The sequence below is a fragment of the Pelecanus crispus genome, chromosome 1 (assembly GCF_030463565.1).
Source record: "Pelecanus crispus isolate bPelCri1 chromosome 1, bPelCri1.pri, whole genome shotgun sequence".
Lineage (NCBI taxonomy): Eukaryota > Metazoa > Chordata > Aves > Pelecaniformes > Pelecanidae > Pelecanus > Pelecanus crispus.
The window spans coordinates 174,995,966-175,068,054 of record NC_134643.1 but is presented as its reverse complement, the minus strand read 5'-3'; positions in this window follow the sequence as shown (position 1 = coordinate 175,068,054).

The following is a 72,089-nucleotide window of genomic DNA, read 5'->3' as shown; positions in this document are numbered from 1 at the left end:
GACATCCATCTTCATCTTAGCTACTTTTCTTTGCCAACGTACTTTCTGTTTTATTAAATTAATCTTCATTATAAAATCAGGTGCAGAAGTTTCCGTAAGCACCTCTAGAAGTACACCATCTATTCATCTTAACATCCGTTCTTGCCAGATCTCTCATCTGACGATTAAAATATTTTGAGAATTGTGATCTGCAAGTTTTGAAGAGAGTAATGAAAAACCACAGTTTATTCCCTGGTTCCACAGTCACAGACAAAATTAGAATTTTCTCTTTAAAAAAAGATAAGCTCAAGGAACTATTTTGTCATGCTCAAAGGGGGTGTGTACCAGGACTGACACTCCCCCCCCCCCCCCGCCCTTACCCACACATACATTTAGGTAAAGGTATATTTTGAAGATACAACAGGATTTATCCTTCTCTGGTGTCCCGGTTTCAGCTGGGATAGAGATAAATTTTCTTCCTAGTAGCTGGCATAGTGCTCTGTTTCAGATTTAGAGAATGCTGAGAAGAATGCTGATAACACACTGATGTTTTAGTTGTTGCTAAGCAGTGCTTACAGTAGTCAAGGAGTTTTCAGCTTCCCATGCTCTGCCAGCTGCACAAGAAGCTGGAAGGGACCATAGGCAGCACAGCTGATCCAAACTGACCAAAGGGCTATTCCATACCATATGACATTATGCTCAGTATATAAACTGGGGGGAGTTGGCCAGGGGGGCAGCAATTGCTGCTCAGGGACTGGCTGGGCATCGGTCAGTGGGTGGTGAACAATTGCATTGTGCATCACTTGTTTTTGTATATTCTTTTAGCATTATTATTATTTTCTCTTCCTCTGCTGTCCTATTAAACTGCCTTTATCTAACCCATGGGTTTTAGGGTTTTTTTCCCGATTCTCCCCCCCATCCCACTGGGGGCAGGGGAGGGTGAGCAAGTGGCTGTGTGGTGCTTAGTTGCCGACTGGGGTTAAGCCTCAACATCTGGATATAAAAGAGAAATGTTTCACACAGTATGTTAAGAATAGTTCACAAAAAGAAAGATTAGAGTGTTTGATAACTGATGGCATATATCCACTCTAGTAGTGAAAATTGCTTTTGAGGAATTTTGAAAACAAAAGATGGGCGGGGGGGGGGGGGGTGGGCTGAGAGGGAGTAAGAGGGAGAAAGAAAGAAAAGGGAAACTTCCCCCACTGGCCAACTGGGAACAGAAGTGATGGGGTTCCCAGATGAGCATTCTCCCCTGAGCATCTTCTCCATTGCAGCAGGTCATGCTCCATAATATTTTGTCACATAGTAACTATATAATTTTCATCAGGATTTATTCAAACTCTCTATGGTTGTTTCTGCTTATGATGTACTAGTACTAGTTGGAGCATGTGCTGAACAGGGGCATATGATATTTGCTGGTATTGTGAAGCTAGCTTTCTTCATATGTATTACTTGGTCCCTTAATGTTAGCTAAAAGCTATTACCACAAACTAGGAAAAGGGCAGAAATGTTGGCAAGCTACATTAAGGAGAATTATCAATGCACTATACATGCAAAGTGATTTTCCTCAAGGAAAGTCCTCGTCAGTATAGGAATTACTAAGATAATTTCAACCTTTTTATTTTTTTTAAATAGAAAAAATATTTCCTGTAAAATACGCTGAATGCAAACACTTGGTGAAAAATGCAAATGCTGTTGCGATAATTTTGATTTAAAATTTAAACTGCAAAATATAAATTTGAAGAATGGGCCTTCTTTTCTTGGAAGTGCTTTCTAATGCTGTGTTCAGCACCAAATAAGAAGGAAAGAAAACACAAGTTTATGGCTGCAAAAATGGTGTGAAAAAGAATGTACACCTGTAGTTGGGTGAGGCAACTACTGTTAATAATAGCAAAACCCCAAATCTTCTTTTACTTCAAGAAAAAAAAAAAAACCCTAGATCCCAACCTATATATCTTAAAAATGGGCATACATTTGGGATAGGTGAAATTTGAGGTTACCCTGGTTTTTGCAAAGAAGATAGCTAAAACCAAAAATGTATTTTTTGTTAGTTTACTTTTGTTTGTTTGCTTGTTTTCTGTAAAGTATTTTTGTTAGAAAATGTCAGGACAACAAAATTGGACTTTTTATGGGCTACTGTCTAGCAAAATAAGTAAGTTCAGATACCAGCATTTGCCCCAGAAATTAGTCATTACTTGATACCCAGCTAAATTCAACGATATGTGTCCACTGTTCAAATTATGTAGTAGAGCTTTTGGGGAAGGAATACCATGCATTCTCATAATTTATATTTACGCAAAGTCATCAGGCCTGGCTACAAATATTATTTTTTTATACATTCCAAAAGTGAACTCTTTATACTAAATATTTCTTTAACAATATGAACTAGAAGTCCTAAATCCCCAAAGATGAATTATAACCAGATACTAAATCTGTGGAACCATTCATTAAATCTCTCAACTCATTCACTGTGGGTGATTGATTATGTAAAGACCTCCCATAAAGCATGTAAAACCAATTTTATGAATTCCAGAGCCGGGGGCATGTGTGTATGTGTGTGGAAATCTTACTACATAAAAAGACAAGTTATTTGGACTCTACCCAAAATCTGCTTAAGAATGGGCTATTCTTATGCTGGGAATCTTGTAGTCATCAATGGGTGTCACAAGAAAAAGATATTCCTTTACAGCCCTTCAGATTGCCTCTTTGACCATGTCTTTTAAAAGTTCTTCTAAAGAGTGTTTATCAATATATGTAGCTTAAACAGTAAAATTGTTTAGTATCTTTTGAATTCCTTTTTCTTTGACAGGAGAAAACTTCAGTCATATTCAAACTGTTTCTATATTAAAGAATTAATTCTTTTCAGATAAAGTCCATTGTAACAAGCATTCATCTATTTCTCCATGGAAAAGAGGCTTTTGCTACTAGTTTCCCCATCAGAAATTTTCACATAGTAAAACCTCTCCAGGTTCAGTCAAATTAAATGAAGAGCAGATACACCAAAGAAACTACTAAGTTTCTGCAAGTTCCTTGAAACTGGCAGATGGATAGATGTAATTGATCCAAGTGAACAGTCCCACTGAGGCAAAGATTTGGTTTGAAATCAGCAGCTCTTCCCTTGGCCACTTAATACACGTGGATCCAGCCTTACTATATTTGACCTTCTGTCCAGCCATTGGTGGACCTATGTGTGTGGTGGTAGGTGGAGAAAGGCTATGGGGAGAAATGCAGTATTGTAAGAGAGAGGTAATCGTAAGAATTATGAGGTAATCATGAGAATTATGAGGAAATAAAGTGACTGCAGTGGAGATTATTTAAATTAGAAAACATTAATCTGTTGAGAACAAGATTTCAGTATCTCATAACTAACATTATTTTTATTGGGGGTAACAAAATAAGTAAGTAAATTTGAATTAAAAAATGGTCCTAATCCTAAGTCCTAAAAGGTCTGACACAGTAAGTGTTCCTGCACATTGGCTGAGCTTCAGAATCTGTAATACTCATACACTTATTCTGCAAAACATTTATAGGGAACCTGCATGTAACTTACCCCATGAAGAAGTTTAGACTAGATAGAATTGTTTAATGTTTGACCTATTTAATCATACCTGTGATGAAACATATACCTACATTATCTTTCAGTGTATGTTGTGCTATCATCATGATAATTATAAGGAAGAGTTGTGTTTATATGTAATCAGGGAAATGAAAGTTCACGTCCTGACAGAAGAAGAACATATTTTGGCCTCCTGTAATACTATCTGAGACAGCAATGCTGTATAGAATTTAAATCACCTGATTAGAAAACATATAGTATGGAGAATACAATGCTTACATTTACAGTCTTTACATCTGTGTTGAAGACATGTGATAGTTAACTTGGAATCTTTTCTTTTTTTTCAGTTCCATTCTCCATTTCTGATAATGTAGCAATAGAAGATATGAAAGCTTTTCACCAAAACCATGTAATTTGTATATCCAGAAAATTACTTAAAATGTTGTATTGTAGTATCTTTCAACATTTAAATTATTTATTTTTGTTTAAATTACATGCTTTATAAACAGGGTGAAAGTTTCAGAAAGTGCAGTATCCTTGTAAATTAACTATATAAAAATGATAAGCAGATTGAAGATTTTATGGATTCTTAATGCACTTGAGATTTAGTAAGTAATATCTACAACAGAAATATGCTTTAAGACAAACAAAGGCTGGGACATATTTAAAAATACTGCAATCTAATATCCAGCTCCTGGTATGTCATTCAGTTCATTACTATGTATAATTAAGAAGCAGGCAGCCTTATATGTTCTTACAGATGGAAAAGAAAAATTTCTGCAGAACACATACCTATTTGAAAACTTACTGTATTTGATATATTCAATGGATGGAGTTTTTTTCAGATCTGTCTTCTCAAGCGAGATAAATACACACATATATTACACAATATCCTCTTAATTCATTATTGTAGTTAAATGCATTTTAGTCTGAAAATCTCCTAAACGCTTTCAAATATAGCAGTTTTTTTAAAAAAAAAAATTGTTATGACTTTGTCAAGCTGTTTTATTCAAAAAAAATACAATTATTATGTTCAAAGTTCACTGTAGAATGTTAGTGTGTAGTATAAGAGAAATGGACTGCAGTGGAAAAATTTAATTAATATTTGGACACAAATATTACCCAGTTCTTGTTATGGATGAATTTCTGAAATATTATAGTGATTTACACATATATTTACCTTTATTTGTTTACAGCTGACATCTACAAATACTCATTTTTGCACTCTTGTTCACAAAGTACCTGTTCATGCATGTCTTTTGTCTTATGAAAGATATGGTCTTTGTTCAGTTCTTTATACAAAAACATCGACACCTTTCTACTTTTTATGTTAAAATTTGTCTTTCATTTATTTTATCCTGCTAAAAGTACTAGTACTTTAGCATTTAGTTCTGTCCTGGAGGTTTTGAGCCTGTACCATATAATATTAATTAGAGACCCAAAATGTTATAATTTACAGAAACATGGAAGAAGCAGTTTGAAAATAAAACTTTTTTTCAGTTGAGGACTTAAAGCTTTCTGCTACTGCAACTGCAGAAAACTGTGAAATATTAAATGCTATGATCTATTATGTATTTCAGAAATGTTCTAAAAAGTACCCCGTATTAACAGGTTTACCACAACATAAGGAATATGTGAGAAAAAGGTTGGTAAAGTTGTTTGAGTACATTCTAGGTCATTACTGCTGCAAATGACTGGTAGACATTTGTTCCAAATTTAAATTCTGAATAACTTTATTCTGTTCTTTTCTTCTACAGATTCATGGAACAGAATCCAATCTTGTAAATATGTAAAAAATAGTACGAGGTTATCTGAATTTTCAGATAATTTTGCTAAAATAAAACACAGGAAAAAAGAAAGTTGTCTTATGTGGGGCTGAGAGATGTAAAAATATAGCTATAGAGCTATTTATCCTAAGAGTGGAGGAATAGTTACATATGGTAAGTATGCACAGGATTGATTTGCAAGAGAATGCTGAACAAATAGTCTGAAATTTAAATTGTTTTAAAAGGTAAAAAAAAAATCTCAGCTTAAAAAAACTTACTTGTCACATCTTACTTATTAAAAAAAAAAAATCTGCAAGTTTAGCAGTAGCAATATGGTAATTTTGAAGTTCTAGCACACCCTCTTTGTCCTGTTTCTGGTCCTTAAAAAAGATAACACGTGCACTTGAAACATTTGTATAAGAACATACACTAGCTTTTTCAAGATACTGTATTTTCTATGAGTTCTTACAGTAAATGTTTGAACCAATGTCAATTCAGACAGTTAGAAATCATATAGAAGGTCATTTATTTTATATTTAATTCATTATCTATGATCTGTGAATCATCATAAACCAACCAGCAAGGAGAACTTCAGAACATCTTACTAGTTTGAATGCACCAGTCTAGAGTTCAGCATTTCATCTGTTGGAATTAAAAATAGTATATATGCCAATATATTTTCTTTTATTACTCTTATTTTAGTAGTAAACTATGAACAACAATATGTTTCAACAATATGTTTCAACAATAAGGACAAAAAAATACAGTAATGCACACAGCTGCAGTTCTGCTGATAAATGAACAATGTGGAGCCATGTAACAGGGTCACAGAAGTTATTTGAAGGTGATAATACAAACACCTAATAAATCATGTTATAAATAACAGAAAGTCTTTCAGGTTAAAATGCATTCAGAAAATGCACTAAAAGATTTGTCCCTTTTGATTTTAAGCAGTTTTAATTTTAAGGCTTTTAATTTTAAGGCTATACAAAAAAATTAAGAATACAAACCAACATTTGGAGCACCATTCAGGTGGCACACTTTAGAAAATTTCAGAGACAAAATGTTGGCAGAGCCCTAGTTTCAGTTTCCTCACTATCAGTATAGCTGATATTCGTAGCAGGCTTAGACCATCAGTCCTAAAGAAAACAAACTATATTGTAAATAAAATTATACAATGTTTCAACAAATAACTGCCTTTGAATATTCCTGCAGACTGAGATTTATATTACATTAATATCTAGAATATTCCTCCCAGAACATGGAATATTACTGGTTTAGAAGGTATAGTTAGTCCTTTATGAAATTATTGCTACTTATCTCATAATCTCCAAATTGGATCCATTCCTTGATAGGAATCTTCTGATACTCCAAGTGAACCAGGGCAGCTTATCGACAACACGTATGCACTGATGTTTGAATCAAGACCTATTCCCTTATTAGATGACAGTAAATTAAGGTTTTCTTATCCAAAGGAAATTACCATCTGTCAAACTTTAAGAAAAGCATTCAGCTGTGGAAAAACACTTCAGACTGATCACTTCAAATATGTGTTGTTCTTGGGGTAAGGGAAAAAGGACAAGAGCATTTATATGCTTTTTTAAGTAGCACTTAGAATTCAGAGAATTTAGCCTTCATAACCATAAGTAATGATGATCATTAAGTAGCTCCAGACAACATTTTATATATTTTCTTCAGTGCGAGCTAAATAAAGATCAGTAATAATTTCCATGACAATTTATTAATCTGTTTTATGTCAGTGAAGTTTCAGAATGTGTATGTTGCAATTTGATCTAATAACAAGCTGATAAAAAGGAGTTACAAAAAAATAATATTTCATCAGTTAAAAAGTTTTTCAAAATCAAAACATGGGAACTGGAACAATAGGAAAGATGTGTTACTATCTCGGTAATAGTTTGTGTATCTATACAGGTGGCTAATCCCGACCTGTGGTGCCATTAACAAGGTAGAAACAAAAGGAATTTCAAGATTTTACAAACAACAGAAAGAGATGTGACAGGTACACTCGGCCTCCTCCCACCCAAAGATCTGGGCTTTTTGCACCTCATTTTCGCACCTTTTATGCTCTACTGTGCCCTCAGGCACATACACCCCTCGGTAGGGGGAGCAGGAGAGGTGGGGACCCTCGGTCGGTAAACCATGTCCACAGCCAATCATAGAACTAACCAGGCTGGTCAATGACACACCTTGGCTCAGAGAAGCTTCTAGATCATGACCAATTATGACCACAGCTCAGAGCTGACACAGGGTATAAATGAGGCACCAACGGAGACCCCCTTTGAGTGGTCTTCTCAGAGCAGTGGGTCTGTGTTTGAAACCTCTCCCCTTGGGTTGGGATTCCACCTGAGGAAACTTACCTTAAATGCCCTCACCTCCTTTTGGTGAGTGATTTCTTCTGGGTATATCCTTGAGTGAGCCCTCACTGCACCCTCCCAGGTGAGCGATTATATCTTCTGGGTACCCCTGTGAGAGAAGCTGAATTTCTCCCACCTTGTGAGTGTGTGCATGCACTTTGGATCATCATTCTTGTGTGTATTGATGTGTCGTAACAATACCCCGACTGACACCTCGAACTTGGTATATGTTAAATGTTATTGGAGTGTTGACTGATTTTGGTTTACCCCTGTTTCTCATTGGTTTCTGTTGTATGGTTTTGGCTGTTTTGTGAAATAAAGTTGTCTGAGCTTGTCCTTCGTTTGAGTTACTTTTAGTGTACCTCCATGCCAAGACATTAATGCATATGAAGATCGCCTACTCTGACTGTGGCACCGTTAACAAGATAGCAACATGAAAAAAGCAGAACACTACAGAAGACATAAGGGGCTTTCTAGTTAACAGTTGCTAGTAACTGGTTAACTGATGACTGAGGGAGAAATTATCAGAGCAATGATACTTCAAAATAACAACTAAGGATAGAAAATCAACAGAACAAGGGCCAATAGGGAAGGGATAAACAGGGGCATGCTATTTCTTTGGGAAGAGGCATAGGGTTGTTAATCTGAAGAACCTGTGAGGTTAAAAGTCAGGAAAAAGATAATATAAAGTGAAGAAAATCATATGATCAGGGCTGCTTAGGGCTCCTCTCAAGTAGTCTTCCACATGATCGCTGCTATTTGGAGCAGAACATTAAATTTTTTGTTGATCCTACAATACATATGTCGTCTTCTTTTCAGTCACGGGGACTTGGAATGCTAAAATTAGTGAGGAAACACCCAGAGGGAACAGACTGGACATCCTGACATTCCAACCATCTATAGAACCAGCACGGTCCTAGAGGACAACATTTAAGTCAACCTGCCAATGTATGTAGTAGTTTTAGGGTAGTTAAGATAAAACTGCAATCATTTTAAGTTATGAATGAAGGCAAAATTCAGAACCCCCAAATTAATCCAACTATTTCACTACCCTGAAAAATATTTGTAATCTACAAAGTCCCTGTCCAAATATCTAGTCTGTACTCATCCAAATACCAACCATCACCAAATCCCATACCTGACCTGAGTCTGTGAAACAATACACAGTAGAAATAGAACTGAGCTCCTGTAAATGCTGGCCACATTTTTCATGGATGCCTCTGAGTATATGGGCTAGTAGTTTTAATATGTGTATCTCCATCTGAATTAAAGGAGTGATAATATGTCTGATAGGATTACTAAGTTGTTGTCTTGCAGACAGGTCAATCAATATAGAAAAACATGATCTTACATCTCAGAACAAAATCAGGTCCTTATTTAAATAAAGTAAACCAAAAGCTGTTCTTCATAAACACAGGGAAGGATACTAAACAAAATTAAAATATAGCTGGAGGGATGCTGATTTTAATCAGGTAAGGAAGATTGGCTGTTAGAACAAGGGGAAATGAACATAGGAGAAAATTATGACAGCTGACAAATTAATCCAATTCAAAAGCTGCTCTCTAAACTAATCATATATTTTTTTCTTCTCCCTTGGTTTTTAATGCAGCAGGGGGGGGGGGGGAAAAAATCATGAATTAAACCACATTAAATGAATGTGAGGAAGCCAGAGCTGTTCTGGCTGTTTAGACCACATTCAACCCTAACCATAACCGTTATAACAAAAGTATCAAGTCTCCATTATCAAACCAGTCTTCTCTTTTTGAGAATACTCTTCTCTCTTTCTCTCTTTTTTGGTAAATATATACGATTATTTTCAAAGTAACTGAAGATGAAATATTCAGATCACCCATACTGAAAACAAGGATTTCTCATTCCAGTAAATGTTATTCTCTGCCGTGACAGAGCAAAATCTTCTATAAATCAGAATGGTTACAGCTTAAGATTTCTCCTAAGCATTCTTTCTGTGTCTCACCCATCTATTACACTATGGTTCTGCTATGGATTGGAAAACTGCAATTTGCTTGTTTTTCATTTTAAATTAATCTACCCTCCATCACCACACTTGAGCACAAATGAGAACAGTGTTGCCAGAGAAGACATTGTAGCTATGACTGCATGATTAATTTTTTTAACTGAAACAACTGAGAATAAGGAGAAAATCAAAAGAGTTTAAATGAAGTGTCTCAAATAAACATTTAATTTAGACATTTAAATTAGAAGATGACAGAAAGAAGTGTATACAGAGTCTCAAAACTAGCACTGGGAAAATTCACATGAAAGGGACTTATTTGTAGAACAAATAATACAATTCCTGAAATCTTGCAAATAACTAACAGATAAATCTAGTGTGTCATGCAATCAGGTCATAATTACAGTAATTTTTTTTTTTTTTCCCCCCCCAAACTCAGGACCCCTTGAACTGTCATTGCTGGATGGTATTGGAGTCAGCTTTTAAAATAAGAATATGAGAGAATACAAAAGAAAAAAAAATGGTATTTGCACAGCTTATTTCTACAGTGCCTCACAGTTTATATTTTGCAATGTGCTTATGTGTTTTATATTAGTATCACAGAGCTCTAGTCTTTGATCAGGACTCCATTGGTTTAAGCTCTACATTAGTTTACACAGAAGCAAAGTTATCTGCCAAAGGTTAAATAACATGGAGTTTACAAGAAAAAATAATTAATTTTGTTAGACAAGCTTATGTATATGCTTCCTAAGACAGTCACAAAAATCAAAGGATAAATTTTGGAGGGTATACACCTTTCATGATATGGAGCCCTCATCTCATGAGATGATAAATCTGGCTTTAAAAATGCTGATATTGAATTTGTTACGTTGCAGTCTAATGGAACAAAACACTGATATGGTGCAGTGCTATATACAAGATACTGTACTAACTTTACCAACTCCTGAAGAAATGTTTATATACAAAAAGGTTTTATTAGATATGTTACCTTTAACTAATATAATGTGACTTTTCATTATGACTGGCCATGAAGACAGCCTATTTTCTTCCTTCGTATTTTATTACTATTGCCTCTCAGTTTTTATATATCACATCTCTTAATTATTTCCTGTGCTGTCATTATCTTTATAATCTTCAACTTTTTTCTCACTTCTGATGTCTTCCTCATTCTGAATTTCTTCTTCTAATTCATACAAATCATCTTCAGTTCATCTATGGGATTTGAAAAATAACATTTCTTAAAGTCCTTTGCTACAACTTCAGGCTTTGTTTAATGTCTTCCTTTTTAATCCAATGACAAAACTGTGTGCACAAATCTCCTTCGTTTTCCTTCCAGGGGTTAAAGCAGGATCCTATGCCAGCATCCATTTTGATTATAAAGACTGAATGGCCTACTGTATAGAGGACCTGTAGTTGCAACATCTTTCCTCCTAGTGTGACTAGATCAGTATTCCTTTCTCTAATAGTATTCTTCACTGCTGATGACAGATATTCTTTGAATGCTTCTAGGACAAGCATTTGTCTTTTTTCTTAGCAGCACACATCTCATACTCCAAATGAAATTCAGGCAATCCTTCACTAAATTTGTAGATGCTCATCCTGGTTTTGACACTTGACAACTATTCTAGTATGCAGTTGTTCCTTTGGCATTGTTTTATGTATCAAGAACTCATATGGTGGCAATTTTATACCATTTGTTGACACTGCTAATGTTATTGAAATGTGCATTTTTTTATTTTCTAAATTTTTACTATGATGGATGATATGCCTCCTTCTTCAACAATGTAACTTGTTGTTTCAACTGCATTACCCATTTGACTAAGCAGATAGTCATGACCTTTACATAATCCAGTCACTTACTGCTGGAATGCAATGAGCTTTTTGGTGAAGTCAGAAGGTAGATGTTGGCAAAGCAAAGTTCTCTCCCAAAGGCAAAAAATATCAAAACACATCATTCCTATTCAGCTCTACCATCACATGCCTTATTGCTCTGGAATATTTCCTGCTTATGGTATTTCTTGATCTTTCAGCTTAATGATTTCCCATGTAACAGGGCTTCATCTCTTGTTTGGATATGTACAAATTCCACAACTTAGAGTCATAGAATTGCAGAATCATTCAGATTGGAAAGTGCCATCTAGTCTACCCTTCTACTCAAAATATGACCACCACTAAATTCAGACCAGCTTTTTCTTCTGCATCCTATAAGCATGCTTTTTTGGGTCCACTGAATGATTTCTGAATCATTAGCACATGATAGCTGCTGTTTTGACTGTTTCCATCTTCACACTTACGTCCCCATCTCATGACATTTCCTCTCCTCCTCACCATTATTGTGTATATTTGTTTTTTCATACAGTACCACCATGAGTATAAAATTTACACGATAACTTCTCCTTATACTTTTTGATAGTTGGATGTCTCACCTCCAAACCATCTGCCATTTTATAATTATTAGTAAAATTCAAGAAGGTTCATAAAACTACCAAAATCACAATGGAATTCTCTGAGCTACAATACACCACACAGTTTTGCAAGTAGGAGAGAGAAACAGTAGTGATCAATTACTCTTACTGGGTCATTATTCAGTTTCAGGCTGCTTTGGAGTATTTTTTCTCCAGCCACTCCAGCTAGTAAGTCAGCTTCATTTGGGGCCCAACTTAAATGCCTCTATGCAAACGCAAGTGGCATGGGGAATAAACAACAGAAGTCAGAGATGTGCATGTACGTGCAGGGCTATGATCTTATTGTCATCATGGAAACATGGTAGGATGGCTCCTGTGACTGGAGTGTTGGAATGGAAGGATACAGGCTCTTTAGGAAGGACAGGCAGGGGAGACGAGGAGGGGGTGTGTACTGGGTCTGTCTGAGATAGAGTTAATTTTCCTCATAGCAGGCCTTATAGTGCTGTGTTTTGCATTGGTAGCTACAAAGGTGTTGATAACACACCAGGGTTTTGGCTACTGCTGAGCAGTGCTCGCACAGCATCAAGGCTGTCTCTCCAACATTTCCCCCCCTCACCAGTAGGCTGGGGGTGGGAAAGATCTTGGGAGGGGAAACAGCCAGGACAGCTGACCCAAACTGACCAAAGGGATATTCCATACCCTATGACATCTGCTCAGCAATTAAAGCTAATTGAAAGGAGGAGGAGCGGGGGGAATTCATTATTTATGGTGTATGTCTTCTGGAGCAACTGCTAAGCATACTGCTTCCTGGGAAATGGCTGGGCATCACCTGCTGATGGGAAGTAGAGAATAAAATCTCTATTTTCCTTTTGCTTCCATGCATGGCTATTGCTTTTGCTTTTGCTTTTATTAATCTGCCTTTATCTTGACCCTCAAGAGTTTTTTTCCATCTCATTTTCTTCCCCCCATCCTGCTGAGAAGAGGAGTCATAGAGCATTCAGCCAAGATGAACCCACTAAAAGGTGTCATCCTCTATGTCCATGACAAGCTGGAGAGCATAGCTCTGCCTGGAGATGGATGAGGAGCTGACCAAGAGCTTATGGGTCAGGATTAAAGGGAGGGCAGGGCCGGGTGACAGTATAGTGTGGGTCTGCTACAGGCCACCCGACCAGGAAGATTGAGCAGATGAGGCCCTCTATAGACAGATAGGAGCAGCCTCGTGTTCACAAGCCCTGGTCCTCATAAGGGACTTCAACCACTCTGATATCTGTTAGAGGGACAACAGAGCACGGCATAAGCAATCCAGGAGGTTTCTGGAATGCATTGATTATAATTTTCTTCTCCAAGTGATAGAAGAGATAGCATTCTCCTTGGGAAGCTGGCAGCTCATGGCTTGGATGGGTGTACTCTTCACTGGGTAAAAAACTGTCTGGGTGGCCGAGCCCAGAGAGTAGTGGTGAATGGAGTTAAGTCCATTTGGCAGACGGTCACAACCAGTGTTCCCCAGGGCTCTGTTTTGGGGCCAGTCTTCTTTAATATCTTTATCAACGATCTGGATGAGGGGTTTGAGTGCACCCTCAGTAAGTTTGCAGATGACACCAAACTGGGTGGAAGTGTCGATCTGCTTGACAGTAGGAAAGTCCTGCAGAGGGACCTGGACAGGCTGGACTGATGGGCTGAGGCCAGCTGTTTGAGGTCCAACAAGACCAAGTGCCGGGTCCTGCACTTCGGGCACAACAACCCCATGCAGCGCTACAGGCTTGGGGAAGAGTGGCTGGAAAGCTGCCTGGCGGAAAAGGACCTGGGGGTGTTGGTTGACAGTCAGCTGAACATGAGGCAGCAGTGTGCCCAGATGGCCAAGAAGGCCAACAGCATCCTGCCTTGTATCAGGAATAGTGTGGCCAGCAGGAACAGGGAGGTCATTGTCCCCCTGTACTCGACGCTGGTGAGGCCACACCTGGAATACTGTGTCCAGTTTTGGGCCCCTCACTACAAGAAAGACATTGATGTGCTGGAGTGTGTCCAGAGAAGGGCAACAAAGCTGGTGAAGGGTCTGGAGCACAGGCCTTATGAGGAGCGGCTGAGGGAACTGGGATTGTTTAGGCTGGAGAAGAGGAGGCTGAGGGGAGACGTTATTGCTCTCTACAACTCCCTGAAAGGAGGTTGTAGTGAGGTGGGTGTTGGTCTCTTCTCCCAAGTAGCTAGCGATAGGACGATAGGAAATGGCCTCAAGTTGCACCAGGGGAGGTTTAGGTTGGATATTAGGAAAAATTTCTTCACGGAAAGAGTGGTCAAGCATTGGAAGAGGCTGCCCAGAGAGGTGGTGGAGTCCCCATCCCTGGAAGTGTTCAAAAAACAGGTAGACATGGCACTTTGTGACATGGTTTAGTGGTCATGGTGTTGTTGGGTTGATGATTGGACTGATGATCTTAGAGGTCCTTTCCAATCTTAATGATTCCTAGGTTTTACTTTCATTACAAGTGATCCAGCCACGAAGCCAGGAGGCATGGGGTTGCTACTCTTCCCTGAATTGGTTTAGTGGTGGACTTGGTAATGTTAGGTTAATGGTTGGACTGGATGATCTTAAAGGTCTTTTCCAACCTAAACGATTCTATGATTTTACCATTCTGTGATTCTGATTCTATGATTCTATGAAGAGCCAACGAGGAAATGTGCTATGCTGGACCTTGTTCTCACCAGAAGGAGGGGCTGTTGGAGAATATGAAGCTCAAGGGCAGTCTTGGCTGCCATGACCATGAAATGGTGGAGTTCAAGATCCTTAGGGCACTGAGGAGGGTGCACAGCAAGCTCACTAGCCTGGACTTCAGGAGGGCAGACTTTCACCTCTTCAGGTAGAGGGCTTCTACTTGGTAGAGTACCATGGGATAAAACCCTGGAGGGAAGAGGGGCCCAAAAAAGCTGGTTTATATTCAAGGATGACCTCCTCTCAGCTTAGGAGCAATGCATCCCAACAAAGACAAATTTGGGCAAAAACACCAGGAGGCCTGCATGGATGAACAAGGAGCTGTTGGACAAACTCAAACACAAAAATGAAGCCTACAGAGGGTGGAAGCAAGGACAAGTAGCCTGGGAGGAATACAGAGAAATTTTCTGAGCAGCCAGGGATCAGGCTGGGAAAGCTAAAGCCCTGATGGAATTAAATCTGGCCAGGGACTTCAAGGGCAACAAGAAAAGCTTCTATAAAGTGAGTAAAGGTGATAAAAGGAAGACTAGGTAAAATATGGGCCCCATCTGGAAGGAAACGGGAGACCTGGTTATCTGGGATATGGAGAAGGCTGAGATACCCAATGACTTTTTTTGCCTCAGTCTTCACTGGCAAGTGCTCAAGCCACACCACATCCCTGGCCTCCTCAGAGCAAGACTTTTTCACACATTTCCTACTCACATTACTCACTCTTCAAATTCACTGCTGTGGAATGTTTCTAGGCATGGTTGCTACCCTTCTTTAGGTGCAGATTTGGGACACAGTGCTTTCTTGCAATGAATTATGGTATTGGACCTTTTAGCACTGTCTCAGCAACCAGTACCTAGAATGAAAACACATCAGAGTCAGATTTATGGAGGTGTCTGTTATGAATCAAACTGGAACAAGGCAAATATATTCAAACTGCCTTGTCAAGGAAAGTCACTATTCCTTAGGGTCCACACATATTAGTATTACAACGTACCGTAATATCTCTGAATGCATGTTTCAGCATGGGTAACAAAGGGACTTGCAAGTTATCTAGAATGTGATGAAAGCTAGAGCCAGGAGGACATCCTGTCCATACAGCACAGAAGTTTACCAGCTCTTTAGTCCATCACAGATATAGTTCCAGAGTATTGCAGAGTTTCTATGGCAGAGGAAATTAGATTTTCAGGTTTCTAAAATGTAAGTTCATCTCTTCCTTGACAGGGACTTCAGGAACAATGGCTAGACTCTTGTGAAAGAAGGAAACTGGAACCTTTTCTAGTTCCCTACTTTGAAGGAATCCAAAGATTAGTGGAGCAAATAGTGTGCCATAAACAAACAAGGAAGCTGCTTTGAGATCCCATTGCTGCCTTATGTTTTTTTCTCTTTCTTTGAGAATGTAGCTAGATCCCGCACTTTGAAAATGGGTTCATGCAACACAATAGTTACATCATCCCCCTGTCCTAATGGATATCATCTGTCTACATATAGGCCTTTACTAGGCCTCTATTGGGAAGTCTTGTGATCATGGTTTTGGATAGACTGCACCCAAGGAATCCACACCTCAGTGAACCATTCGAACTTGGGATCATTTCTGGGCAGTATCATATGCCTTACTTGGATTTTGTCAGGACCCATCCCAATATCCCCACCCTGAGGCCATGGCTCAACCCCATATGATGCACAAATTCTTCTGAGATTAGGAATTCTCCCTTCCAAAATATCTCATCATAGGGACTTTGGATAATTCTATACTACATGCAAATTCTCATTTGATCTCTCTCCAGCAACATAAAATATCCACAGAAACTGCAAACAGACATGGACCTAGAACAAATTATTAAATGAGAATCAAAAACATATTTGGTGAATTTCAGATAAATGCAACATGCATTCAAAATATCTAATTAACATTCCTGGCAGACTGGGAGATGACCCTGCAAAGGTTGTTTTTTCTTGTAAAAATTCACTTACCCCTCAAGCACTTTAAGTATCAAGACAGATTAATTGGTATCTCCTGGATTTAAATGAAGAAATTATTTAACTGATTTGGAGTAACACTGACTAGTTTATTGTCATCCAACAGTAAGGCTGCTTGCAATGGGTCAAAAGCATTACTGATTTTCCTTGATCCACCTCTTTCTGCCCAAGGTTGGAGCCACAGGATTGTACAAACATAGCCACAATCAGAAACCACACTTCAACACTGAACTGAAAAAATCTTCAGCCACAAATGACTGCCACAGCTTTATGCCTAGGGCAGTAGGTCTGCCCGATACCCCTGTTTGTTTTCTTCACTTAAAGAGCAACCCATATCACTCAACTCAGTATGCAGTAGAACCTCTGACTACCAACATCATCCCACACAGTGAAGAAGTAGAGATGGGGGGTTTATGAAAAAAAAGTTATTTATCTATATGTACACAAATCTATGGGACCTGATGAGATGCATCCCAAAGTCCTGAGCAACTTGGCTGATGTAGTTGCCAAGACACTCTCCATATTTGAAAAGTCATGGCAGTCAGGTGAAGTCCCTGGGGACTGGAAAAAGGGGAATGTTGTGCCCATTTTTAAAAAGGGGAGAAAGGAGGACCCTGGGAACTACTGACCTGTCAGCCTCACCTCTATGCCTGGGAAGATCATGGAACAGATCCTCCTAGGAGCTGTGCTCAAGCACATGGAAGACAGGGAGGTGATTCGAGACAGCCAGCACGGATTCATGGATTCAGCAAGCCTTGCCTGACCAACCTAGTGGCTTTCTATGAAGGAGTAACTGCATCAGTGGACAAGGGAAAAGCAATGGATGTCATCTATTTGGACTTCTGTAAAGCCTTCAACACAGTCCCCCACAGCATCCTTCTCTCTAAATTGGGGAGATACAGATTTGATGGGTGGACTGTTCGGTGGATAACGAATTGGCTGGATGGTCACATCCAGAGGGTCGTGGTCAACAGCTCGATGTCCACATGGAGACCAGTGACAATGGTGTCCCTCAAAGGTTTGTACTGGGACCAGTGCTGTTTCACATCTTCATCAATGACATAGACAGTGGGATCGAGTGCACCCTCAGCAAGTTTGCAGACGACGCCAAGCTGAGTGGTGCAGTTGACACACCAGGAGGATGAGATGTCATCCAGAGGGACCTGGACAAGCTGGAGAGGTGGGCCTGTGTGAACCTCATGAGGTTCAACAAGGTCAAGTGCAAGGTCCTGTACCTGGGACGGGGCAACCCCCGATATCAATACAGGCTGGGGGATGAAGGGATTGAGAGCAGCCCTGCGGAGAAGGACTTGGGGGTACTGGTAGATGAAAAGCTGGACATGAGCCGGCAATGTGCACTTGCAGCCCAGAAAGCCAACCATATCCTGGGCTGCATCAAAAGAAGCGTGGCCAGCAGGTCAAGGGAGGTGATTCTGCCCCTCTACCCTGCCCTGGTGAGACCCCACCTGGACTACTGCATCCGGCTCTGGAGCCCTCAGCACAAGATGGACATGGACCTGTTGGAGCAGGTCCAGAGGAGGGCCACAAAAATGATCCGAGGGCTGGAGCACCTCTCCTATGAAGCCAGGCTGAGGGAGTTGGGGTTGTTCAGCCTGGAGAAGAGAAGGCTTCAGGGAGACCTTATTGCAACCTTTCAGTACTTAAAGGGGGTCTATAGGAAAGATGGGGACAATCATTTTAGCAAGGCCTGTTGTGACAGGACAGTAATGGATTTAAACTAAAGAAGAATAGATTTAGACTGGATATAAGGAAGACATTTTTTACCATGAGGGTGGTGAAGCACTGGAAGAGGTTGCCCAGAGAGGTAGTGGAGGCCCCATCCCTAGAAAACTTCAAGATCAGGTTGGATGGGGCTCTGAGTAACCTGATGTAGTTAAAGCTGTCCCTGCTCACTACAGGGGGGTTGGGCTAGATGATCTCTAAAGGTCCCTTCCAACCCAAAGCATTCTATTATTCTATGATTCTATATAGTAACAAAAGATGATGAGAGGAAAATAATCACGTCTTCTTTCTTGTGAAGTCTCAAGTCCTGTAGTCAAAGTTAGGCAGCCATGGACAAGTACAGCTCAGAGGATGTCAAGAGAAAAACAGCATGAACAAATAGGCTGCTGTAATAAAAGGGAATAAAGCAAAGTGATTATGTGCTTTCCCACAGAGAAGAGAGCATTCCTTAGCAACCATGGATTGTCAGCTAGCAACAACATGGGTGGACTGTAAGATCCAGTGGAAAACTGTAAACCAGGTGGAGAACTCACGTGACTGCTTAGGCTCAAAGGGTAGTAGTCACTTGCAGTGCCCCCAGGGTTAGTGGAATAAACCTGTGCAATAGTACAGCCTGGGTGTCAGTGGCACAGAAGGCCTTTTGGAGAAAATAGCATTGGGGTCCCATTGGACAACTAGTTGAACAGAAGTATGGATGTGCCCATGCAGCAAAAGCCAATTGCATACTGGGCTGTATTAGCAAGAACATAGACAGCAGGTTGAAGGAAACAGTTATTCCCCTCTATGTAGCACTTGTGAGACCACATCCGGAGTGCTGTGTCCAGTTTGGGGCTAGCCTGTACAAGAAAGATACCAGCGAACTGGAGCAAGTACAATGGAAAGTCACTGAGATCATTAGGGAGCTGCAGCTCGTCATCTGTAATGAGAACTTGAGACAAATGGATGTGTTCAGTCTTAAGAGAAGAAGGTTACAGGGGGATCATCTGTAGATGCCTAATGGAAGGTATACAGCTAAAGAACAAAAACCAACAGACACAAATTCCAGCAAGGGAAACTGCAGGCAGATATTGTTTTGGTTTTTTTGTTGTTGTTGTTGTTGTTGTTGTTGTTTTTTTAATGAAGATAGGTAGACAAATATTGGAAAAAGTTGCACAAAGAGGTTGCAGAATCTGCACCCTCAATCCCTCAATTACATCCATTCAAAATTCAGGTAGACAGGATAGTGAGCAACTTCATCTAACTCTGAAGCTTGAACCAACTTGTCCTGGTTTCGGCTGGGATAGAGTTAATTTTCTTCCTAACAGCAGGCATAGTGCTGTGTTTTGGATTTAGTAGGAGAAGAATGTTGATAACAGGCTGATGTTTGTAGTTGTTGCTGAGTACTGCTTATGCTAGTCAAGGACTTTTTCAGCTTCCCATGCTCTGCCAGGCGCACAAGAAACTGGGAGGGGGCACAGCCAGAATAGTTGATCCAAACTGACCAAAGGGCTATTCCATACCATATGACGTCATGCTCAGTATATAAACTGGGGGGGGTTGGCCGGGGAGCAGCGATCGCTGCTCGGGAACTGTCTGGGTATCGGTCGGCGGGTGGTGAGCAATTGCATTGTGCATCACTTGCTTCGTGTATCATTATTATTATTATCATTATTATACTGTTACTATTAACATTACTATTTTACTTTATTTCAATTATTAAACTGTTCTTATCTCAGCCCAGGAGTGTTTCTCACTCTTACTCCTCCAATTCTCTCCCCCATCCCATCGGGGTAGGGGGAGTGAGCGAGCGGCTGCGTGGTGCTTAGTTGCTGGCTGGGGCTAAACCACGACAGTCCTTTTTGGCGCCCAACGTGGGGCTTGAGATAACAACAGATTAATCAGAGTGTATTAAGGAGTCTGTTAACAGTTGCCGATCACGATATTAGTTCTTCTGATCTGCACCATGTTCTTTTTTTTGCAGCACGCGTTAAAGCTTGCTGTCAGTTTGTGTAGTGTGCTATGCTCTGCAGTGATTCATGATCTTTTGCTTGGGAGGCTCCTTATCAAAACCCTGACCTTGAGCATTCTTTGGTATTTGGGTTTCATACAGAAGTCACTACTGTACTTCGGGTACTACCTCATAGAGAGAGTTAGCAATTATACTTCTTACTCTGAGAGGCTTGTTGTGGAGGAAATACAGAATGGCACCTTTGCTGCTTTCTTCTATGATGTTTCCTCCTTCATTACAACAACTTTCCTGTATCTTGAACACCCCTGGGCAGTTAAGATACTTCTATTGATACTTCTTGGGAATGTTGTTTCCATTTTGATAAAGGTCAGTAAGCAGTTTAAAAATACCATCCAGAGATCTACCCCAAGGCTGGATAGTTATGAGTGGCAGGGTGTGTGGGATCGTATGCGCAAGTACCTAGGGCAGTGGGGACCTCCAGTGTTTTGGAACTTCACCCCTGAACAAGTGCAGAATCCTGAAGAATTAGTAAAGTATTTGGAAGAAGTATGTTGTCACCCTGGTAGCTCCAGAGAGACACAAATCATTGCAACATGCTGGGGACTGGCCCATGCCTATCGAGCCGTGGTCAACGCTAATCAGTACCCTCAAAAGAAAGAGAAGGTCTCTGGACCTGATAACAAAACAACAAGCACTGTGGCTACTCAAACCCCCACTACAGGCCCTGCGGCTACTCCAACCCCCACTACAGGCCTTGCAGCTACTCAAACCCCTGCCCCAGGCACTGTGGCTACTCCAGCCACAGCCATGAGCACTGCGGCTACTCAAACCCCAGTGACAGACACTGTGGCTAAACCAGAGAACCAACCTGCGCCGGTATCAGTTGCCCCTATACAGAAGAAAAAATACACGAGGAAATCAGTTCGTTTAGTAAGGGATGAAGATGAACCAGGGCCATCACGAGAACCAGAGGAGGAAGAACCCATAAATGAGATGGTGACCACCCGATCCCTATCCCTGAGTGAGCTGCGAGATATGCGAAAAGATTTTGGTCGTCATCCAGGCGAGCACATCATCACCTGGCTGCTCCGATGCTGGGATAACGGGGCCAGTAGCCTGGATTTAGAGGGTAGGGAAGCCAAGCAGCTGGGATCCCTTTCCAGGGAAGGGGGCATTGACAAAGCAATTGGAAAAGGGGCAAAACCGCTCAGCCTCTGGAGGCGACTTCTGTCAAGCGTGAAGGAAAGGTATCCCTTCAAGGAGGATGTTTTATACCGCCCAAGCAAATGGACCACCGTAGAGAAAGGTATCCAGTACCTGAGGGAATTAGGCGTGCTGGAGGTGATTTACAGTGACCTGAATGATGAGCGGTTAACCAAAGACCCAGATGAAGTCAGGTGCACACAATCCATGTGGCGGAAGGTGGTACGGAGCGCACCAGCATCGTATTCCAACTCGTTGGCAATACTAGCCTGGAAAGACGACGAGGCACCAACGGTGGATGAAGTGGCTAGACAACTCCGGGACTACGAAGAAAAGCTCTCTTCCTCCCTACGGGCCTGTGTCTCGGCTGTGGAAAAACTGTCTGAAAAAATATGCCAAGAGTTCCAACAACTCAGAGAGGATCTGTCCTACTCCCCACCTGCACGGACCAGTGTCTCAGCCATTAGGAGTCAACGTCCCTATGCTCAAGAGAGAGGATATAGAGGATACACACCACGGGGCACCCTGTGGTTTTACCTGCGTGATTATGGAGAGGACATGAGAAAGTGGGATGGAAAACCCACCTCAACCTTAGAGGCACGGGTGCGTGAATTGCAAGGAAAAACTATTAGAAAAGGCGGTTCTCCCAGGAAAATTGCAGCTCCAGTTTCCAGTGAGCAGTTCCCGAGACAGAGTAAGAGGGCTAATTTTACTTCCGACCTTGATCAGGGAACTTTTGATTCACATTTACAGGAAGTGAACAGCGAATACTGTGACCAGTGTTAGAGGGGCCCTGCCTCCAGCCAGGTGGAGGAAAGGGACAACCGGGTTTACTGGACTGTGTGGATTCGATGGCCTGGAACGTCAGACCCACAGGAGTATAAGGCTCTAGTGGACACTGGTGCACAGTGCACGCTAATGCCATCAAACTATAGAGGGGCAGAACCCATTTGTATTTCTGGAGTGACAGGGGGATCCCAACAGCTCACTGTACTGGAAGCTGAAGTGAGCCTAACTGGGAATGAGTGGCAAAAGCACCCCATTGTGACTGGCCCAGATGCTCCGTGCATCCTTGGCATAGACTACCTCAGGAGAGGGTATTTCAAGGACCCAAAAGGGTACCGGTGGGCTTTTGGTATAGCTGCTTTGGAGGCAGAGGAAATTAAACAGTTGTCCACCTTGCCCGGTCTCTCAGAGGACCCTTCAATTGTAGGGTTGCTGAAGGTTGAGGAACAACAGGTGCCGATTGCTACCACAACTGTGCACAGGCGGCAATATCGCACCAACCGAGACTCCCTGATTCCCATCCATAACCTGATTCGTCGACTGGAGAGCCAGGGAGTGATCAGCAAGACTCGCTCACCCTTTAACAGTCCCATATGGCCAGTGCGAAAGTCTAATGGGGAGTGGAGACTAACAGTGGACTATCGTGGCCTGAACGAAGTTACACCGCCGCTGAGTGCTGCCGTGCCAGACATGCTAGAACTTCAATATGAACTGGAGTCAAAGGCAGCTAAGTGGTATGCCACAATTGATATTGCTAATGCATTTTTCTCCATCCCTTTGGCAGCAGAGTGCAGGCCCCAGTTTGCTTTTACCTGGAGGGGTGTTCAGTACACCTGGAACCGACTGCCCCAGGGGTGGAAGCACAGCCCCACCATTTGCCATGGACTGATCCAGACAGCACTGGAACAGGGTGAAGCTCCAGAACATCTGCAGTACATTGATGACATCATTGTGTGGGGCAATACAGCAGAAGAAGTTTTTGAGAAGGGAAAGAAAATAGTCCAAATCCTTCTGAAGGCTGGTTTTGCCATAAAACAGAGTAAGGTCAAGGGGCCTGCACAGGAGGTCCAGTTTTTAGGAATAAAATGGCAAGATGGACGTCGTCAGATCCCAATGGATGTGATCAACAAAATAACAGCTATGTCCCCACCAACTAGCAAAAAGGAAACACAAGCTTTCTTAGGCGTTGTGGGGTTTTGGAGAATGCATATTCCAAATTACAGCCAGATCGTAAGCCCTCTCTATCAAGTGACCCGGAAGAAGAACGAATTCAAATGGGGCCCTGAGCAACAACAAGCCTTTGAACAAATTAAACGTGAGATAGTTCATGCAGTAGCCCTTGGGCCAGTCCGGGCAGGGCAGGATATTAAAAATGTGCTCTACACCGCAGCCGGGGAGAATGGCCCTACCTGGAGCCTCTGGCAGAAAGCACCAGGGGAGACTCGAGGTCGACCCCTAGGGTTTTGGAGTCGGGGATACAGAGGATCCGAAGCCCGCTACACTCCAACTGAGAAGGAGATACTGGCAGCATATGAAGGGGTTCGAGCTGCTTCAGAAGTGGTTGGTACTGAAGCACAGCTCCTGCTGGCACCCCGACTGCCGGTGTTGGGCTGGATGTTCAAAGGGAGGGTCCCCTCTACACATCATGCAACTGATGCTACATGGAGTAAGTGGGTTTCACTGATCACACAACGGGCTCGAATAGGAAACCCCAGTCGCCCAGGAATCTTGGAAGTGATCATGGACTGGCCAGAAGGAAAAAACATTAGAATATCACCAGAGGAGGAGGTGACACGTGCTGAAGAGGCCCCACTGTATAATAAATTGCCAGAAAATGAAAAGCAATATGCCCTGTTCACTGATGGGTCCTGTCGTCTCGTGGGAAAGCATCGGAGGTGGAAAGCTGCTGTATGGAGTCCTATACGACAAGTCGCAGAAACTGCTGAAGGAGAAGGGGAGTCGAGTCAGTTTGCAGAGGTGAAAGCCATCCAGCTGGCTTTAGATATTGCTGAAAGAGAAAAGTGGCCAGTCCTTTATCTCTATACTGACTCATGGATGGTGGCAAATGCCCTGTGGGGGTGGCTGCAGCAATGGAAGCAGAGCAACTGGCAGCGCAGAGGCAAACCAATCTGGGCTGCCGCATTGTGGCAAGATATTGCTGCCCGGGTAGAGAACCTGGTTGTAAAAGTTCGTCATGTAGATGCTCATGTACCTAAGAGTCGGGCCACTGAAGAACATCAAAACAACCAGCAAGTAGATCAGGCTGCTAAGATTGAAGTGGCTCAGGTGGATTTGGACTGGCAACATAAGGGTGAATTATTTATAGCTCGGTGGGCCCATGATGCCTCAGGCCATCAAGGAAGGGATGCAACGTATAAATGGGCTCGTGATCGAGGGGTGGACTTAACTATGGACAGTATTGCACAGGTTATTCATGAGTGTGAAACATGCGCTGCAATCAAGCAAGCCAAGCAGTTCAAGCCCCTTGGGTATAGTGAACGATGGCTAAAATATAAATATGGGGAGGCCTGGCAGATTGATTACATCACGCTCCCACAGACCCGCCAGGGCAAGCGCTATGTGCTCACCATGGTGGAAGCAACCACTGGATGGCTGGAAACATATCCCGTGCCCCATGCCACCGCCCGGAACACCATCCTGGGCCTTGAAAAGCAAGTCCTGTGGCGACATGGCACCCCAGAAAGAATTGAGTCAGACAACGGGACTCATTTCCGAAACAACCTCATAGACACCTGGGCCAAAGAGCACGGCATTGAGTGGGTATATCACATCCCTTACCATGCACCAGCCTCCGGGAAAATTGAGCGATACAATGGATTGTTAAAGACTACCCTGAGAGCAATGGGTGGTGGGACGTTTAAACATTGGGATACGCATTTAGCAAAAGCCACCTGGTTAGTCAACACCAGGGGATCTGCCAATCGAGCTGGCCCTGCCCAATCAAAACTTCTACGTACTGTAGAAGGAGATAAAGTTCCTGTAGTGCACATGAAAAATATGCTGGGGAAGACAGTCTGGGTTACTTCCCCCTCTGGCAAAGGCAAACCCATTCGTGGGATTGCTTTTGCTCAAGGACCTGGGTGCACTTGGTGGGTGATGCGAAAGGATGGGGAAGCCCAATGTGTACCTCAAGGGAATCTGATTTTGGGTGAAAATAGCCAATGAACTGAATTGTATAATATTAATTGCTTTATAATACTGTATGTTATCTCTTAACTATATGTTATCTCTTAACTGCATGTTAATATAATAATATAGTAGGTTAATATTAAGTATATAATACTATATATTATGATTGCTATATGCCGCATCAATGGTATTGCAGTAAGAATTGCCCAGCCTAAGGAAAATGAACTTTGATGAAACCATGTTGGAATGAGAACTGACTTCAGCATGCAACAGTCCAACACTGCACACCACCTCTCCTGCTCTGAAAGACTGTGATGACAGATGGAACCCAAAGTCATGGGCTAAATGAACTCAATGGACATTTTAGAGGGATGAGCCATAGACGAAGGGAATGATATCTGTGTGTATATCAAGATAGGGAAAGGGGTGGTGATTAATTGGAACACATTGGAAAGGGGAGGGCCTGTGCATGACGTAGATGGTATAGAATAAGGGGTGGATACTGTCCTGGTTTCGGCTGGGATAGAGTTAATTTTCTTCCTAACAGCAGGCATAGTGCTGTGTTTTGGATTTAGTAGGAGAAGAATGTTGATAACAGGCTGATGTTTGTAGTTGTTGCTGAGTACTGCTTATGCTAGTCAAGGACTTTTTCAGCTTCCCATGCTCTGCCAGGCGCACAAGAAACTGGGAGGGGGCACAGCCAGAATAGTTGATCCAAACTGACCAAAGGGCTATTCCATACCATATGACGTCATGCTCAGTATATAAACTGGGGGGGGTTGGCCGGGGAGCAGCGATCGCTGCTCGGGAACTGTCTGGGTATCGGTCGGCGGGTGGTGAGCAATTGCATTGTGCATCACTTGCTTCGTGTATCATTATTATTATTATCATTATTATACTGTTACTATTAACATTACTATTTTACTTTATTTCAATTATTAAACTGTTCTTATCTCAGCCCAGGAGTGTTTCTCACTCTTACTCCTCCAATTCTCTCCCCCATCCCATCGGGGTAGGGGGAGTGAGCGAGCGGCTGCGTGGTGCTTAGTTGCTGGCTGGGGCTAAACCACGACACAACTTCAGAGCTAGTCCTAGGGAGTTAGGCACCTCCAGATATCCCTTTCAATGTACATTATTTTGCTGCTTCTATTCTAACAACTGAAGCATCAACCAAGGCCATACACACCTGCAAGTAGAAAAGACAATCACTCTTTTGAAAGTAATTCTTGTTAGCTAGAAGTAAACCTCAAATCTGTCATCCCCTCCGTATCTCTGGTATGTCCAACATTCCTTGATTCCCTTGAAATTCTTGCCCTCTGCAACCCATCGTCTTCATATCTTACAGCCTATGGAGAACACCCACTGGTGCAGGTTGTGGGTGGCTCTGTACAGACAAAGCAGGACACCCAATAGAAACTAATCCAGGTAGAAGGTTCTAACAGGTAAATTACCTACATGACCAGATAGCCTCCTTTTCAAAGTTTCACAGAACTTTAAATAGAGGCAGTGTTTGCTTGTTTTTTTTGTTTTCAGGATGCACTTTGTAGTAAAACTTTGTGCTTTTCATTTTTCCAGCAGAAAAGTTGCAGTCATCATTCTTGAAGTTCTCAAGCTAGGAAAAGTCAAAATCTGTGCAACTAGGGCCTGCTCTGTAGAAATACAGGTCCAGGTTGCCTTTTCTGGTAGAGGTTGGTCTATGGAATTAAACTTTGAGAAACACAAGAGATTTCCATAGATTTAGAGAAGCTAATAGGGGAAAATAGCACTGGCTAGAGAGATATGCAGAATTAATTATTGCTTGCACCTGATGTAAGCATAGTTCCACATTGCTGCTTGAAGATACAGAAAATTTTGCCTAAAACAGTCATTCAGAGCATTCATCAGGATTAGGCCCTTCTTGTTCTCATCAATAAGAGTGGTTGTGTTTGTGTTTCATAGTTCCGTATTTCTGCTGATTCACCTCTACTCTTACAGTTAAGTATAAGATGCAGCAGGAAAAAAAGGAATTAAAAAGAAATAAGAGATCAGCTCAAGTTTGACATTAAAAGTCTTCAAACAGCCAGATGCACATTCTGCACCACAGGAGCTGTTACACAATAATTGAGAGGTCCTTTTTGTTGTAGGCAAAAGATCTCATGATTCAGGACTGCAGCAGGTAGGCAGTGTGGCTAGTTAGCACGAGTGATTAAGAGATGTTCCCATTAATTTTACCCAATTACCAGACACGAGGGCTGTAGAATATCTGTGTTCATAAAATAAGCGATTTGCAACATGATGGATTTTGCTGGTCATGGTAGAGGAGGTAGAGGGCAACAGCTAAGCATACACATACTTTCAATAGTGTCAACAAACTTTGAGGAATATTTGTGAAGAATACCAGTTGACTTTATCCATTATCTAAAATGTGTGTGTAGTGAAAGTCTTGTGAATACCAGAGGTCAGATCTTAAGTAACACAGATTGGTGATGATAGTGGGAACCAAGGACTGCCAGGTCTTGATGTAAACTGTAAGATGTTCTTTCCCAGCCTTTCACCATAGATTTGAACTTTTCACTTCAAACTTGTAACAGGTTATAACAGCTGCAAACAGATGCAAGAAAAACTTTGCACTGAGTTCCTTAACTCAGTATTATTTTGTGTTAATACTCAAAGAAGACTTTGGGGGGAGAGAGGGGAGAAGAAAGAAAGAAAAAAAAGGAGAGAAAAGAAAAAATTAAGAAAAAAAAAAGGGAAAAGTTCTGTAAAAGTCTTTCTAAGAGCTAAGATCTAATGACAAGTGTATAATTTACAGTTCCTGGGAATGCATCAGAATTCATAAAAGCAGGGTTTCTGTTTGCCACATTGTTATCCTAGTGTAAACATTTACCACTCCACTTGAGTTGCTGAAAGCAGATTACAAAGATGAATTATTTCTCTGTCATGTTGTTTTTTTTTTTTTCTTTTTTTTTGCCTGGTAACTTTTGATCCATGAAAAAGATATTCAACCTCTATCAGATGATCAGGCAGGTTTCTCTCATGTGATTGTGCTCACAATTAAGAGCAATTTGAAAATAATTTTTCCTCCAAAGTGTAGCCTAGCAGGTACAATTTTTGCTATGACAAAACCACAATCTGTGATAATCACCTCGTGGTCAAGTGAGTACTGGCTGCCCTTTCGTAGCTGCAGCTGTATGACTGCTGCCTGTGACACACCAAGGACCTCCCTGCCAGACAAAAAATAGCCCTTTGTTTCATGGGCCAGGGTGGGGGCTATCAGGAAGCAAACTGGCAGGAGAAAGAAATACAGAAATAGCCCCAAGACTTAAGAGGATGGAAAATTCAGCTCTAACATCAAACTCCTCCTAGCAACAAATACAGTAAAGTTGACATCTCACTGTAACCCCTACCTATTCTTCTTTAGGTTACAATGCTAAATCTTCAGCACTAGATTGCTCTATTTTTTTAAATAAGGAAATGTTGGAGTGACTATGTAAGACTATAAAAAGCATTATAAGCAATCTGCCCCTGTTGACTGCGTCCTTGCAGACACATCCTGCTTCTTGGCTCAATTTCAGCCAAGACATTACTTTTCTGGATTGCAGCAGGCACTGTCTTCTTTTCTTTGTAGGAAGGCTCTTTCCATAATCTCTGAGGTTTGACTGATCTGTTCACTGTTTCTCACAGAAGTCTCTCTGTTGCCATGTGATCTGCAAGCTCCAGTTCCTTGCTTTAACTCTTCTTTCTCTCCTTCACTCAGCTTCTGACTGGGGGCTCTGGAACAGTAGTCATTCTGGCTCTGTCACTGTCACTGTAAATGAAAAAAATAAGTAAACAAATCAGACACAGTCAATCAGGGGAACTCTCTGGGACCAGCAAACCTCTGCCCATTTGTACATCTTAGATCAGGATCCACACCAGTGATACAGCTGCATTTATTCCTCTCTGAGGAGGTTGTTTCTAGAAAAGATGTAGTGTAATGCTCTCTTTCACCACTCTGCTTGTTAAAAATGCCTTCCTTGAAACTGAAGGCCATGGCTAAACCCTAACCCAATTTCTAGAAATCCTTGGAGGGAATGGGGAAAGTTCAGGAAAGAACATAACACCCAGTAACTGATGTGAAACCTGCCTACTGTCTCAATGCTTCACTGAGAACAGACCGAACAGCTGCATTTGGCAAGCTCTTAAATGTTTTGTTCAATAGTGTCTTTTGTACAATGTGCTATTTTACCTGCTGCTTCAGACTTTCTGAAAAACATAAAAAAGAAGGCACAAATAAACTAAAATACATCTTAAAGTATTGCCTAACATTGTTTCCTCAGCTAGAACTAGCCCAGAGGAGTACATTTTTAACTTCTTGACTTTCTCCCACATGCTTTGACATTTTTCATTGACCAGCACTTTGAGGATACATTTATATTTATCTGCTTGGATATACTAAGTGTACACAGGGACACTGGAACCTCATTATTCTTACTGGGCACCTCTTGAAGACAATTTCTGTTTGTGACCCATGTCCAGATTTCTTCCCATAGAAATGAAGAGTTATAAGTTGTGGGTGAGCTCAGGTTTTTCTGAATCACATATATAGATGAGATGTGGATGGTGTGTGAACCCAGGGCCTGGACTGGAATTTAGAAGGTCTCTGGCATATCTCTAGATGTAATTGTTTCTCAACCCCCCCCAACTAATCTATTAGGTTATATGTTTTAAAACCTGTTATTGTTACAAAATGAACACAATTAGAGATTTTTTCAAATGTATTTGCATAAAGAGACTGAATCAAAATCGCATGCATAATTACAATTTTGAGCAGTATCTTATTGTGAAAGAGAGAGGTAATATTGATACTAGATGTTGTCCCTTAGGTCATGTGATAAGCAGGCATCTTAACCGTAACTTGCAAATAAAATTCCCTAGATAACAACGGTATTCTGTTATTATTTAACCATTAAAGGTCATTCAGTTAATGCTGCTAGTCCAGGCTATGTACATTTAGTAATATATAAAAATGGTATATTGTGCAATGAGAACTTAATGGTAGTCAAGACTTATCCTTTGCTTTTCACTTCCTGCAAATCAATTACATGTATAAACATAACACAACAAATGTACACAACAAAATTAAAGGCTGAGCTTCAGGCTTGGTTAGAAATATACATTATTAATCCTTATAATCTTGTAATAAGTTAGGTTTTTTAGCCCCTTAATAATTTTTGTTCATTTTTTCTGAACAGCCTAAGGAGTGAGATGCCCAGAACTAAATGCAATATTCCAGATACAGTTTCACCAAAATCATCTGTCTTTCTTATTATTTTTCCTCTGGAGGTATTATGCTACCATCCTCAAGGTTTAATCTCATTTTGTTGTTTCTACCCATATTTATGATCTCTCTAAGCCCATTTAGATTTTTCTCAATGAGCTTGGAAGAATCAACCAATTTAACACTCTGATTTTACTTCCAGTTCTGCCTGATTAACAAGTTAACAAAAACTAAATCTAATAATGGTGGTGGTGTATACCTATTTTACACAGTACAATTTATCCTTTGCACATTTCAGACAGTTTCAATACATGTGTTGATAACTCAAGGAAAAATTAATTTCATAAGCCTAATTTTGTGAGGTATAGTATAAAAAATGTTACCAAATTCCAAATCTTTGTTTATTTCTCAACTGGTCTGAGGAAGAAGCTGATCTTTGATAGGTGTACCAAAAATAAACATCAAGCTCATATATCTCAGCTACTTAATTTGAAAGATATTCAGAAAATTTTGTATGTTGCTGGTATCTACTGGAGTATATACACTCATAGGCTGTTCTTTTCATTGTGTTTTTTATTAAAATAGTTTCTCTCACTCTCCTTAGATTCATATATATGTGTATACTAATAAATATATACAGACACATATATTAAAGAGTGGTCTTCATTAAGTTTATTTTGTTTCCTGTTAAAAAATTGACAAGTTACTGTATGTGCCATGAAGTACTCAAACAGCAGTGACAAAAGATACTTGGCAATACTGGACTTCTATTAAGATTTAATACTTTAGTAAAAGATACTTTCTGAAGTTTAGAATTTGTTCAATGTTTCCATGTCACCATTGGTATAATTAAAGTAATAAAGAAGAGTGAAAGTAGGAAGATACATGAACAGCAACAGACAGACTTCTGTTCACATTTTTGTAAGAACCTGCTGGGAAAATAATTCTCCCTTTATAGGTAGTATGCTGTATCATTGTTGTGGTTTAACCCCAGCCAGCAACTCAGCACCACACAGCTGCTTGCTCACTTCCCCACAGTGGTATGGGGGAGAGAATCAGAAGAGTACAAGCAAGAAAACTCATGGGTTGAAATAAAGACATTTTAATAGGTAAAGCAAAAGCCACATATGCAAGCACATCAAAACAAGGAATTCATTCACTACTTCCCATTGGCAGGCAGGTGTTCAGACATCTCCAGGAAAGCAGGGCTCCACCATGTCTAATGGTTACTAGGGAAGACAAATGCCATCACTCCAAACGTCCCCACCTTCCTTCTTCCTCCCCCAGCTTTTTATTGCTGAGCAGGCATCATATGGTATGGAATATCCCTTTGGTTAGTTGGGGTCAGCTGTCACAGCTGTGACCCCTTCCAACTTCTTGTGCACCCCCAGCCCACTCTCTGGTGGGGTGGTGTGAGAATCAGAAAAGGCCTTGACTCTGTGTAAGCACTGCTCAGCAATAACACAAACATCCCTGCATTATCTACACTGTTTCCAGCACAGATCCAAAATGTAACCTTATACTAGCTACTATGAAGAAAATTAACTCTACGCCAGCCAAAATGAGAACAATTGTTCATATTTAGTTCCTAGGAAAAATGCATCTCTAATCCTAAAGAAATTTTTTAAAGCTGCATTTAATTTCCCATAGAAAATTTTATTAAAAACTGACACCCCCCCCCAAAAAAAATCAAACAAAAAATTAAATCAAATTAGTATAGCTCAGGGGTTGCAGTGGAGCACCTTGGCAACATAGCTTAAGATAAAATCTTTCTTTTTATAACTCTTAATGAAATTTGGATTCTCATTCTTCTTACATGGTTTAAGAGCTGAAGATAAAAAGCTGAGGTAAGATTGAAAAATATAAGAAGTATAAACTCAGTCACACTAAAGTTTGTGGAAACCATCATCAACTGTTAGTCTGCAATATATAATTAAAAATACATTTTTTAATAGACTTATGAAGGAAGCAGTACACTACAACACAAAAGATGGCGGATATAGTTTCATAGTTGGTCTACTGGATTGATTAGGTCATTCAGCAGACTTTTATGCTTCACTTCTCCCACCTGTATGATGAAGATAATATTGGTTTTCTTTGTAACCTAAAAAGTTGTTACCACTGATACAAAATTTCCCCAAATTTTGACAAGACACATATACATTATTTCCATTTTGACATTTTAAAGCAATAAGAAGCTATTGTCTTTAGCAAATTTAACTTTGAACCTACTGTTGTTATCAGGAATCCCCTTTGCCTTGCTGAAGGTTTTTACTGGGCCAAAGCCAATTTAGAACCATGATAAAATCTATTTCTTAATTTTCTTTAAATAAAAATATGGATGTAAATATTTTGAGTAGCAACTGCTGACAGTTGGTCTCATTAGCAACTGTATCTTCTATTAATATTAAAAACAATTACATCAATAAGTATATGTCAAAAAATTTTTAATGTATTTCATAACTGTCACCTATAGGTGATACCTATTCACTCTCACCTACAGGAAGACTTACATCAAATATGTTCCAATGAAATTGTGGTGGGTTGACCCTGGCTGGATGCCAGGTGCCCAACCAAAGTTGCTCTGTCACTCCCCCTCCTCAGCTGGACAGGGGAGAGAAAATATAATGAAAGGCTCATCGGTCAAGATAAGGGCAGGGAGAGATCACTTAGCAATTACTGTCACGGGCAAAACAGACTTGACTTGGGGAAATTAATTTAATTTATTGCCAATCAAATCAGAGTAGGATAATAAGAAATAAAACCAAATCTTAGAACACCTTCTCCCCCCCCTTCCCTTCTTCCCAGGCTCAGCTTCACTCCTGATTCTATCTACCTCCTACCCCACAATGGCGCAGGGGGACAGGGAATGGGGGTTGCAGTCAGTTCATCACACACTGTCCTGCCGCTGCTTCCTCCTCAGGGAGAGGACTCCTCACACTCTTTCCCTGCTCTAGCATGGGGTCCCTCCCATGGGAGACAATTCTCCATGAACTTCTCCAGCACAAGTCCTTCACATGGGCTTCAGTTCACAAACTACTCCAGCACAGGTCCTTTCCACGGGGTGCAGTTCTTCAGGAGAAGACTGCTCCAGCCTGTGTCCCCTGTGGGGTCACAAGCCCTGCCAGCAAACCTGCTCCAGCGTGGGCTCCTCTCTCCATGGGTCCACAGGTCCTGCCAGGAGCTCACTCCAGTGCGGGCTTCCCACAGGGTCACAGCCTCCTTTGGGCACATCCACCTGCTCTGGCATGGGGTCCTCCATGGGCTGCAGGTGGATATCTGCTCCGTCATGGGCCTCCATGGGCTGCAGGGGTACAGTCTGCCTCACCATGGGCTTCACCATGGGCTGCAGGGGAATCTCTGTTCTGGCGCCTGGAGCACTGCCTTCCCCTCCTTCTTCACTGACCATAGTGTCTGCATAGTTGTTCCTTTCTCATATTCTCACTCTGGTGCAGGTTTTTTTCCCCTTCTTAAATACGTTATCACAGAGCCACTACCACCATCATTGATTGGTTTAGCCTTGGCCAGCGGCAGGTGCATCTTGGAGCCGGCTGGCATTGGCTCTATTTGACATGGGGAAAGCTTCTAGCAGCTTCTCAGAAAAGCCACCCCTGTAGCCCCCCCACTAGCAAAACCTTGCCACACAAAACCAATACAGAAATCTTTTTTGACAAGACATGTTCATTCAATATGCAGAAAGCCAGCAATCCCATAAACTAGTTTTGTGGGTATCTTCTGTTTGGATGAAATTCTTTTGGTGGAAGAAGATCCAAATCTGGCTAAGAGCTCTTCAAATACCTTTAACTCTGCTTGTTATTAATATGCCAAGTCCTTACTAATAACATATCACACAGTTAAAAATATTAGACAATCTAATACCTCTTCTCATCCATCATTCTGGCCTTGGATGCATGTAGTCACCTTTCCAAGAAGCTTTCACATTAAATCTCCTCACTCCAAAATTGCTTAGCCTCCTTGACATTATAGATTCATTGTACAATGTCAGAAATTATTAGGAATATACCATGTGTGCAGGAGAGAGGAGACTCTGGGAGACGCTGAAAAGAACATATAGATAGATTGGAGGAGAATCTGAAAAGATCTCAGAACTGTTCCTTCCTCAATAGAGGAAATTGGAGTTAATATTAAATTTTCAAAGGAAATCCTGAAGATGAATGAGCCCAGAGTACATGTGCTTATGCACTTTACACTGTGTGTACTGCAGAGAAATGCGAGTTGTGTTGGGGAATGAACTAACCAGCAAGCAGCATGGACAGTCCTGAAGGCTGCTTCCTGCCCTTGTTTTGTCTGATGGTGCAGGTGTCACCTCAGGAGCTAACATCACCCCTATGACAAAAGTATCAGTTAGAAAGCTTTTTAAAAGAGACAAACAAGCAGTTTTCTGGTGGGCTCTCCTCTGCCAGAACAAGAGCTGATCAGGCAGAGGCAAACACAGATCCCACTGGGGTCAGATCATTGTCACCTTCTCACACTCAGAGCAGGGCTCTGTGGTGGGCTGTTGATGACAGTCCATTAAAATCTTTTCAGTTCTGTGTAAGTTTTACATAAAAACATAATGAGATTTACAGGGAAAATAAGATACCAGCAAGGTAGTCAACCTTTCAAAAACTAGAAGAGAATACAGTGTACCTAGACATTTTATCAGATTACCTTCAATGCTGGGGAAAAAAAATTCCAACATTCTTTTTAAACCATTGTAATTGAAGCATTTAAATATTTGTTCATTGAGAACAGATTATGCTCACTGCCTTGTACTTGAGGTCTTAACTTTTTAACATTAAAATGAATGCAAATGCCACGTCAGATAATAGCTGGGTAGTCCAGTCTGTATGCCACAGCAGAATTAGAAATACTCAAATTAGACCAAATTAAGATCTCAAGGAGATTAATTTAGCCAAATTTATACCTTCATGATTCTTTGACTAGGCCATTTGCATGAGATTGGAGCTAACTGGACCAATTCTATACTGCAAGTGTAATTTCACACATATTTTGCAACGACCTGAAAGACAAAGCTATTGCAAATCATGGCACGTATTAAAAAGACAAGATGCATTTAGTACCTGTCAGTTTTAAGCATATTCAAAGCTCTTATTCTGTATTAAGAAAGGCATATGTCTCTACTTTACTTATCAGAGATGAACTTAAAATCAGCATAAGATTTCCATTAGTTCAATAATTCAGCATTAAAAGAACTTTTGGTCATACATAATTAAATTAACCTGAAAAGTTCTGAAATCTAAGTAATTTGGGCATAGGGTCATAGAATCATAGAATGGTTTGGTAGGAAGGGACCTTCAAAGATCATGTCGTCCAACCCCTCAGCCATGGACAAGGATACCTTCCACTAAATCAGTTTACTCAAAGCCCCATCCTACCTGGCCTTGAAGACTTCCAGGGAGGGGGCATCCACAACTTCTCTGGGCAACCTGTTCCAGTGTCTCACCACCCTCATCATAAAAAAATTCTTCCTTATGTCCAATCTGAACCTACCGTCTTTCAGTTTAAAATTGTTGCCCCTTGTCCTGTCCCCCCTGTCCATTGTGGAAGACCACCAGGTTAGTCAGGCACAATTTGTCCTTAGTGAAGCCATGTTGGCTGTTTCTAATCACCTCCTGTCTTCCATATGCTTTGACAGAGGAGGCTGACTTGTCAGAAGTTCCCAGGGTCATCCTTTTCATCCTTTTAAAAAATGGGTGTGATGTTTCCCTTTTATTCAGTCACTGAGGTCTTTGCCTGACTCCCATGATTTTTGAAATATGATGGACAGTGGTTTGGCAACTACATCAGCCAATTCCCTCAGGACCCTGGGATGCATCTTATCAAGCCCCATGGGCTTGTGTATGCATCTCATGTACAAAACTTGTCTGATTTAGTTGTCCAATATGATCATGGTGTTATTAAATATGTAATAATCAATGTTAACAAGCTTGTTCAATTACGGAGTCCAAATCTTTCCGCAGAATTCTTCATACAGAGTCTCCTCTCACACAGGTAATCACTAGGGTTCCCACATCTAATATTAACCTCATACTGCCTTTACAGTAATTGAAGTATTTTGTAGACAACAGAGACACTTTTGTACATTTGTACAGAGACACTCTGTATATTTAATCTGTAATATTTTAGACATCTACTGTCTAATGAGATGAATCATAACCAGTATGTGAATATTGTTCTTTAATTAATATAAGAAGAGCCTAATTTACTAGTTCAGAAACTGGGATTCAGTTGTCCACACATAGTTCCTTATGGCCATCAGAGATGCTGTACCATACCCTATAATATCCTTATGGCTGGCAGTGCTTGTTGTTGGCCTATATCATTTTGGAATAGCAGCTGGAAGCCAAGAGAGACACCCTAAGGTATGCCAAATGACATGTATGTGTAGGCAACTGAATTGAGCTCTGGATGTCAACAGTGGGGCAGGGTCCCAACTACCTAGACCCCAATGTCTCCAAATTGCTGAAAGTATCATGCATTTCTTTTTTTTTCCTGCCTACCCCACGAGGATATTTCAGTTATCATACAGTGTATCAAGTGACTGTTTTGGTTATTTCCTCTAGCCAAAAGCTGACTCTGTGATGACCTGTTTCCTATAGCTTAGGTTAGCAGGCTTATTTTGCTAAAGTTTAGCGTTAATTCTGCAATAATATGATTTAATCATACATAGCAAAAATCTAACAAAACGGAGTAATTGTGTAACCAACTTGTTGGCCAATAAGAAGAGAAAAATTCTGAAGACTGCTTAAGAACAAATAAAACCAGCCTCAGGTGATCCCAGGTGCAAGAAAGAGCCCTCCACCATCATGTTCCTGTCAGTAAAGCGTGCTGATTGCAAACCGCCCCATTCTTCATGAACAAGGGTTGTACCTTCGGCTCTAGGACCCAAATGCACATTGAAAGGGTGACGATAACACCAGAGGAAAGGTTATTAATTGCCCTTTAGTCAGTTATACAGGGAAAATGATAATAAATGTTATCAGTAATGAGTCTTTTAAATTTGATAATGTGGAGTATAATTGTTAGTACTACTGTAAATGGACTGCATGAGAATTCTGCATTCAGATTTTATTGAAACTAAGAATAAATTGTTGGCTTTATTTGTAATCTGCTTTTCTTTGACACACATGCTGCATGAGAGTTGTGCAACATACGGAGGCTTAGATATTTGGTTTACATTTAACTACCTATATAGTAGACATCTAAATCAGGATGAGCAGAACACCATCCCCTAGAGTTCAATGAGATCAAGTATACTCCTAATAACAAGGTGATATGCCATATCTTCAGTGAATAAAGGGCCAACATCTGCCTTCAGTTCCAGCAATACAAAAAATAGGGGTCACTCATACTAACACTATGAAAGGAGGAAGCAGATGGATTCTATCATTTTTTGGGGGGGAGGGACTTTTTTTTTTTCACAAAGGAAGAGATACAAATAAAAATAAGAGATATAAATAAAAACCAGGAAGAAAACTTACAAGTATTCTGCAGTTACTGCACATAACTGAGTAAGAAGGCTGAAGGGAAATAACTCTGCTCCACAGTTAAAATTCTCAGAGATAATGTAGACCAGAAAATTAAACAGTTGTGGGCATAGGTATATGATTTGAAGGCAGGAAAAATCTAATAATATTTTTTTATATGATGGAGTAATATGCTTTGAGCAAGTAATTATTTAAATAAAGGTTTTAGATTGTTGACAGAAGTTACATGTAGCACTGAAAATTAGTCACCTATGTTCATGCCACTTTATAAGAAAGATCAATAATGTACAAATTCATTCAGACACCAAAACCAGTGTAAAATATTAATTCCCAAATACCCTTACACCAGTTTACTAATTAACCCCTACAGACATCTCCAAGAGCTTTCCTTTTCTTCATTATGTATTCACAGTCAGATTATCCCTACTGAAATGGAACAAACTCATCTAGAAAAAAACTAATCTCCAAAACAAAAGAATATTATGAGACATCAATTTTTTTGTGAAACATTTTTTCTATTCACAGCTCAATTAACATGTATACTAATGCTAGTATCACAGAAGTATTATTATATCTTTAAAGAAAAGATGTATTTAAAACATATTAATTGAGTAGGAATACTGCATGAAATTAATTTAATAATGTCTCACTGTGTTTTTATTGTATACTCCTAGACATTTTAGGGCAACAACATTGCAGTCACATTTTTTGAACTTGCATCTTTCACAGTCTTTAAAAGGCTTAGGAGAATATCCTTATTTTTAATGCAAAAGTAAGTTAATGGAAGTGTTAGGATGTCTGGAAGCCAACAACCATTCCTTTACATATATTAAGAGCAAGGAAACAGATACTCACTTCAGTGAAGATTAAATTCCATGAGACTATGATTGCCCTAAAATGTGTGATATACAAAGCTTCTAATGAACTTGGGCTAACAATCTTACCACAAGGCTTGAATCCTAGGAGCTGGAACTTACAAGTCAGTAACTGAGGAACACAAACCTATGAAGGATGGAAAGCTTTTATTTCTAGAATTGCTTTGCAAGGTGGCCAAGACCACAGGAAGTTACGGCATTGGCTGTGTCTTATCATACCCCATGTGCTGTATGACTACTTAGAAATGAACACTCCTGTACCCACAGAGGTACTGTTAGTTTAACAGCACATGCTGTCGAACCCTTTCTGCAGCACTAGGTGCATCAGAGTTACGAATAGAGGGATAAATCCTGCCTTTGATAGAGTGCAAACCCCTGAAGTGATAGCCTTTGATAGCAATACCTAATGAAGTAAGTTTGCCTGCTGAGAAACAAAGGCAGAGTTTAGCCAAATGTTAGAGCTTTAATTCTGAAGATGAATGTTTTCATTGACATAAATTAAACTCTTTATTATATGTAAACACAACTTGATATGTTCATTACTCACATCACTCAGCACAAGTGTTTTATTCTCTAATGTAAAGTGTATTTTTTGTCTGAAATCATACCTGATCCAGATGAAATTTGATTTAATTATAATGACAGCTTGACATCTACACAGAAAAAGCTGAATTTCAGTAACATCGTTACAGTCCTAACAGAGAGTGCATAGAAACTTTGAACAAGCTAATATGAGTATACATATGTGAGAGAAAAATGAATGGAACATTCTTCATTTTAGAGTCCTTGGAGAGTCCTTGATGTCTCAAATACTCTGTTACTACTTCATTGGAGCCCTGATGCCCTGTCATATCAATATATACAAGGGAGATGAACTTCACAAATGCATCTGGACATAAACAGAAACAGCACTGAGAACAGAACTGATCAGAATTTGCCAGTAAAGTAGTTTACGATCAGAAAATAGGAATTTGATGCATTTTCCTATCTGATTGTCTAACAGGTACCAGGGACAAAGGGCTGGAAGATTTCTAAAGAACCTGTCCTGAAATGCTCAGGCAGCAGCCTAGCAGGACCTTGTAGATTATGTCCAGATGTGACCTAGTCTGTCTTCTAGCTTAAGAACAGTAGATCTAGTTGGTCTAGACTCAGAGCCTTTGAACTTTGTCAAGTGAAAGGAGAGAGAAGTAGGTCATTTTGGAGAGCTCTGAATTGTCAGTTCACTTTCCTCCAAAGAAAATTTAGGAAATCCTGCTTAACATGGTCCCATTGGGGGGGGGGGGGGGGGGGGGGGGGGGAGGGGAAAGTTGGTTTGCTTTAATCCAGAATAGTATGTGTGAATATTCATGTGTATATTTATGCAAATGTATGACTGCTCACACATGCCAATATTCTTCAGAATTCCCCATAAAAGAGACTTTCCCAGTTGTCACTGAGAAATGATAAAGTTTGGGGAAATTAGGTACCATGAAATCATGTAAATGTAATACAGGCAACCAAGGCTTATGTCTAAATTAACAATATCAACGTAACAGAAGCAAATCTGAAAAACAAACCAGCTGTGAGGATATGATGCCTGTCCTACTTATTTCAGGGATTTTCATTCATTCTAGTCTTCTGCCCCAGTCTAAATGCTCATTAATGCCTAGGATGCATAAAGTGCTCCCTGAAATATATCTTCTAGTTTAGTTTCATACAGTTACTGCACTTCAATACCACTGAGATGATCAGATAATCACTTTAAAACCATATTCTGTTCTGAACTAAAACAAACAAACAAACCATGTAGACAAAACTAAAGCTTCTACAAGCATATTGTTGGAATTATAAAGATAAATACTTTGGGCTAGATTATCGTCAACTTGGGTTAATCCAAAGGTTCAAAGTAAGGGGCAATACTCTGATCTTTGTACTGACTTCTTGAGGCCAGTGCTGCTGATAGCATTAATAATCTTAAAGTGAGATGAAAAGAAGCGGTAGTGAGACATAGGCATTGTCTCACAACCATGTAAAAAAAAATAATGGATAACATCATGTCCCAGAAGTCACACAGCTCAAAAGAAGGTGTTAGGAAAGTATTTTTAAAGATTAATAGGGTTTGGTGAGGGGTTGATTTTTACCTGTAAATTTCTAGAATAGGAAAACTGAGGTTTAGGAAGGAAGCTGTCACAGAAGCCAAAAGTCACTTCGGAGAAGAGTTTATTTCATAGGTGAATAGGAGAACAAAATTCAATACAAAAAGATCACTAAGACTTACTACTCTTTTGAAAATAACATTTTCAAAACTGGTAAACTGAGTAATGGAAAATAAATTACAAATGCTGAGCACTAAAATATCAAAAGTTTGTGAAATTAACCGTGAGATGGAGGAATGTGTTACTATGTAGGAAACCAAATCAACATAAACAGAAAGCCAACAATCAGAAATGTCATCATATAGACCAAAAATCCATCACAAACATATCCATATAGAAGCTGTTACTGTGTTTACATTCTTCTCTTCCACTGTAGCCATTGTACTATTGAAATTTAATCTTGTTTGGTGCACTCTGTAAATGATACACTGTGAATCTTGAAAGTGATTCACATAGATTCATGGGTGACAGTGTGTAGAGGTGACAGGTGGCCTTTCATCAAATTGAGACAGAATTTATGACAGACCACAGATCAAAAACTTACCTCAGTATGGTCTAGCCAAAACACTGGCAGCAGAGAGTGGGACAGATTAAACAGCCATGAATATTCTCACCCAGCACAGGAGCATCAGATAGAAAACATCAGCATATTAGATGATGACCCCAGCCCACCACAACACCCATTTCTTGATATTGCTTGTGTCACGTGTATAGTTGATCTATACTCTCACTCTCAGTGAACATCCAGAGAAGACACAGCTTTCAGCAGGGCAGTGATGCAAACATTGTTTGTATGATGAAGATCTGAGATCCTTCAGAAGACATGTGATAGCATTGTAGTTGCTCTGAGTTACCCACTGTTAGTATACACATGTGAAGACACTTGAAGAAGCAAGTTCACTTACCTGTAAATGCTGTCCTGTATGAATTTATATTGACATGTATATTTGCATTCCACTAGACCTTTCTGTTTTTCTCAGTCTCTTTCAGCTTTGACTTTACCATAAGAGGGACTGTGATGGATGTGTTCCTTTCTACAGGTTCCACACTGAGCAAGATGTGTAAGGAGTAGGATAGGAGGCCAGAGTCCATAATTTATAAATAATAGATTTGTGTCTTACATGGTGAAGTACTACTTATTGACTCATAGACTGGGACTTTTGACTACATATCTCCAAAAACATGTGTTGCTTGTAAACAGCCTTTCTTTTCAGATTTCAAAGCTTCCAAAGCCATTTCTGAGAACCACTATTTTTTTCCAGTTCTTGACCTAAATTTAAAAATCATTATTTTGACAATAAGTCAAAAATAAAAAAAATGTTTAAAAATTGGTTTACACTATCCAGATTTCCAGTATCAAGAATGTGTAGATATAATCAGGGATTTAGAGATGGCTGTGATAGGCATGTTTAGAAGATTGATCAATAGGGCAAGTCTTAAGCTTCAAAACAAAATGTTACTAGACTGACATTCATTAACACATAATAGTAATGGCTAATTCAATCCATTATCATACATTATCAATCATTATCACTACATATTCAAAGCAATCATTCTTTAATATTCATAACCTACATTAACTGCGAGCATGCTGTATCACAAACCTGATGTTGCATTGTTATTCTGGATTGGTACGGTTCTTAATGGTTTCAGTCACTGACATCAAGACAGCTAGGCTCAAGAGCCCTTCAAGGGGGGAATCCCAAGAGGCAGTGATTTCTTTCTTTTTTCCCCATCCCCAGTTTCGGATCTTGTTCTTCTATAAGTTTCCAGAAAGTACCATTCCTTTCCTCTGCCCCTGGGCTACATGCTGCACAAAGCCTGGGGGGCAAGGTGGGAGCTATATAATCTTATAAAGAGAACACAAGCCCCAAGGTTTGCAGCTATTCATTTCTCAAAAGAACATTTTTTCATAAGTTTCATGAAAATCAAGGATAAATAAAAGCAGGCACTTGATGGGGTTTATCAACAGGGCATTTTTCCCAGGACTAATGGAAAAACTATTATGATCCTAATATAATAAAGGAATAACTAATGCACACTGGTTACTCATTGTCTTATATTTCATGTTGCTTCTGTAGCATTTAAACCAATGTTCTTGATTTAGAACATAATCTGTAACATACTGTGAAAGCTAGTCTTTGACTAACATAAAACATATTCTTTACAGATAATGTAAGATTTTAATTTAGTAATAAGTAACAGATAGCAGAGTGCATGTCAGGTTATACTAGGATCAGTAATCTATATACAGAGTGAAACCAAAACATAGTAATAGTACAATCTTGTTGGTACTTAGAAGCTATGTGTCCTAGGATGAACGTTGAATGACCAAAATAATCAATTGTGAGTAGAAGCTGACTTAATAGAGAGCTAGCCCAAGCTTATAATAACCATGGGGCATAATAACCATTCTAAAAACATTCTAAAAACATTCTAGGGATTTCAAAGTTTATTCCCATCTAACCCTGACAACTGAATATTTTGCCTTACCATGTATTCTTCTTAAATTTTCACTCTGAGATATGCAGTGCTCTTCAGCTGTCCCTAAGATGTTTATGCATGGTATTCAAAACCCAAAATTGTATATATAACCTTCCATGTGAAATTATTTATCTTCCCAAATTTTATTAAAAAATATATTTTATTTATTTGAAAGTCCCACTGCAATTCATACAGATAAATGGATAATCCAAAAGTTAAACACCTAAAAATAAACATTGTCTTACAAAATTAGCAGCAGTCAACATAAAGCCTAGACATCCTGTAGCATATCCAGAAAAAAAAAAAAAAAAAAAAAATTATTATCTTCTGCTAAATAACAGAAGACAGAGAGATGATCTTTTATAAAATGTTGTAAGTTTAAGGGTTTTAGGGTATCCTTGTCTATTTTATTTAAAAAAAAATATTATAAGCATTTCATTATCTTTATGTAAACTATGCATCCAAAGCTCATTTTTAATAGAGTAACTCAGTTTAAAGCTAACTGCCCAAGATGCTTTAGTGTGTTGAATATGAATTACAGATACACAGCATTCAGAATTCTACAAAGTTCCCATCATTTTACAACATGGGTTAGTGGTTACACTTAAATTTAAGTCTTAAAGATTTTTAATTTTGTACATTAAGCAATTTAAAATATTGTAACAAGCATTTCAATAGCATCAAATGCTTTGCTTTTGTAGATTAAAAAAGCTTTCAGATTTCAGTGGGAGTATCTCAGTATATTATAAGTTGACTGATTCTTTCTTTTATGTTCCTTATTATTTGATAGCATAGTAATAGGCCTTAGGAGACATCCTACTACTGCAGTCAGGGAAAAGTGAAATTATTTGATTAATCTGTATGACGGATTTTAATTATAGAACAAAGGTAACATGTTCCCTGTATTCTAAAGAGAAAAGGAAAAATGTATAACAGTTTAAATATAGAGTGCCATCTAGTGCTGAATAGAAGTGTAAAAAAGTAACCATATTTAAGCTGAAGATATACATCTTTTAAACCAATGTATGTTATGAAGATCTTAAAGCCCATAAAAATAAAAATTAAGTATGTCTATGCTTAACATAGTACATTATGGGAAATAATTTTTTAAACTATGATATATTGGCTCTTCAAAAAGGTTGCAAAAGTTTTGTCTGGAAAATCTCTAATATACGACTGTGCTTACACTTCAAAATATCTGACAGCATAACATATGGAATTCAAATATTCCTTGCCAGTATGCAGAAACCACTTCATATGAATTCATTATGGTCTTATATTCTGTTTTCCTTCCTTGATCACTTATATCAAAGAGTATTAACTTTTTTTCTTTTCTTTTTCAGTTGTGGAACACAGTTGTTGTTACATTGGTTTGGGGTTTTTTTTCTGTTTTTTTTTCCTCCCAGCATCAGTGAAAGGTATCGAACCTATCAATTTCTCTTATTTGGAATGTCTGATAGAATTCCTTGGTCAATAAAGTATACTTCTTGGGAAATCCTTATCCAGTGTTGATTAAAAAAATAAGAAATATTAAAGTCTTTGACTCAAATAGATCAGTAGGATTGTTTTCATTATTTATTTTGTTTGTTTGGTTGGTTGGTTTAGTTTGGTAGTCAAAAGCTACAGCAGAATCCAGGATTCAGAAATGAAACTTTCTTCCTGGAAAATTAGTCACAAAATCTAAAAAAAAAAATGGAGGCCAAATTATTTGTCTATCTCTTTTACCTGAAAAGCTCCAAACTATAGGAAAATGCGTTTGAAAAATGTGCTCCTAGTCTATCACCAAAGTTTTGGCTTTTTCTCATGTCTTTTGAAAATACCAAATATTCTGCAAGCTAAACAGCTCTTATTCTTTCCTGTTGACATTCCATTTTTAATGACACCTCAAAAAAAGCACTGAATGAAGAACTAGAGCTTTTATGTATAAGATCCTGCTTCACACAGCTGCAGTTAAATACTATGCTCAATAGATCCGTCTGTAGTCCTTAGAGCAACAGTCTCACTTTATGAACTTTTCCCCCTTCTGCTTTCCTTCCATTCTTCACAACTCACCGACATGTGCAGGTTTTGTTAAAAATACCTCAAATTAAAATGAGATACAAAAGAATTATGAGTATGTTCTCAATATGTTCTACATCTAACCCAAATGTTTACTCCAAGAAAATAAGCAAAGCATGTATATTTTTCAAGGAAAATGAAGTTTTTAATGGAAGGATATTTTAGGCCACCAAATAAGTAAATGTCTTGGCAGAATTATTCTTTATTGCACAACAATGAACAATATGTCCAGTTTAGAACAACATATGTTTATTTGTAATCTCTTACTGAGTAAATACACTTGACCAGCACTGCTTTCTTACTAACGAATATGCACTTCAGCCTTCATGTAAAAAGTGAGTCATTAAGGAAGGCTGTAAGCTAAGTGCTGTAGGAATCCCACCAGAAGAATTTTAAAGACAGATGCAATGCATCACTGAATCTGTTTCATAACATTTCTCTACCACTTTCCTTCCTCACTTGCAAACAGTTTATCCTGGTGGAAAATCCCATCTCCAGGCAGACTGCCTGTTGGGGCCCAGTAGGTGATGGATCATTTGGTATTTATTTATGTTTAAGTCCAAAATGATAACAAATGACCTGTAAATGTAACAAACAAACAAACAAACAAATCTCAGATTAAGACTTTCTTCCATATGTTTGGAACTGATTGCAAGGGAATTGAGACACTCCCATATGATTATCTTCAGCATCAGGAGGAAGTTGTACAGATGGGCTCTACAGATAAACCAGCTGATCATTTCAAATCTTTGACTCTTACTTCTCCTGTTGCTTGAGAAATATAAATTACTTCCAAACTGAATCCAATTAGGTTTCAATGATAAAAACAGTCATTAGTTTCATAATTTCTAAATGGAAAACATCCTCTCCCTCCAAAATACCAAATGGATGTATTTGTGTAAACCATCTTCTCCTTCATCACTCAGCTTGTCAATGTTCATGTAAATAAAAAACAGGAAGCAGCAATGCAGCTTACATCCACCTTACAATATGTTTCACCATAATTATTTTTGTCTATTTTATGTAAAATACACTTCTTTTCCTCCTAGTCCTCTCAAATAATCCTGATTCTCAAGAGTCAAGATGAAATTCCTTTTCTCAGTTAAAAAAATTAGACACCAATTCTCCATTTGGAACATTTGAATTCTGTTGATTGTCGCAAAGAGTTAGCAGCATATTTATCAACTTATGTTATAAAATGCCAGTGCTGTAGCAATTATTAATTTGCTGAAAAATAATATTTATATATAAATAGAACAAAATAATTGATACATAACAATATTTCCAAAAGTATGGGGGAGTGAGAGTTTCTAGCATAAATTAAGCATTTTGAATGTTTGATGTCTAGTCTGATACTCAAACCTGATTTTATTGCCAACAGAGAGAATTAAACAACTGCAGGGTACAATTCAGCCTGAATCTTCCATAGGCATTGACTTAAGAAAACTAAAGTTTCGTTTTTCTGTAGACATCTTGCTGCTGACTAATTTAAGTGGAATGGTCCTTGCTTTGGAGGACTTAAAAAGTGATAATTATTGTCTCTCTTTTTAGTTACTGACAGACACCCCAAAGCAGAAGTCAGTGTGGTTGTGGAGTCTCCATCCTTGGAGATACTCAGAAGCCATCTGTACATGGACCAACTCTAGGTGATCCTGCTTGAGCAGAGGGGTTGGACAAGGTGGCTTCCACAGGTCCTTTCCAATGTCAACCATTCTGTGATTCTTTGATTCTGTGAAGTCACCACCCTATGTTGGACAACCATTTTGTGATAGGATGAATCACCCTATGAAGGATCTTAGCTCTCCCTGCTGATTGAGCAGGGAGATTAGATGACCAGTTAAGCATAGAAATCTAGTTTTATCAGTGCTAAAATTAAGTAAAATAATTCACACTCTGTGAGGGGATTACTATAAACAATACTGAAAAAGGCCACCATTATATACTGAATAATCTGCATATAATGAATATAACACAGCTAATAAATAATTACCTATTGAACTAAGAGTGCAGTATGAAACTGTAGACATTGAGACTATCTTAGCAGTGACTGAAAAATTGCATGAAGTACATACCACATGCCTGGTTCTCCGACCCATATCTGTTTGAGTGCACCATAGTCACTTCTTCCTCTAAGGAAGAATAAGGATGTGTGAGAGCAGGAGACCCCTAATGTACATCATCATGTATCCAGGAAGACATGAGCAGGCAGCTGGAAAGCACTTAAGGTTTGAAAAAATCTGGGATCATCATAGACATCCTCTAATATCTGTACAGGTTTTGGCTGAGAGGTAGTTAATTTTCTTCATAGAGTCTTGTATGGTGTTAAGTTTAGGATTTGTGACCAAAACATTGTTGAAAACACACCGGTGTTTTAACTATTGCTGAGCAGTGCTTACACAGAGTCAAGGCCTTTTCTGCTTCTCACACCACCCCAGCAGTTATTAGGCTGGGGGTGTACAAGAAGTTGGAAGGGGACACAGTCGGGTTAGCTGACCCCAACTGACCAAAGGGATATCCCATACCATATGACATCATGCTCAGCAATGAAAGCTGGAAGAAAGAAAGAGGAAGGGGGAGACATTCACAGTTATGGCATTTGTCTTCCCAAGTAACCGTTATGCATGATGAAGCCCTTCTTTCCTGGAAATGGCTAACCATCTGCCTGCTGATGGAGAGTAGTGAATTAAATCCTTCTTTTGCTTTGCTTGCATGCACAGTTTTTGTTTTATCTATTAAACTGTCTTTACCTCAGCCCGTGAGTTTTTGCATTTTTACTCTTCTGATTTTCTTCCCCAATCCACTGGGGAGAGTGAGCAAGTGGCTGTGTGGGGCTGAGCTGCCGACTGGGGTTAAACCATGACAACTTCCAAATGTGGATTGCTAATACTGAATACATACAAATATATACAGGGAACCTATGGTAGCAACAAAATCTATTCTGCTAACTGATAGCCCTTTATTTTACCTCTGAACTGATCAGGCTTTTTCCATCTTAGAATATGAATGTAGTTAGTTTGTTTGTTTGTTTGTCTGTTTGTTTCAAAAAAGGGGATAAAACAGAAATAAGAAATAGAACTTAAAAATTCCCTGGTTTTGCTGCAAAACTGATCCCAAAATACTAGACCCGAGAACCTGCTAACTGGGTTGTCTTAAGCCAAAAAACTTCAAAATGCAAAGATAGCCTCAAAATTAATGAGAATATCTTATTCTTGGTGCAAAAGAATATATGGCAGAAGTCAGCAACACATCTAGAAAACAGAACCGGTTTACAAGGCTGCTGCCTTATTCTCCAAACACTTTGAGACCTCAGACTTTTTCCAATGAATGACGTTATAAAATAACTATACTTTTTTTGAAGAAAACTTTCTGGTAAATCTAAAAGTCATGTGTTTAGATTTTTTTTTCACTCTTTGACATATGTGACAGCTTTGCTATTCCTGCCTGTATAGGACATTGGGAAAATATATTTGTTGGCTTTAATGAAAGAAAAAATAGAAGACAAAAGTATCAGTCCAGTCACACTGACATTCCAAGAAGGACAAAGTCTCTTCATTTCCCTGCTTTTGATGTTAATATTGCTGGTAATTCATCACTTTTCCTCATATTATCCTGAAAAGAGGACATAAGAAACACAAGTCAACCAGTAAATTCTTTTCATTCCTGTTCTCTCTCTCTCTCTGTGAGATATGCTGACATACTGGCATACATATTAATATATGAATTTATATTATAAATTTACTGAAGTAAGAATAGGTACTTAGATTGTGTTTTGAATAGAAGGATTCCTCTTTATTACTTTAAAAGTTGCTTGGTGGCATTAATATGAGCCCAAGAGATATAACATGTTCCAATTAATTCTACTCAGGGCATTGTTATTTTTTTCCAGCCTTTTAAGTAATAACACTGCTCAGGTTAAGTAATAACTAATAAACTTCTGCTTCCTTCACTGTCTACTTAATAGCTGGAATTTGCCTCAAGATAGTAACTAACAAGATGGTAATTAAAAGTTCAAATTCAATGAAAACATCAGTTTCAAATACTGAAGAGAATTATATTTCAGGACTTCATAGAGGCCCCAGTCTATGTTGTTACTTTTTTAATAAATGAAAAAAATCCCCATACAATGTCAATGTATTATTTTCTCAGTAGGAATTACTGGGTTCTGCAATTACTTTACATGTATTTGTCATCTTGTGAAAGAAACTCAGATAATATTCCAGGGGGGTTATGTTTTTGAGTCACATAGGACAATTCATTAACCAGACTTTTTTTCTGACACATATGATTTTTCCATTGAAATGCTTCATGTCTTTTAAAAGTAGGTAATATTTTAAAAACACAGAAATGACTTAACAGTTTACATCTTATTATTAAAATAAAGTGGAGTCTTCAGTAACTTTCAGCTACTTAGGCACATTATTTAGGTCATCTTTAGCCATCACAAAGTTATTCATCTAAGACAGCCATCCTCACCTGTAGTGAGGATCTTTCTTAGATAAGGAGTAATGCATTGGAAGTGCCTCTCTCCTCTCTCTCTTTCCCATAAGGACAGATTTTTATCTAGAATGCCTAGGATTCCAGGGGGATAAACTTCCTTCTGAGCTACCTGCTTAACATTACCAGCAAATTTTGTCATCAGTGATAACCTATAGTGCTTATAAAAAGCAATGAATAATGTTGAGCTTATTAGCCATTTTAATCAGAGTTGTATGTTCCCGATTTAAAAAAAAAAAAAAATCCTTTTTAGCACCCACATAGTCCTTCTGAGAGACACTAATTTTCATTTTTACCTCTAATTCTGAATTGATGGAGATAGTTGACCTCCTATTCTGCTTTTACCACCCCCACCCCCACCCCGCCCCCCCAATTTCAGCTTCCTGGTTTATGGTTCTGTTTATCATTTTTAAGTATTAGAGTTATGATGGTTGATCTTACCATTTGATTCAGATGGCTAGTTCTAGTAGAAGATTACTTTGATCCATAACTTTAGTCTTATAAAAGCCTAGACTTTTAGACTTTCTGCATAGTTGATGAAATTGTTCTGGAGAACAAAGAATCTATCCTTTAACAGGAGGAGTGAATTGTTTCTTGAAATTGACTGTATTTCAAAATTTATTAATTTCCTGGCAAATATATTCTGTGGCATATCCCAGAGACTTGATGACATAAAAGAAGAACCCCATTGGAGTCTGTTGTAGCTCCCAGCAGGCTAAGGGAGCATGCTTCTCTTTCAATGGAAATAAAAAAAAAAAAGATGAAGGAACGATACATAAGCAGGTTTGTTCTGATTTTAATTTGGAATACAGACATTATATATCCAGGCGGTTCAGGAGGTATGAAGTTCTCTGAAGCCCCAGCATATAGGCATAGCCTATCCAGTATATACACACATACTGCATCTGAGCTACTCGTCTCATCCTCCCTTTAGAGCTGATGAAGTAAAATAAGCTTCCTCACTGTTCAATTATTTTAAAACCTAAATGCCCTAACAATGCTTATTTATATGCACTGAGTATAAATGAAGCCTGGAGTGACTACCTGTGATGTAGATATCTACATTTTGTCAGATAAATCTCACTTGTAATATGTCAAATTAGGAACTTTCATGTTATGAGTTCCACTTTAAGACTTCCTCAGTAATCAAGAAAGAATGAACATTCTATAGACATCTTCTAGTTCTGAGAGTCATTCAAAACACCCAATTTAGACTTTTTCCATGTATTGCTTTTCAGACCCATCAAGATCTTCCCATGACTACTAACTGACAAACAAAGGCCCAGAAGTTTTTATTTACAAATGCAGTCATCCTGCTACTGAACAAGGGCAAAAAAAAAATTAAATTAAAAAATGAAGTCATCCTACTATAGCCCCTAACATTCTACAGGATGAATCACTCTACTTAGCATTACAAACCTACACACTGTGGGAGATCCCCATACTTTAAAATATTTTATAATATTTGCATAAATGAAAATAGTGTTTCAGTGTAGTTTTTCTATAATTATTTTTACAATTCTGGCCTCCAAGATCTTACATGTATTGATTTGAAAATGCTTAATTTTAGCAGACTTTTAAAGCTTCTTCATTTGTTGCAAACATTTTCTATACTATTTGAATAACATGATTGATATTCCATCCTGTATTCTAAATAAAAATGGTGTTATATAGTTCTAACATCCATTTCATTATTTTTCATTCAACGTCAAAACCACCTATACTTTATCCTGACCATATAATGATGCTGATTTTCTGTGTTCATAAATTCCTAACATTTAAAATTGAATATCATTTTCCTATAACTTAAGCAAAATGTTTATATTTAATGGAGACTGACACATTTTTAATTCTTTAATATCTCTTCTTAGTCACTTACTGTCGTGGTTTAGCCCCAGCCATCAACTAAGCGCCACGCAGCCGCTTGCTCACTCCCCCTACCCCGATGGGATGGGGGAGAGAATCGGAGGAGTAACAGTGAGAAAAATTCCTGGGTTGAGATAAAAACAGTTTAATAATTGAAATAAAGTAAAATAGTAATGATAATAACAACAATACAATAATGATAATAATAATAATATACAAAGCAAGTGACGCACAATGTAATTGCTTACCACACACCGACCGATACCCAGACAGTTCCTGAGCAGCGATCGCTGCTCCTCGGCCAACCCCCCCCCCAGTTTATATACTGAGCATGACGTCATGTGGTATGGAATAGCCCTTTGGTCAGTTTGGATCAACTATTCTGGCTGTGCCCCCTCCCAGTTTCTTGTGCACCTGGCAGAGCATGGGAAGCTGAAAAGTCCTTGACTAGCATAAGCAGTACTCAGCAACAACTAAAACATCAGTGTGTTATCAACATTCTTCTCCTACTAAATCCAAAACACAGCACTATGCCTGCTACCAGGAAGAAAATTAACTCTATCCCAGCTGAAACCAGGACACTTACATTCCTGAACTCAGAACACAAGTGTATGCCTTCATAGAAATGTTTTCTGAGATTGTTCTTTTATATCTCTGTCTAACCGAAATAGCTCTTTTCCCACTTTAAGGGGAGATTATTTTTTGGTTTTGTAAGTAGGTTTTGGGGGCAAGGAATAGAGAAAGAGGTGTTATTTCTGTCTTTAAATGAAGATCTGTGGAATCACTGACTTTAGTAGAATATTTTTCAGTATTTTCAACTTTTATTACAACTTTTTGTCTTATAATATATGGTCCTATGCTATGCTGACATCATTCTCGAATTTTAAAAAATAAATTACACCAGACTATGATTACTCAAAACTAAGTAATGAATAATTTCTAATTCAGAAATTAATGCTGGGTTTTATGTCAGAGGAGAGAAGTTCTTTGATATACTGTGCTTAGAATTCCAGAGTTTGAGTTAGGAATCCTTCTCTTTCTGTGTATTGTACAAAGTATATTTTGTTATTGTCAACATGAGTTTTCCAGAAATTTTTCCCATGTCTTTGAGACCACAATATAATTTTTTTCCCTTTTGTGTGGCAGATAAGAGACGGCCAGTGAGCAACTTGGTCTTATTTGAATGAGATAGGGTGGTTAGGAATGGTATAAGGATGTCTCATTGTTGTTGAACAGAACTTGATTCTGCAAACATTTTACTTTTTGGAAAATAAAACAAACTAGATTGTTTTCCATTTTTTCACAAAGGTCAACATAACTGTACATTATGAGAAGTATTTAATTTATTTTGATTTTACTATTTTCTAATTTCACTGGAAAGCTCTCTGTTCTTGTAACAGGAATCTTAATAAGCCCTCATTCTCTAAACAACATTATCCATGTCACTTGTTTTCTATGACATTACTGCAATAATGCCCTCCTATACATAATTCCTTTAGCTCTTTTCCAGGTGAAGTATACTTTTATATTTAAACAAGAACTTACTAATTTTTCAAATGGAAGCTATTTTGCATCATCACCCTTTTCATACTTCTTTATACATGTGTCTTCTTCAGTTCTGCTATGGACTTTAAAAGTGTTAAAAATGCTTTTTTTCTGTTCTCAATTAATTCCCCAACAATTCCTAACATCTGAATCTTTTAAGCACTAGTGTACTGATATTTTTGTATACACCTAAAAATTATAACCTCCAGACCTCATTTAGTATGGTAATCATCCACTCAGAACCAGTTACTTTGTTTGAAAAGATTGGATTTTCCACCTCGCTTTACACTTACCTTAATTTACTTTCATCTGTCATTTTTTTAAGTACCTGCTTAGTATTCTGAAGTTATTCTGCAGTTCTTCATAGTTGTCTGCTACTTTAATAGCAGCAGGATTTGTCACTTCAGTATTTACCACTTTTTGTAACTTTTGCAGTTATGCTGAACAGCCAGACACAAGAATAAAATCATAGAGTCATTTTTTGGGTTGGAAGGGACCTTTAAAGATCATCTAGACCAACCCCCCAGGCATGGGCAAGGACATACTTCACTAGGCCAGGTTCCTCAAAGTCCCATTCCAACCTGACCTTGAACACCTTTAATGATGGGGCAACCACAACTTCTCTGGGCAACTTGTTCCAGTGTCTCACCACACCCATTGTGAAACATTTCTTTCTTATGTCCAATTTAAACCCATCCTCTTTCAGTTTAAAACCATTGTCCCTCATCCTGTCGCTACAGGTCCTGGTAAATAGTCTCTCACCATATATCTTATAAGCCTCCTTTAACTAGTGAAGCGCTGCAAGAAGGTGTCCCTGGAGCCTTCTCTTTTCCTGGCTGAATAACCTCAACTCTCTCAGCCCCTCTCCATAGGAGAGGTGCTCCAGCCCTCTGATCATTTTTGTGGCCCTCTTCTGGACCCACTCTAACAGGTCCATCTCTTTCTTGTGCTAGGGTCTCCAAAGCTGGATGCAGTACTCCAGGTGATATCTCACAAGAGCAGAGTAGAGGGCAAGAATCACCTCCCTCAGCCTGCTAGCCACATTGCTTTTTATATAACCCAGGATAGGATTGGCTTTCTGGGTTGCAAGTGCACATTACAGGCTCAATGTTCAATTTTTCATCCACCAGTACCCCCAAGTCCCTCTCTGCAGGACTGCTCTCAATGCATTCCTCCCCCAGTCTGGGGGATTTGGGTTTCCACCCACTTTTGTTCCCCTGTGCTTCTCTGAGCTTGTGGAGATGGTCCTTCAACAGGCTGATGGATCCTGTTTGGGAGTAGCCAAACTGGGGTATTATTTGGGCTCTTCCATCTGACATTGTTTCTTTGTGCTTCTTTTATGTGTGTGCAGATGAGCTTTTGTCACATAACCTAATGTAAAATGCTATTAATTATTTAGATATTTAATCCTTCACTTCCTATAAGATTTGGAGTAAATACCATATTGTTACAGGAAGCTATTTTTTCCTGATAATTTACTGACGTTAAAATACCAGACAAATCTGCGGTGCAACCCCTCCCCCCAAAAAAACAAAAGTTGCCAAAGTGGTGAAACTTTCAAGTCTTCTTCACTATGAGTCAAGATGGGAAAGAAATCCTCATATTTTTCTGCTCTGACATTGTCTTCTCTGAACACTCCTCTCAGGTTTTGATCATCTACTGACCTTATAAAGTTCCCATCAAGCTTTGTTCACCTGATCTGCTTGAAGAATGACTTACTGTTATTTTTTATGCACTCTTCTAGTATTACCTCAATACTTTTCTGTCCTGACTTACAGTGGTTTTAAATTTAACCCGTCAGATTTTAAGATCTTTTATGAGTTTGATTTTATTTTTTTTTTTTTTACTTGAATTTAATAACTTTCTTTCCCTGCTATTTAGCCAGGGCACTTTCCTTGACACATTTTTCAGACTTTATCCTGAAGTAGTATAAATTGCTTTTGAACCTCCAATACAGTATCTTCTCAAAGCTCCTGACATTTGAAAATGTTTTACTCTTTTCCTACATTTGCTTTACCATCTTCTTTATGAGCTTCCTAATTTTCACATAGCCCATACTTTTTACCCTGAAATTAAACACAACAGACATAGGGGTTTTTGGCTTTTGGTAATCCTGTAAAGGCATTGACTCTAACTACATTGTACTCAGTATTACAGATTGGATTTGGACAGTAATATTATAAATCTATGGCATTGACCAGGACCAGGACTAAATATATACTTATTTGCATTTTCAGGTACGTATCTGTTCCATTCCTGGACTGTCTAAAAATCCAATCTAATTGTCCTTCCTTGGTTTATAGTTAGCCCTGTTCATGTGATGGTCACCAACATCCAACACTGTGTTTCCTTCTTCTGTAAAATGGATAATTTAATTAGGATTCAGTGTGTCACAGTTTTTGTTACTATTCTCATTGACTAGCTCATAAAATGGTACTAGTATGGTACCTTTTTCCTAATTAGGACAGGAATTTAGATGTTGTTGACATGGAATATCCTTGAGTTTATTTTTACAAATAGAAATATTCTTTCACCAGCCAAAGAAATCTCTTTCCAGCGTATACTTTGCACCTACTGATCTACAAATTGTGTCCTATATATCTTTCTTCAGCAAACTTTCTGTTATGCTATGAAGTCATTATCTTAACTTAAAACTAAACATCACAAAATGCATTTCTGTTATTTACTGGCTGTATGTTCAGGTGTTTCAAAAAGCCATTCACTTTTGGATGTGGCTGATGTAACTTGCTGGTGTTTCAAACCTAACTATGCAATAGCTTGATAACCAAATAAAAAATATTCCTGCCTTTTGGCAGATAACACCAGTGCAAAGGGATATGTTGCCACTTTCCAATGGAGAACATTGACTGCAATTTTTTGTCCTTCAAGTCTCCTTGAAGTCCTTTTTACATGAAGTTGAGTATGTTAACCTGAAGACAAAGCTGTTCTATTCTTTGAACATTTCCTTGATTAATTTCTGCATCTCCCTTGCTCCTTCCTCAGTAGCATTGATATTGTGTTCTGGATGGTGGTCCGCTCACACGCATCCTTTGGGGCATTGCTGTTCTACCTCTATAACTTCTTGAGCTCCTCTTGATCAGCCACCATAGTCTCAAGAGTTAGTTCCTTGTTTCAGAGGACATAAGCTAGTTACCTGGAATTACCTTATTTTCCTGCAGGGAGAATGACACTCATACAGTAAGTTGGAACCATTTCATCTAACATTTAACACCTACCTGGAATATTAACTGCATTTATTTGTTTAACTTCCTTTTTATCTTCTTGTGTCATTCCTCAGCAAAGAACCTCTATATAGCTCTGTAAAAACCCAAAACTCTTCAGCATGAAGTGTCACCCTATTGCCTTCTTTGACTGAGTCCTTCCTGAAAAAGTTGTCATCACAAATATTCATATTTCTTTCTTGTGATTTTTCTTTCCAAATTTTGATAATAATGGTTACAGAAGAAATATATATTTTTCTTTTACCTCGTTTATAATTCTTAGGCTAAGTATATGATTTTTATTGCATTTTATACACAGTGAGACTGAAGACAATTTTTTTAACTACTATATAAGATTATTATATAATTATATTTTTAACCTTCTGTCAGGGAGCGCAAAGCAGGACTACTGCAGGAGGGTGAACAAGATGGGAGCTAAGGGTGAACCCAGCACAGCCAATGCCTTCACTGACCAGGGTGAAGTACCACATCACCTGGGTGAAGGGATGAACCGGGGCCCAAGTCAGGCTGGGGGTGGCCTGTTGGGAGTGGCATAGAGATGGGGTCAGAGCTGGAGCCAGAGACAAGTCCTGGTGCAGGACCAAGGGGCCTGTCCAGGCGACAAACTCCCCATGGCACCGGGCCCAGGCCTGGCCAGATGCAGGGCCAAAGATGAGACTGGGCACAGGCACCCCGGCAGCATCACTGGGACCAGTCTGGAGATCAACAGATCCTGACACCTTTCTTTGAGCAGAGGAAACCTCAAAGTCTCAAAAACAAAACAATCTGAAAATACAGTAGACTAAAAGCTCCTCTGCAATTTAAGATAATGGTTCCATTTAAATAGGACCATTCTTCATGAATAAAAGAACTATACAACTGTAAACTATTATTATCAGTATTATTTTTAAAAACACCAGCATTATGCTTCAGCAATGCTGATTTTTGTTATCTTGTTTATAACAAGAGGCGTTTGCATTAATTAATGAGAAAGGGTACAATCTCATTCATGGTATTAAGTGTAGCTCAGATATTAATCTTATGTTGCATAGGTATACATTCTAAAACTTGGATGAAAATATTCACCACTTTCTTCCAGCCCTGCAAAAAAGCTGAACTATTGAAGGAGAAACATTTATTTTGCTTCATTTTGGTTTTTGTCCAATAACAAAGAAGTTATTACAGAATGCTTGTTATATGGCACGTTACGAAAGATGGAGGAATGTAGATTTGATTTTACATATTAGTCCATATAAGTAAGTCAGACTTGAACATCACTTCAGATTTAAAAAAAAAAAAAAAATTGTTATTTAAAAAAGAAGAAAAGAAGGCAGGCAACTATATTCCAGGGGGTTGACCTTCACTGGCTGCTAGGTGCCCACCAAGCCTCTCTATCACTCCCTCTCTTCAACAAGACAGGGTGAGAAAATATGATGAAAACCTTGTGGGTCGAGATAGTAACAGGGAGATCACTAACCAATTACTGCCATGGGCAAAACAGACTTGACTTGGGTAAATTAATTTAATTTATTGCCAATTAATTGTAACAGAGTAGGATAGTGAGAAATAAAACAAAGCTAAACCCACCTTCCCCCAACCTTCCCTTCTTCCCATGCTCAACTTCATGTCAAAGTCTTCTATCTTCTTCCCCGAGCAGTGCAAGGGCATGAGGAATGGGGGTTGTGGTCAGTCCAGAACACTTTGTCTCTGCTGCTCCTTCCTCCTCATGCCCTTCCACTGTTCCAGTGTGGGGTCCCACCCATAGGAGACAGTCCTTTGTAGATTTCTCCAATGTGGGTCCTTCCCACAGGGTTCTTCAAAAACAGATCTAGCATGGGTCCTTTCCATGGGATACAGTTCTTCAGGAATGGACTGATCCAGCATGGGTTCTCAATCGGGTCACAGGTCCTGCTGGAAAACCTGCTCCTGCATGGGCTCCTCTCCAAGGGCCACAGCTCCTGCTAGGAGCCTGCTCTGGTATGGTGTCTCCACGGGTTGCAGTTTTCTTCAGGGCATACCCACCTGCTCCAGTGTGGGGTGCTCCATGGGCTGCAGTGTGAATATCTGCTCCACCATGGTCCTCCGTGGGCTGCAGGGGGACAACCTCTGCACCATGGTCTTCACAATGGGCTGCAGGGGAATATTTGCTCCAGTGCCCGGAGCACCTCCTCCCCCTCCTTCTTCACTGACCTTGGTGTCTGCAGGGCTGTTGCTCTCACATTGTACTCACTCATTTTCCCACAGCTGCTGTGCAATATTTTTTTACACTTTCTTAAATGTGCTATCACAAAGGGACTACCAGTGTTGCTGATTGGCTCAGTTTTGGCCAGTGGCCAGTCTGTTTTGGAGCCAGATAGAAGTGCCTCTGTCTGACATGGGGACAGCTTCTGACCTCATCTCACAAAGCCACCCGTGCAGCTGCCTGCTACCAAAACCTTGCCACGTAATCCCAATGACATGTCTTAATCACAATGTTCAATTGATGTATTTTAAAAATCTACGTATTTTGTCTATAGTATCATATATTTATTTTTTCTGTCTATAATATGTTTTATGTGTAATGTAATTTTCTACATAAAATGGCTATAATGTATAATACTATACATAGACTATGGGTATAAGATTTTTTATAAAGAGAGAGAGAGAGAGATATGTTATATCTAGAAATGCATCTATAGGTAGGAATCTTTGATATTAGATCACAATTAGACCAGCCACCATGCTGGTCTGCTCAGAAGGGTTTCAGCTACTTACATATAAGTGCCTAGAGTGGTTTGTGATACTCTAGGCTATACAATACACCTGAATGGGACTAAGCTGTATGGCATAACACTTAAATGAAATGTGCACCCTTTTGAAGCAGAAACTTGGAGGCCAACAAATGCCACAGTAACTCAAGTGACAGTGGGCATCTATTTTTATGCAATTCAGTTGCACTTTTTCTTGCCACTGGCAATAATGGAAGTCTGATATGCTAGCCTGGATAACAGATCCAACTTTCAGAGGTTCAGAATTGATGCAGATGAATCCCTTCTTCCATCATTCGGTCTATCTTAAGATAGAGTAATTCTGTATCTAGAAGTCCTTCATTCCACAAATTGTTCTTTGTCCCCTGAGTTTAGGTAAAAAGCATAGAATAGATGCTAAACTAGTCTATGGCCAAAGCTAGGTGACAATAATCCAATCCAAGAGAAAACTTGTGGAATGAAGTACTACTGCATGAGCAAAGGACTTGGAAATTGATTTTCTCTGTACTTGCCTATGATGCTGGTTTCTATAAGACAAACTTTCGATCTACAGTTGGGTTTAAATCCTATTAAGTTAGAATGAGATTATGCAATAACAGCTGAGAAAATAAGGGAGAGGGACTGACTGAGGAAAGGAGTTAATGAGGATATGTAAATTTCACTGATTTACACACATCCCTTACTCTCTTTTTACAATATACACTCCATATCCTTTCAAGAGTAGGAGGAATGAAGGATCTGGTACAAACTTGCTCTTCCTTGGAAAGGAAAAAATAGCAGATTAGGAGAAAAGTATGACTCATAATCTGAATTTTTGTAAAATAAAGAAATCAGAGCATTGACTGACAGCACATTCTTTAAGGACTATTTTCAGGAAATTACATGGTTGCTCTTTAAGTATTCAGCAGTATTGCTATGCTTTCTGTAATATGACAGCCACTATAAATTATTTTCAAACTGGAAATACCTAAAAATGACAATTTTTTTCCTCTGCTTTGTTCTAAGAAACATTTTACAAAAATGTATCTTAGAGGTATGAATTTTATTTTATCAATATAGCCATTTGGTGAGGGGGAGGAGGCTTAGTCCATATTCTTTTAAAATTTATCAATCATCTGCCTCTTTCCTTATAATAAAGGGAAAGTATGGAAAAAAGGGATGATATTACTTTAATAAATACTAATTTCAACCTGTGAATACCATCTGTGGCAGGGAATAATACAGCAGTTTCATTTCTCATGCTATAATGAGCTGTTAAAGGTGGAACAAAGCTAGTTATCATGAGATTTTTCAACTTGGCCAGCTGCCAGTGTTTTTGACATAAAGTAATTCAATCATTTAAGAATTTGAGGTTGCAGTCTGCTTAAACCCCATCCAGTTTAGGGTGGGTTTTAGATGACTGAGTCCACAGCAGCAATGTAATCTGTCTTCTTTTCAAGATTTCCTAGATCTATAGGCCTCTAATTTCATTGGACATTTTCTTATTTAGTTGCTCCTTGAACATCTAACTGTAGTCACACTTGACTGTTCTGGAGAGACAGATGCCAATATTTTAGTTGGAGCTGACCAAAAAGTTTTATGTGATTAGGGCTACAGCCAAGCTTGTGGCTACTTTTTAGATAATAGATTAATGGAAGCAAAATAATTGGATCCTAAGCTTTTCTCATCTTGAGGAAGGTTGAACCTACATCTTCCACAGGTTAAAAAGGTGTCTTAGCTACCAGACCATGAAAAACAATATGTCTGCCTCAGCTGCTTGAAGCTGGACCATTGCAAACAAGGCAGTCAAAAGGGAGGGGAGGGAAAGAGAGAGGAGAGGAGAGGAGAGGAGAGGAGAGGAGAGGAGAGGAGAGGAGAGGAGAGGAGAGGAGAGGAGAGGAGAGGAGAGGAGAGGAGAGGGAAAAAAGAAAAGCCTACAGTTTTTCAAACAATAAGAAATTTAAGCAACTTTCATTCCCAGTAGGGTGGGAAAAATATTTGTTATACAAGTTGATGAAAAATAAAATAAAGCAAAGAAGAACCCAAACCCAAGTACAATAAAATATATTGCACCAATCATAAAATTCAACCTAAAATGAAAATCAATATACATAAAAAATGTGGACTCATATGCCTTGATGAAGGACTGACAGTTCTTTGGTGTTTTTCTACTCTTTTCTTCCTGTCCATAATGACAACATATCACAAAATTGACAGTGGAAGCTTCAAGTACTAAATTACTGAAAACCCTTTGTCTTCAATAGTCTTCAAATTAAATTTATCAAAAAGGTAAAACACAAATTTAGAAGAATAGTCCAAATCCCCATTGTGTCAGATAATCTTATTGCATAATTAAGGAATTTTATCAAAATAAACAGACCTTTTGAGTAGCTGACAAAGGCTGGGACTTTGTTATTAGAATTTCTAATAATTTGAAGATTTGGTTTATGCACATATCCATATGTATGTCATCAGAAGGTTTACAAAATGTTTGAAAACATTGAAATAGATTTTTTGGTTGGGTTTGGTTTGTTTTTTTTTTTTTTTTAATTTCTCCCATTGCATACTAACACTGTCCTCTGGTGCAGCCTCTGGATTAGAAGATAACCAAATCCTGATGATAGGCTTTTTAAGAAGTCAAACATCATGCATGTATCACAGTTCAAACCATGGGAAGCCAAGGCTAGCAGCAGCAGTTGCCATGTGATGAGAGGCATGTGAGGATTATGAGGTACCTGGGGAGGGAGTGTCTGACTGGGTTTCTGAGCCCCTGACACCCTTGGGCTGTGTGTGGGAAAGGACGAGACAGCAACAAGGATGACCATCTGCTGTAGGACACCAAGACGCAGTGAGGACTGCAGCCTCACCAAACAGACTGCCTGCCCCCAGGCTCCTGCCCCAGTCATAATCTCCCTGCAGGGAGCTCAAGCAAAGGTAACCACCCAACAGAAAGATATGTCCTCTGTGTCCTCTGTGATATTAGCACCCACTGGGACTGATGCAGCTACCCAGACAGAGCTCCCAAGGAAACATGCAGCCATCCAGGTCTCCGGCTGCAGAGTGTGCCCAAGGTTTCCACTGGTGTCTGAGGGCAGCGGTGAGAATGCCTGTGAGATGTGTGCTCAGGTAGAAGAACTGCTGTGCTTGGTGGCTGAGCTTTAGGAGAAAGTTGACAGGTTGAGAAGCATCCGGGAGTCTGAGAAAGAGACTGGTGTAACTAAACTCTGTTGCCACTGGCACAGAACTGTCAGCTAGATATAACACAGGATGAGGGGGATCTCCCTCCACCATGCAGAAGGCAGTGATTTAAGAGTTAGAGGTGAATGGGAACAAGTCTCTGCTCAGGGTAGCAGGAGAAGCTTCTCCTTACCTACCTTGCCTTCCCAGGTGCCCTTACACAACAGATACAAGGCTCTGGAATTAGAATAATTGTCTTGGGAATCTGGAGAGGCCCCAGTCAACTGGAAGTTAGCAAATATTATTCCAGTTTTCAAGAAGGGCAAGAAGGAAGACCATGGTAATTACAAGCCTGCCAGTCTCAGTGTCAGGTAAAATTAAGGAGATTATTCTGGGAGCTATTGAAAAACACTTGAAACACAATGCAGTCATTGACCTATATGGGTTCATGAGCCAACACAGGTTCATGAAAGGAAAGTTATGCCTTATTAACTTATCCTTCTATGACAAGATAACCTGCCTAGGGGATGAGGGGAAGGCAGTGGATATAGGAATTTTTTATTATTTATTTTAGCAAAGCTTTTGATACTGTCTCTCACAGTATCGTTCTGGACAAAATATCCAGCATACAGCTAGACATGTAAACAGTACAATGGATGAGCAATTGGCTGAAGGGTCAGGCTCAAAGAGTTGTAGCAAATGGGGTAACACCTGGCTGGTGGTCAGTCCCTAGTGATTTTCCCCAGGGCTCAGATTTAGGGCCAGTTCTTTTCAATGTTTTTATCAATGACCTGGACACAAGAGTTGAGTGCACACTGAGTTTGCCGACGATACTAAATTAAGAAGGAGCCGTTGATTCCCTCAAGGGTAGAGGGGTTTTACAGAGAGATCTTGATAGATAGGTACTAGAGTACTGGGTAATCACCAACTGTATGAAGTCTAACAAGGAAAAATGTCAGATTCTGCACCTGGGATGGTGTAATCCTGGATGTACATATAGATTGGGGAACAAGAGACTGGAGCCCTGCAGAAAGGGATCTGAGGGTTTTAGTTGGTGGTATGCTCAATATAAGTTAAGAAAAAAAGCCTGGCAGCCAACCATATCTTGGGGTGCATTAAGCACAATATAGCTAACCAGTTATCCTGGTTTCAGCTGGGATAGAGTTAATTTTCTTCCTAGGAGCTGGCATAGTGCTGTGGTTTGGATTTAAGATGAGAAGAATGTTGATAACACACTGATGTTTTAGTTGTTGCTGAGTACTGCTTATGCTAGTCAAGGACTTCTCAGCTTCCCATGCTCTGCCAGGTGCACAAGAAGCTGGGAGGGGGCACAGCCAGAATAGTTGATCCAAACTGACCAAAGGAACATTCCATACCATACGACGTCATGCTCAGTATATAAACTGGGGGGGGTTGCTGGGGGGCAGAAATCACTGCTCGGGAACTGTTTGGGTATCAGTCAGTGGGTGGTGAGCAATTGCATTGTGCATCACTTGCTTTGTATATTATTATTATTATCATTATCGTATTGTTGTTACTATTATCATTACTATTTTACTTTATTTCAATTATTAAACTGTTCTTATCTCAACCCAGGAATTTTTCTCACTCTTATTCCTCTAATTCTCCCCCATCCCATCAGGGCAGGGGGAGTGAGTGAGCGGCTGCGTGGTGCTTAGTTGCTGGCTGGGGTTAAACCACGACACCAGTGGAAAGAAGTGATTGTGCCACTATACGCAGCATTGTTGCAGCCTCACCTTGAGTACTGAGTGCAGTTTTGGGCTCCACAATTTAAGAAGGATATAAAAATATTAGAACACACCCAAAGGAGAGCAACAAAGATGGTGAAAGTATTAGAGGGCATGACTTATGAGGAGCAGCTGAGGATACTAGGTTTGTTCAGCTTAGGGAAGAAGAGACCGAGGGGTGACCTCAGTGCTGTCTACAACTTCCTCATGAGGGTGAGTGGAGAGGGACGTGTTGATCCCTTCTGTCTGGTGCCTGGTGATAGGAAGTGAGGGAATGGCTTAAAGCTGTGTCAGGGACACCACTGAGAGGGTGGTCAAGCACTGGAACAAGCTCCTCTAGGGAAGTGGTCATGGCCCCAAGCTTGTTGATGTTCAAGAAACATTTGAACAATGCTCTTAGATAGATGGTTTAACTTTTAGGTTACCCCGTGTGGAGCTAGGAGTTGGACTCAATGATCTTCACAGGTCCCTTCCAACTCGGGATATTCTATGATTCCATGATTCCATTTAATATTTGCCAAAGTCATTATTTCAAGTGGAATCCCTATACTTAATCAAACCAAGATACACGTATAGGTGTCAAGGAGACTAGTGGAATTAATATTTTTCATCAATCACAAACCAACCTATAAAGTTGTCTTGCAGAATATTTGCCATTGTTGAAGTTTAGCAAAACCATGACTCAAACATGTGCTTCCATACACTGTAAAAAATACAATGCCACAAAATCTGTGCAGTTTCACATATAACCACAAGATATTTTTTGCTAATGAAAAATGAAATAGAAGTTATCAATGTAAGAAGTGCCAGACATGTTAAACCTCATAAAATAAAGCCCTTTACAGTACTATCAATTAGTCTTCATAATCACCTCATCATATCTCATGAGTACTTCTGATGATATAGCACATAGAAGAGCCTTGGATGTCATGAAGGTAACAACTACTCAAACATGGAAAGAAAGTTTTTCTGGTACAGTGCCCCAAAGGTAATGAAAGCAAGATGGACATTGAATGATAGGAAAGAAAATATTAAGGACAAGAAAATCAATATGGCTTCACCAAGAGGAACACACTCTTGACCAACTTGTATGATGAAATGACTGTCCTGGTAGATGAGGCCAGAGCAATGGATATTGTCTAGCTGGACTCATTAAGGCCTTTAACACTGTCTCCCGTAAGATCCTCAGAGACAAACTGTTGATGTGTGGGCTAGATGAGCAGGCAGGGAGGTGGGTTGAAGACTGGCTGAAAGGCCGGGCCAAGAGGGTGGTGATGAGTAGAACAAAGTCTAGTTGGAGACTGGTAACTAGCAGTGTACCCCAGGGGTCAATGCTGTCTCCAGTCCCATTTGACATCTTCATTAATGATCTGGATAGTGGGGCAGAGTGTACCCTCAGCAAGTTTGCGTATGATACATAACTGATGATGGCAAACTGCTCTAGGTGAACCTGTCTGAGCATGAAGTCAGACAAGATGACCTCCAGAGGTCCCTTCCAACCTCAATCACTCGGTGACTGTGTGCCTACCCTTATCTTTACATTAAATGGTGTAAAGAATTACTCAGTTTTTAGCATTTTTTTTCCTTCTTATCAATCAAGTCTGTCCTAGAAGTATCACTGCTTTTTCACTCATTTTCTTTCCCTTTCTTTTCTTAATTCACTGCCTTCATGCTCCATACTCTCATGAATTACCTCTTATGCTGCTTTCCAAACTGCTTTCGGATTCTCACCTTTCATTCTCTTCCACATCTACACTGCTGCAAAATTTTGTCTGAATCCTATCCAATAGTCCTCTCTTTTGGTCTTTCTTATTTTTCTCTGCTCTCCAAAACTTTGTACCTTGTGTCTTGTGTCTGCAGCTGCTGCTGGGTCTATGTTACTTAAATACTATGCCGTAGGTCATATATGATATGTATATCATATATATAGTATATATTTATGATATTATAACATAACATAATAAAAACAATAATGTAATTGGTTTTATAATATAAACTAACAAAATAAATTAAAATAAGGCACTTCAACATATAATGGAGTAGGCACTGGTGGTCTTCAGTAAGATTAAATAAAATCAGTAAGACAGGAACACAGGCTTCCTGAAGCCAAGATTTTTGCTTTCACACTGCATTGTGATTTAAATTAACTTAAAATGCCTAAACCACTACACTGTGTAGGTTTCTGTTGCAATGTTTGATGCTGACTAGAAAGGCTGGCAGTAAAGATTAAGACAAAGAGCTAACATAGTAGCAGAAACCTATGATCAACAAAGCCAAATTTCAAAGCCCACAGGAAGGACTCAATCTGTTAATGGTTTCAAGGACTGAATGTGTTCTAAATAAGTAGTAGATGGCCTAGCCTGTTATAAAATTTTACCCATACTGTTATAAAGGGTGAGTTACTCTACAAAAGGTACTAGGAGGTCATTAATCTTTAGTAGATCTAAAAAGATGTGCCATATATTTCCACAAACTAAACAAACAAGGAAACACCTGCTTCTTTGGCAGTCATGCTCCAAGAAAGATTTTTATAATGAAAAGACTACATAAAGGACAAGTATGTTATTGGTAGCCAAAGAATAGAGAAAAGTATTTCATGTAGCCACAGAACTTACTTTTCTGTATTTACCTGTTTACTTGATTTATATCAGGAGACTTCTAGTGAATCTTCCTAGTCTATAAAAGATACTAGCCATTGTTAACATACATGCATAGCAACCATACAATGAGAAAGGAAAAAATAGTAATCAAAAAAGGGCAGATAGGAAATTAAAAAAAAACAACAACAAAAAAAGACAAAACAGGAAGCATAGCTAATTCAGTTAACAGAACAACACTAGTTACTGTGGTTCAGATTCATCCTTCTTAACATGAGGCAAGTATGAAGGCTCTTTATGCAATCAATAAAGAGAGAAGCATCTCCAGAAAGCAATTTGGATCTTATATGGAGTGTCCCTCTGGAGATTTTCTATTTCTTTCTACTGACTGTAAAGTGAGTGTGGAGTACTATTAATTTAACAGGCTTCTTGATTTAAAGACATAAATGTAAATGAAAAGAAATCATGTTTATACAAATGTTGCTTAGAATCCTACAATATACAGAAATAATAAATTAGAAGATTTGAATACATACAAATTTAGCTACTTCATTTCTTGAAAAATGAGTTATATCTATTTTTAATAAACACTTCAGTAATATTTTTGTTATAACTTTTAATTAAAACCAGCTCACATTTGTGCTTCTAGAGCATTTTTATTCTGGTAAAGGCAGAACTCAGCTCAGGATTAAAACTTCAGTACATATTTGCAGAGAAAATATATCAACTTTATTTAAGGAATATAACTGTCTTGATCATAGAATAGAAGTCATGTATGCATTTTGATGGTTATTTAACTTAGATGGAGATTCATTTCCCCAACCTGCGTATGAGCAGATTAGAATCAGTCACCAACTCTCTAGTGGTACTCCCAATTGTTTACTGCACCAGGAATCTACACAAGTATTTACACTAAAAATCTACCCTTATGATGGAAAAAGTGAGACATAAACTGCTGTAGGAATTTGTAGAAACCTGTAGGATTGTTTGAGTTTGAATCAGAAGTGCACTTTTTAAGTCTGCTGAATTTTCCCACATACCATACTTTAGTTATGTCACAGAATAGTTTACGAGCGAGCGAACTATATTTCTTTTAAATAAAACTATTGTCATGGTTTAACCTCAGCTGGCAACTAAGCACCACACAGCCTCTCTCTCACTCCCCCCCAGCAGGATGGAGGAAGAGAATCAGAAGGGTAAAAGTGAGAAAACTCATGAGTTGAGATAAAAACAGTTTAATAACTGAAATAAAATAAAATAATAACAATAATAATTAATTGTAAAGAAAAGGAAAATAACAAGGAAAGAAATAAAACCCAAGAAAGACAAGTGATGCAAATAAAAACAATTGCTCACCACTCACCAACCAATGCCCAGCCAGTCCCTGAGCAGCAGACCCCCTGCCAACCTTCCCCCTAGTTTTACTGCTGAGTATGAAGTCATAAGGTATGGAATATCCCTTTGGTCAGTTGGGGTCAGCTGTCCCAGCTGTGTCTCCCCCAACTTCTTGTGCACCCCAGCCTGCTCGCTGGTGGGACAGTGTGAGGAGCAGAAAAGGCCTTGACTCTGTAAGCACTGCTCAGCAGTAATGAAAACATCCCTGTGTTATCAACACTGTTTCCAGCATAAATCCAAAACATAGCCTCATACTAGCTACTGTTAAGAAAATTAACTTTATGCCAGCCAAAACGATCACAACTATACAAGAAGTGCATCCAGTGTCTTCTGGCCTATAGCAGGCATGCAGCCCACAGGACCAGACAAGAGTTTATTCAAAGAAATCATCCCCGTGTTGTAGACAGTATGGACGTCTCAGTCAAAGCACTACCTGTTCCACTTTACAGAGTAATTTCTGGTTTTGTGGGTTGACCTTGCCTAGCTGTTAGGTGCCCAGCAACTTGCACTATCACTCCCCTATCTCAAGAAGACAGGGGAAGAAAATACAACGGAAAGGTTGTAGGTTAAGATAAGGACAGATGACTTACCAATTACCATCATAGGCAGAACAGACTCGAGTTGGGAAAATTAATTTAATTTATTGCCTCTGCATGAGCCAGAGTCCCAGGGATGCTGGCTGTGGAAAAAAAGGTAAAGATGGAGTTCTGCAGAAACTCCACCTCCAGACTGTCACCAACGTGCATTCTCTTTCTTCCTGTCCCATAAGACTTTCCATTTGAACCCCTGCTTCAGCTGAAGGAAACATGCCCTTCTAACCCTCAAGGCAGTAACACAGGGACACCTGCAGAAAGAGGGTGGGACTGACTGAGGATGACACCAGTACAGGCACGAAGCAACCTGGGAAACACCCACACATACATGTGACCAAAAGCAGCTTGACAAAGCCGCTGGAAAGCAGCATGGAAAAAAAGGACCTAGGGGGCCTGATGGACACCAAGTTGAAGAGGCGCCAGCAAGGTGCTGGCAGTTCTGCAGCAGCAGAGAGATGAGCTTCTGGGGCCCCTCATTCCCAAATGATGCTTTTCCCTTGCACTCAGCAGTGGTGGGGGGACAACACTGAGAGGGTCCAGGAGCACTCACTTGGCACTTCTCCTGCACAGCTCTTTGCTCTGTTTTCCTTGGCAGCAGGTGGGACCCACAGGAGGATGAGGGCACTGCGCTGACCCTTTGCATGGTGAGGGACCTTGGCTGCTGCAAGGGCACCCAGACTGTCGGGCTGTTGCATTAGGGGGGCTCTCTTCGGCTGGCCCCTGGCAGCTCTCTGCAGCCAGGACAGCACGCTCCCCCAACCATCCATGTAAGCAAACCTGGCCAGGGGACCCCCATCCCTCTGGCTCCTCTGGAGAGATGGTGTCCTCAGCAGAGGGACCCCAGGTAGGCATCGGGCACAACGCTGGCCTGTGTTGCCTCCTCATGCCACTGACCTACAGCCATCTCTCTGTCCCAACCTCATGAGAGCCACAGAGCTGTCCACACTTGCCTTTGCCCCTGAGGAAGATTAACCTGCACCAGGGCCTCTCTTCAGCCAAGCCTCTATGAGGCATGAATGAGCACCCTGCAAAAGACCAGGAGGCACGAGAAACTGGCAGGACTGAAAGAGTAAGTGTGGTGAGCAGCATGCTTACTCTGCAGGGACTGACAGAGGCCAGGGACTTGCCTGCAAAATGACAGCCTCCTTGAAAAAGCTGTTTTCTGCCAGCCACCTCTTGCTGCTGTGGGGTCAGGTTTCATAGAATCATAGAATCATAGAATAGTTTAGGTTGGAAAAGACTTTTAAGATCATCCAGTCCAACCATTAAACTAACATTACCAAGTCCACCACTAAACCAATTCAGGGAAGAGTAGCAACCCCACGCCTCCTGGCTTGGTGGATGGATCACTTGTAATGAAAGTAAAAACTAGGAATCATTAAGATTGGAAAGGACCGCTAAGATCATCAGTCCAACCATCAACCCAACACCACCATGACCACTAAACCATCTCCCAAAGTACCACGTCTACCCATTTTTTGAACACTTCCAGGGATGGGGACTCCACCACCTCTCTGGGCAGCCTCTTCCAATGCTTGACTACCCTTTCCGTGAAGAAATTTTTCCTAATATCCAATATAAACCTCCCCTGGTGCAGCTTGAGCCCATTTCCTGTCGTCCTATCGCTAGCTACATGGGAGAAGAGACCAACACCCACCTCACTACAACCTCCTTTCAGGGAGTTGTAGAGAGCAATAATGTCTCCCCTCAGCCTCCTCTTCTCCAGGCTAAACAACCCCAGTTCCCTCAGCTGATCCTCATAAGGCCTGTGCTCCAGACCCTTCACCAGCTTTGTTGCCCTTCTCTGGACACGCTCCAGCACCTCAATGTCTTTCTTGTAGTGAGGGGCCCAAAACTGGACACAGGATTCCAGGTGTGGCCTCACCAGTGCTGAGTAGAGGGGGACAATCACCACCCTGCTCCTGCTGGCCACACTATTCCTGATACTAGCCAGGATGCTGTTGGCCTTCTTGGCCGTCTGGGCACACTGCTGCCTCATGTCCAGCCGGCTGTCGACCAACACCCCCAGGTCCTTTTCAGCCAGGCAGCTTTCCAGCCACTCTTCCCCAAGCCTGTAGCGTTGCATGGGGTTGTTGTGACCCAAGTGCAGGACCCGGCACTTGGTCTTGTTGGACCTCAAACAGCTGGCCTCAGCCCATCAGCCCAGCCTGTCCAGGTCCCTCTGCAGGGCTTTCCTACTGTCAAGCAGATCAACACTCCCACCCAGTTTGGTGTCATCTGCAAACTTACTGAGGGTGCACTCAATCCCCTCATCCAGATCTTTGATAAAGATATTGATAACTTTCAGTCAAAAGTGGCACAGAAAAACATTTCTCTTTTTGGAGCACTTCCCACAGGCCTTGGGGCTTAGTCCACAAAGAGACTCTTGCCAGAGGGGCAGGGAGGGAAGTGGCTGTACCTCTGCAAATACAGTCCCTCTACAGTAGACCAGGCGTGGCCAGGGAGGCTTTCCTCAGGTAGGCTTTGGTGAGATCAGCCTGGGTGACCTGTGTTGCTGACATCTACTCTAAAACATGGTGCTCCTGTTCTCTCAGGGTGGCCAGAGTTGCCCAACACCAACCTCCTGGTGCTCAAGCACTTGCTGTCCCTGTTTCAAAACATCAGCAGGAGTGCCAGCACCAGCAGGATGACTACCAGCACCCTAACCATCTGCATGGGGCCAAACTTCCTGAGCCCAGCTGAGGGGCACATGCTCCCCTGCTGGACGTCCTGGTGCAGATGATGGGGAAGGTACACTGTATTTACCAGCCAGCTACAGCCTTCCAGACCCACCTGAGCTTTGCTGTTCAGAGGTACCTGGCTGCCTCCTCTCTTCATCAAACACTCATGGGGGAGCTGCTGGGAAGAGC